Source organism: Cnephaeus nilssonii (assembly GCF_951640355.1).
Source record: "Cnephaeus nilssonii genome assembly, chromosome: 12".
NCBI classification, from domain to species: Eukaryota; Metazoa; Chordata; class Mammalia; order Chiroptera; family Vespertilionidae; genus Cnephaeus; species Cnephaeus nilssonii.
In genome coordinates, this window is record NC_137083.1 from 24,223,907 (window position 1) to 24,295,995 (window position 72,089).

The 72,089-nt window shown below is 40.0% G+C and overlaps 1 protein-coding gene across 2 annotated transcripts; it reads right to left on the bottom strand.

Annotated features, from left to right (window-relative positions):
* Positions 1-12,526: 12,526 nt before the first annotated feature.
* Positions 12,527-55,089, bottom strand: SDHAF3 (succinate dehydrogenase complex assembly factor 3). Of its 2 annotated transcripts, none has more exons than XM_079786288.1 (2): positions 54,863-55,089; positions 12,527-12,770 (listed from the first exon to the last, which is right to left on the bottom strand). In XM_079786288.1, exons 1-2 carry the CDS (start codon positions 54,992-54,994, stop codon positions 12,567-12,569), a joined length of 336 nt encoding a protein of 111 aa, XP_079642414.1. In that variant the 5' UTR covers positions 54,995-55,089; the 3' UTR covers positions 12,527-12,566. The 2 variants fall into 2 exon arrangements, with proteins under 2 accessions (XP_079642414.1, XP_079642413.1); XM_079786287.1 differs by having other exon boundaries at positions 54,821-55,089.
* Between the last annotated feature and the right edge of the window lie 17,000 nt (positions 55,090-72,089).

Below are 72,089 nucleotides of genomic sequence, written 5' to 3' on the forward strand. Positions count from 1 at the left end.
TTGACCTGGGCTTGAAGGATGGAGTGATCCATGCCAGACATGATAAAGAAAGCAATTTGTAAAAATCAGAATTATATTCGTGGAAAACTGAAAGAAGTAGTATAACTAAGCAGATGATAGAATTAACCACAGAGCAAAAAGCGATTGCAACTCTAACTTATCCATTCATAATTAAAAAGATATTATTAACTCCATGGAGAGGCACAGCTGGCAAATATAATAGCAATAAAAGCTGTCATTAGTTTAGCATCTATTATGTGCCAAGCCCTGTATTTACACCATCTCTGACTTTCTAATAACCCTGCATGGCAGGTGTTATGACTGTCGTGTTATAAAGGACAAAACTGGAGTCAGAGAAGTTAAATGTGACCAATATCACACAGCAGCAGATCTGACTGACTCTCTCTCTCTCTCTCTCTTTCTCTTTCTTTGAGTCTTCTTCCAGATTACTTCCAAACAAAACATCTGAAATCAGGGAAATGCTGGCACATGAATAGTGCAGGAAAATGTATTGAAGTTTTGCCATTTATGTTCAGTTTTCCTTGAAGAATGATTTTTGTTCTGAAATCCCAGTCGATGCCATGTGTTTCGGGCATAGTTGTAGTGCAAGTGTCCAAGCCCAGGTAATTGCTAGGGAACAAGTGGGCAAGAGAGGTGTCCACTCAGAGATGGTCAGAGTGGGGAATGCTAGACATGTGACATTAGCCATGGAGGGTCAAGAGGCTCTATCTGGCTTTAGGAGCACTATGGAGGTTCACCATCCCCGAGGATGGGAAGGTTGGATCAGCCATCATCCCACTGTTTAGCTCCTCACCTGGTAGAGTCTGCCAGAGGCCCTGATAATAACACACAATAAAAAGAACCTTGACTGCCATTGCCAGTGTTGCTCAGTGGTTACAGTATCAGCCTGCACACCAAAGGGGTCACAGGTTCAATTCCCAGTCAAGGGCATGTACCTGGGTTGCAGGTTCAATCCCCAGCTCCAGTTGGGGTACATGCAGGAGGCAACCAATCGACCTGTCCCTCTCACATTTATGTTTCTCTCACTCTTTCTCTCCCTGTCTCTCCTCCTCCCTCCCTTTCACTCTCTAAAAATCAATGGAAAAAGTATGCTTGGGTGAAGATTAACAAAAACAAACAAAAAAAGAACCCTGGCCATTTTTTAAACTTCCAACAAGTTTATCATTAGGACATTGTAGATGTTTTATCTTGTTAACTGCTATTAGGTTTTCTGCCATAGACTTAAAGAACATACTTCTATGTTGTAGCTGAAATATTTTTGGGGAGTCATGAATTCCCAATAGAAAATTCACATGTGGGAGAATAGGAAGGTGGCAGGATCATCCCTTTGTCTGACTTGCCACATATAAATTGCTCTTTCTAATCTTCCTTGAAAATGTCAATTATGTGGACCTGTTTTCCCATAATGCGCATGGTATAAATGGTTCAGTACCCATGAACAAAGCTTTCTTTTAACATCTAAATGAAAGCATACTAGAGTGAAATATTTAACATGCAGATTGGATCATGTGACCCCTCTGTTTAAATTCCTTCAATAGCTTTCACTTGCTTTTAGAATAATAGCCAAACTCTTTACCACAATGCGGGGGAAAGATCTGCTTGCCTTGATTTCTTTTGACCTTGGCGTTATAAGCCTGGATGAATTTACTACCCCTGTGACAAGGTAGATCCAGGAAATAAGGTGCAATTTAATTAAATACTATTCATTAAGTATCTATCATGTGTCAAGTTCATGGTAGATGAAGGAAATGCAAGTTCTATAAAACATGGACAATTATGCAGTCTCATGGGGGAAGCATATATACATCAATAGATATATGCCCCCTAAAAAATAGAACAATGAGGTACACATTCCCTAAAAAGTACGTTCAAGATGTAGTGGTGGAACAAAGTAGGGATAACTGTTGGGAGGTAGATAACCCGGGAAGACTGTGCAAGAGATAAGGCGCCTGAATTGGGCTTTGAAGGATGAAGACTATAAAGTGGAAAAGAACAGTTTGGAAGAGCAGCCAGCGTGTTACAAGGCCCGGTAGCATGAAGCCACACTCTCAGGATTTTGTCATGTTGGGTCGTAAGGCACATGAGAGACAGGGCATAGAGGGTAAGGCAAAGCTGGGATAGACCGTGAAGGACTTGAATATCATGCTGGGTGTTTGGTTGCTAGTCTTTAAATCAATGGTTTTCAATAAGTTTTGAGTCTGGAGATCTGAATGGCAACACATAGATTTAGAAAATATATGAAGTTATGCAATGTTATATGTGTAAATATATGTAACTAGAGGCCCGATGCACAAAATTCGTGCCCTCGCAGCCCCACCCACGGGCTGTTCCGGAAGGTCGTTCTGGAAGGTCATTCTGCCGTCTGGTCTAATTAGCATATTAGCTCTTTATTATATAGGATGAATATTTATATTCTAATAAAGAGATATAGTACCACAATTATTCAAAACTGTAATTGTACATTAATTTATGTTTTAAATGTGAATGTTGAATCTATTTATCCCTGACAAGTTGGCCCCATCCACCCAGGCCATTTGGGAAGTCACCTTCAGACACTTCCCTCACACCCCAGTGTCTTCTTTTTGTCTGAGGGCTTTTTGTGGTGGCAAAAAATATATTCTTCAGGGCAAATGTGCCTAGACGGGCCCTGAGGTGCCCGTGAAACAATGAAAGAAGGGTGGTAGTGAGAAAATACCCCTGCTTCCTCAACCCTCAGAGAGGCAATGCTCAGACACACTGGGACTTTTGCTACTAACAGGACTAAATGAAGACCTTTGCGTTTTTGTCTGTGAAAGGAAAGTCAGATTGAGTAGCTAACAGGGTCATTTGCACTAAATGAAAGCTACATGAGCCCATGTACATGGTGTCAATCCGTGGCAGGTTGAGTCACCAGGGTTTTATGCAGAGCTGCAAGGAAACATTGCCAACTACTTCCACCGAGAGAGGAATTGTCCAGCTCTCTGAGGAGTGACTTTAGCATGCTTATTCATTCAAGGAATAAGACTTTCTTCTGTTTTTCTTATATTTCCCTCCTTTCTTCCTTCTTTCCTTCCTTCCTTAGGGGGGAAAAAGGGATCTTAGAAGTTAAAAGGCAAAACTAACGTAAGAAGTTCAAATTCTTCCTAGGTGTTTGCTAGTGTTGATGTTGGGGATATCAATCCTTAACCTTTATTTACTACTTTCTGTTTGCCAAGCACCATGCTGAGAGCTTTAGAACCATGACCTCACTTCATCCTCCTAATACCTCTGAGATAGGTATTATCACTCCCAATGTATTGAAAATAAGAGAACTTAAGCTTAAAGATGTTAGGTAACTTGCCCATGGGAGCCCAGTGAGGAGAAATAGAGTATGGCAGATAGGAATCAAAACCAAGTCCCTCTGATGTCATACCCTGTATTTCTAACCACTGCACAAGCTTCTTAAGCTTAACATGCATGGAAACCACTGGAGAAGCTGGTTAAAATGCAGTAGGGGCCTGCGATTCTGCATTTCTAATGATTTGCAGGTCATGCTGGTCAGCAGACCACATTTGAGTAGCAGGGCTTGGCCACTTACTGGCATTATGATCTACTAAAGGCCCGGTGTATGAAAATCGTGCACTCGGGGAGGTCTCTCAGCCCGGCCTGCACCCTCTCACTGTCTGAGAGCCCTCGGGAGATGTCGGCTTAAGTTGGCAGTCAGACATCCTTAGAGCTGCCGTGGAGGTGGGTGTGCTCCCTCTGTGGGAGTGCACTGACCACCAGGGGGCAGCTCCTGTGTTGAGCATCTGCCCCTGGTGGTCAGTGTGCATCATAGCGACCAGTCATTCCACCATTGGGTTGATTTGCATATTACCCTTTTATTATATAGGATTCTTTCAGGGAAAGTGAGAATTCTATTCCTCTGAATTTGAAAAGTTAAAATAAATGGTAAAGTTCCATGTTCACTTTAAAATCTTCAGATAGTTTCTAGTCGCACCAAAATTAAAAAAACAACACAGTGAATTTTAAAGTTTTTAGAGGAGCAAAAACGGTTTTAAAAATTTATACACTACATTTTAGAATAGTTTCCATTTTATAGAAAATTTTCCCAAAGTACAGAGTGCCCATTTATGCCTTTCCCCCCACACACATAGTTGTCCCTACTACTAATATATTGCATTAATATAGAGCATGTGTTATAATTGATAGGCCAGAATTGACACATTAACTGAAGTCCATTCTTTACATTAGGATTCACTCTTTATCTTGGACATTCTGTGGGTTTTGATCCTGCCCTGATGGGACCCACATGCTGGAGTTCCCCATAGTCCTCTCCACATCCTTCTGTCTCCCAAGACCTGCCATTCATCACATGTGTGCTCTGTTGTTTTTCTTATGAAAGAAAAAACAATTTTTGGTACTCATGTCTCTATCAAAAATGAGAAATGAATGACCAGAAAAAGTTTATGTTTCCAGAAAAGTGGATGAGAGCAATCCATCGCTCTACTTGCATTGTTTTGGCCCAGTCCCAATTATTTTCTGAGTTTGAGACGCTCGCTACAGAACTTCTTGCTCCTGCAGCTTTGCTTGTCCTCTCCACCCCCAGCCAGGTGGGACAGCTGATTCATACAGGAGAGCGGGCACTCCGCCGCTGCAGGGCACCTGGCACTTCCCAAGGGCACTCAATTCTCCTCTTCTCGTCCCCTTCAGCTGCCACCTCCGTCCCTGCCCCAAATATACCATAGTGTTAGGTTCCTCCCCTGCAGGCCAGCGCTCTCCTAGGGGGCTGTCTTGAGTTTCTTTGGTATAAAATACAGGATACCCAGTTAAATTTGAATTGAGTATGTTCATTGTATTCATTTAGTATGCCTACTGAGACTGACAAAAAATACTACACACGTTTTTTAGTTTATTTGAAATTCAAATTTAACCTAGTGTACTGTTTTTGTTTGTTTGTTGTTATACGCTTGTTTTCTTACTAGATTGGCAGGCCCACTTCTAAGATACCTCCCAGCTGCTCAAATATCACCCCCTGAGATCAAGTGTTTCTTTCTTCTTTTATTTATATATATATATATATATACATATATATATAATTGATTTCAGAGAGGAAGGGAGAGGGAGAGAGAGATAGAAACATCAGTGATGAGAGAGAATCACTGATCGGCTGCCTCCTGCACACCCCACACTGGGGATCGAGCCTGCAACCCAGGCATGTGCCCTGACCCAGAATCAAAGTGTGACCTCCTGGTTTCATGGGTCGATGCTCAACCACTGAGCCACACTGGCCAGGCAAGGGTTTCTTCTTTTGCTGGGACCTCCTCTGTGCTCTTCCCACATGGACCCACTTCTTGAGTTAGTGTCCCTATTCTCTAACTCCGTGTTTGACATATAAAATGTCCTGTCACCCTCTTTCTGGCATGATACTAATGATAGACCTCTCTGCTCAGTTTTCACTCCTTCTTGTCTTTCCCTGTTACCAGGGCAAACGTCAGGACTATCCTTAACAGAAACAGGTCAAAGGAACGCTCTTCCTAAGAATCCTTCCTCGGCACCCTCTTCTCCTTAGGCGCGACCTTGTTTGTAGGCCGCCCTTTAGTTATTTTGTCACATTTGTTTGGTGCTACTCACCCCACTCTTTTTGTTATGCAAAATCTTGAAATTACCCCCTTTCGGTCCTTCCTCTAGTTTACCAGGGACAAGGCACTTTGCAGTTATAAAGTTGCCATCTTTTACATATTAGGGTCAGTTTTGTTATAATAGTTTTAGAGCCAAACTCATAAAATGTGGATTATTTGCTCAGCCCCAGACTTGACGAAGCCATCATCACGGGCCCGTGAGCACTCTCTGGGTGGACCTGGGGGAGGTTTGCTGCTTTGTTTTTATGTCTCAGAGGCCAACAAATGAAGGGATTTGTTTTGTAAGTAGAGGTTGCGAAGGTTTCAAAGGACTCTTCTGAGCCTCCCAACCCTCTCTCCAGTACCCAGCCCGTAAATGCTCTCAGACCTTGTCAGGTAAAAGCATATGCTGGTCTCTTCCGTCACTGCCTTCCTAGATGACTAAGAGGAAAAGCCAAAAGAAGGAGAAGTCATTTTGAGAACTAGATCATTCAAGACTTATAACACACTTTACGAGTTTCAAAGCTGAGAGGGTTGGGAATTAGAGGTGGCACGTAGGGAACTGTGACGAGCAAAAATCTGAACAGAAATCTCAGTGTATGAGCATATCCGTCAGGGTCCCACCCCTCAACAGAACCATCCCAGCTACACAGGAAGTCAGTCTGTGCAGCACCAGCGTTTTGAATGACGTGCACACTACTGTCCCTCCAGTCACTCACCCAATGGGCTACACTGGACTGTTCTCCAAAATCAATCTCACCCCAAAGGCAGAAAGGAAACTGCCCCTGAGAAGTATCCAAAAGAATTTGCCAAAATACATTTGTGTTTTTTCTCTCTTCTTAGGTATCCCTGTAATCTGGACCAAATGACTTGATGCAGTTGGGTTTCAGTCCATTAAGTTTGTTAAAAAAAATTTTTGGCTTCAACAACTTGGGTATTGTTATTGTTGTTACCACTGCAGTGAGGTGAAGATCACCTGTCAGTGAGAAGATTTTTTTCTTCCTAATTAATTTAATCAAAGCATCAAGAAACAAATTTGTGAGGAAAGCTAAACCAGATAGAGTCCAAAGGTAGTAAATGGTTACCTGTCGACATCATTGATATTCAACCATTGGTTTTTTTCGTTTCGTTTTTGTTTGTGCACCCAAGTTCCTTTGGGACGGTGCCCGAGGCAAGGGATGGAGTGCCAGTTCTCTCCCAGGCCTTTGGATCCCATTGTTGTCCCAGTTTCACTTTTGCTTCAAAAGTTGATGAATGCCACCTAAGAAATATCTTTTTTGTATGCAGCATTCTTTTCTTTATCAAAGGTATTATTTTTCCAGAAGTTAGATGTACCCAGATAATTAAAAATGTGCTTAGAGATTTTAAGCTTGCAAAATTGAATATTATGAATGTGAATTACAGTCAACTGACTTTTATACAGGCCCCCATTAGCATGAGAGCAGGAAAAATACTTCACAAGTCTGAAAATAGTACAAAGATGCAAAAGAGCACAAGTTCTGACATGGAGAGGATTTTTAATTTAAAGGCATCGATTAAGCACAGCCTATTTATGCGTCCTCCGTGGTACTGGAGCTCTGGTGAATTTGGAATAGATTTGCCCTAAATTATGGAATTATATAATGTTACAGCTAGACTAGTGGCTGAGGCAATAGTCTAAATATCCCCTACGCCTACGGGAGATAGGAGGTGAGAACCAAAGTGAGTGTGTGATTCCTCGGAAGTCACCGTGTAGGGCAGTGATGCTAGAGTGCCATGGCCAGACTCCCTTGATGCAGTTAGACAGTAGAGCAGTGGTTCTCGACCTTTTTAATGCCGCGACCCTTTAATACAGTTCCTCATGTTGTGGTAACTCCCAACCATAAAATTATTTTCGTTGCTACTTCATAGCTGTAATTTTGCTACTGTTACAAATCGTAATGTAAATACCTGTATTTTCCGATGGTCTTAGGCGACCCTGCTAGCGGTTCTCAACCTGTGGGTCGCGACCCACAGGTTGAGAACCGCTGCTATAGAGCCTAAGACCATCAGAAAACACAGATATTTACATTACGATTCATAACTGTAGCAAAATTACAGTTGAGAACCGCTGCTCTATAGCAGCGGTTCTCAACCTGTGGGTCGCGACCCACAGGTTGAGAACCGCTAGCAGGGTCGCCTAAGACCATCGGAAAATACAGGTATTTACATTACGATTTGTAACAGTAGCAAAATTACAGCTATGAAGTAGCAACGAAAATAATTTTATGGTTGGGGGTCACCACAATATGAGGAACTGTATTAAAGGGTCGCGGCATTAGAAAGGTTGAGAGCCATTGCAGTAGAGTAATACTATTCTGGTCCATACAGCATCTGTTCCAACCTTCTTGTTTGGCTTCCTGGACCATAGATGCTGGAGCACCTGAACACTGCATTTCCAGGCTCCCTGTCAGCTGGGATTCCACACGTGTCCTGGTGAAAGGAAGTAATGAACAGCTAGACTGTGAATCTTCTTCCAGCTTCAGGGATGCTTGAGTAGATTTTGGTCTTTATTTATTTTAATTTTTGATGTTCCAAACAAATTTTAACTTTGCATTTAAATTTGTTGAAGCATTTCACAGAGAATTTGTCTCCAGGCAAAATTCTTAAAAGCTAGTTCTGAGCCCACATACGTTACACGGTTGCTTGCAATCACAGTATTTTAGTAGCATTTGTTTAAATTTATTTGAGCAGTGTTTTACATCCAAAGCTTTAGCTGATCTAGTCTCAGATTCTTTAAAGATAAAACTGTCCACTGTGAACTGAGAGGACAGGGTGATAGAGAATGAATGTCCACCTTCAACTCTGCAGGTCACTGTCTTGACATGGTATCAATCAGACAGAGTTTGATCTTCGATTTTTTGAAGTATCCATGTGTTTAAATGAGGGCCCTAAGTACCCTGTGCCTGGTTGTTGAGACTATCATATGACCTGTAACTTAAGGACTGTGTCTGCAGTGAAGAGTGGCAGCTTGGCACGTGACCTGTGGGGTGCAGGGTGATCAGCTAAGTGTTTAGGCTCCGGGACCCCTCTCCCCACTTTGATACATGATCACATTCACTTCAGCTTCTTCTCGTTTCTTGTGACCAAAACATACCCAGTGCGTGTGATTGGTATGCCAGCAGCTGCAATGCAAGGCCTCTGTGATGCTCTTGCCCTGGATGCTCTCTCTTCTGGATCCCTTAAGGCTAAGTAAACACTGTGCTGGCTAAGCCTATTGTGCCTTGAAAATTCAAATGACAATACAAACGAACACTTCCATGTGTCTGGCTGGGTGCATCCATGTTTATGGCAGGGATAGATAATTGCCTCCCATTTTTCTCACTAATAGAACCCCTTTTGTACTGGGGGTAGCAATGAGTCCAGTTGAGAGACTGTATTTCCAGCCTCCTTTGCGAATGTGGTGTGGACAGTTACGGCTGGGAGCAGTTGGATACAGGACTTCTGGGCGAGCCCCATAGAAGGGATATAGACTCAGCCCTTGACCCTTCCTCCTTTCTGCTGCTTGAAACGTGAACTTTTTAAAAAATTTATTAATTTTTAGAGATAGAGGGAGAAACATTGATTTGCTGTTCCACTATGTATTCATTGGTTGCTTCTTGTATGTGAAAGCCATTAGGAAGGAAATGCAGAAACACAGATGAGATGGTGGCTTGAACTGAAGAAGTAAGTGTTGGTAGAAAAAAATGAAATAAATGTAAGATAACTACTAAATACTTTGAATGATCAGGACTTGGTGATGAATTACATAAAGCTGAGGGAGTAGGAAAAGGAATTTATCTCACATGGAGGAACAATATTGTGATTTGTAAGAAATACATAGTTCCTGACTCACAGCTCCCAAAACTCTTAAATTTCCTAAGGGTTTAGAATGATAAAGGTGTCTTTTTGCCATGTGACTGAGGTGACTTTCAGAAGCACCTATGGATGGGGGTTCAGAGAGCTTCAGGTTGGTGAACACAGAGGTGGGGGGAGTGGGAAGCCTAGGGAGGGTATGGAAGCTCCACACCCCGTCCCACATCACATACCTTGCCCTGTGCCTCTCTCATCTGGCTATTCCTGAATTATATCCTTTGAAATAAGTCAGCAATTTTGTGATACATGGGTTTTTCTGAGTTCTGTGAGCCATTCTAGCAAACTAATTGAACCCCAAGAGGGGAGGACATGTCATTGGGACCTCCCACCTATAGCTGGTTGGTCAGTAGCATGAGTAAGAGCCTGGGCTTGAGGCTGGCATCTCAAGTGTGTATGTGGTGGTGGGGGAGTCTTGTAGGACTGAACCCTCAACATGTGGAGTGTAATATTATCTATAGGTAAATAGTGTCAGAATTGAGTTGAATTTTTGAACACTTTGCTGGCATCTGAGAATTGTGTGTTGCAGGGAACCCCATACCCACGTACATTGGAATTGTATCCAAGAACCCAATTTAGGAGGTGAGAAAAAGGAAGCCATCGTGGACAATACTCAGTCTTTGATAATGCCAGCTGGGTGGCTGAATTCATAAAAAGAAGCCCAGACTGAAGGGTAATCAGATTTAGGGCAATCAAATGAATTCACTTTTGAACTGTGGAGAGAATCAGAGATATGAAACTCAAGAGGAAGAGATTTGCACTGGAGAGAGATTTGGGAATCATCAAAATATGTGGTACAGAGTCAAGGGAGGTGATGGAACACACAGTGAGAGAATGGAGTGAGTAGAGGTCTAAGACCAAAATCCTAAAAACAAAATATGAGGATGTTTGGTGTGGTTATTAGTCAACAGGGTCCTGAATTTGAAAGATATGCTCAGTTTTCAGATTTGAAGGCCATTTGTGTGACGTCAGAACCTTGGGAAATGTGCTGGTCTCCTCCTTTTGGGAGAGTTGCTATCATCTAGTGTTCACTGCCACACCTCCGTGTCTCCCTGCAGAGGGGTCTAGAATGGGGTCGGCTCCATCTGTTGGCATGACTACCAGGTGACCAGTGTGTGGCGCTCATCCATGAGGAATTGACTCAGAGACATGCTGAGACCCTGTGAGACCCTCTGAGAGGGTAAGACCACTGGACAGCAAGTGTCTAAAGGGCACTTGATGAGTACAGAACCAATAGGTGCTGACCCAACAGGGCATCCACCAATTCAATTACTTTTCCTTTGGAAGGAATTACAATGCTGCAGTGATTAAGGCACAGGTGCTAGGCAAACTTAAAAGGTTCATCCCAGCTCTTGCATCAGCTCCTTGACCTCAAGGAAGTTATTTAACTTCTCTAAGATTCAGATAATTCATCTATAACATAAGAGAAAATAATAGCATCCCAAATCATAGGGAAGTTAAGGTTTATATGAGAGAATCCATATAAATCCCAATGCCTGGCGTATTGTAAGCATTCTGTGTTAGCTATAGGTGCTGGGTACCAGTTATTGCCTCTCCTCTCCAAGTCACCCACATTACCAGCTGTATGATAACGGAGATTGAAATACTTCTCTTTTGCGGTGAGCCCAGTATGAAGCTTTGTCATTGCGGGTTTTTACAGGAGGGGGATTTCTTGCTGGTTTCTTGCTCCTGCTGCTTGGCTGTCAGTGGCACGTGTGATAGGATATCCAGGGGGACTCCCTCCAGCAGCACACCAGGGTGTAGAGTCTCCTGTCAAGCTTGTAGCCTAGACTCATGATCACTTAACATGGCCCTCCTGACATGGACACTGAGCATCCCAGACCCCATGGCACCGTCTCACCATCTACAATTTCGTTTCTGATGCCCTGACTCACTGTGTGCTTGCCACCGACCCTAGCTTGCCTGCATTCCCCAAGTTGTTTCCCCAGGCTGCAAACTGCTGTATTGCTGAGCGGAACCCCAATACCCCAACTTCCTCTGTAAGCCTGCCTGCCAGTCTCAGTGCACCACCCGAGGGCAGTTTCTGCTGGCCCAGCAAATACAGACCAGCTCCAGCCTGGGCAGCACAGCAGACAGCTCTGCTAGCCCGTGGACTGCACCCACATCTTCCCAGGGAGTTCTGAATTTAGAATTTTACTATTCTTCAGCTCTGGTGCTTGGTTCTCCTTTCAGTCATCTAATGTGAGTGACAATATTCACTAGATATGTCATTACTATGCAGATAGTTAATTCTTTTAAAGTTGCTTAGCAACTATTATTCAACATTTAGCTCTCATCAGTTTTTACACTGAGATGATTTGAAACCCTTGAAAGGGTGTACTATTTCAGGTACCTAGCGTTGAATTCTTTCTTTGCTAAAATAGCACAAGTTAATCTTAAATTTGTATAACAACAATACATTTATTTAAGCCCATAATTGCCAATTGAGCCCAGCATTTCTGTGTATCTCTGTGCGAGATTTGCAGAACACAAAATTAGTTGGACTAAATCCATTGTGTTTCAAATTCACTCATCTTGAGAGTCAAGATGCATCTCTTGATCAAATAAATCCTGCAAGGTTGAAAAACGTGGTTAGACTAGATGAACTTATCAGCCTCTTCTATTTCGATACTTTCGTATGAATCTAATTGACATTACAAAGGTCCTCTAGTATCTCTTCTACCAGGTCTCTTACCAAGAGAATAAATTAGAGATCAAATAGAAAATGCAAACAACCCTCAGTGTTGTTGACTGCAAAACCATGAGGCTAGTGCTTGAACAAGAACAGCATTAAAAACAAATCTATATATCCAAAATTTTTGACAGTTCTACAGGTTTGTCCAGTTTTGACCGGTTCTTCCTTATTTAGTCCAAAAATCAAATCCCATCTAGCAAGTGCTGCTAATTAGCTCAGTACACTGCTGAGCTGATCCATATGTTGCAGAGAGTATTCATAACATTCCCAAATAAAAAATACATATTTCATTAACACCAGGCACTCTCAAAACCTAAAAGCTCGATAAATTTTTAAAACCAATGACAGTTAAAATAAGGGGTTCTGAACTTAAAATGCTTTGTTTAGCTTTATTGTACAGACTAACATTTTGGTTTCCTTGACTCAGTAATACTAAATTGCCTATTGGGTTTAGTGGCTTCTTGCATCAGTTCCTGCAACTGTCCTATTTGTTCATCACGAAAGTCATTAAGTTTCTCTTCTGGTAGGGCGGCTCCAAAACATGCCTTTTCAGTTGCATTTTGGCTGTTTTCGTTAGCTTGTTGCCATAGCACTGCTGCATATGCCTAGTAAGAAGAGAGAAATGAAGGTTATAGATATAAAATTAAAATAAGGTCTGTATTCATTCATTTAACATTGGAGGACTTAAAGAATTCTAATTCCAACTATCTGTTTTTCCCCATCACTGAGTCTTCTGACCTTGATGAAAAACATACAAACAATGCTGTGTCTTTACCATTCAGTAATAATTACAAGTATTTTGTTTTTAGTATTTTAAGAGATTTAATAAGCTTTTAGTGAAGTTCTTAACCTGGAAAGCTGCAGGGTAGGGGGCAATTGAGGGTGGGTGAGAACGGTCCGTGGATGGGCTTCAGAAATGAGTATAAACCACCCAAAAATCATGTGAAAAATTGTATGTAAACAAGCATGGCACTGTCCTGAAGCCATGGTTTTCATTAGATTTTCAAAGGGTAGCCATTGGTCTTAATAAATTTTGAGATCCACTTTTAGATATATTAAGTTCATCCCGTCTTCAATTTAAAAAGAAATACTTTGCAAACCTTTAACCTTTTGCACTTGGATGTCGAGTGTGACTCGACACGGTTAGCATTAGAATAAAGGAATCGAGAAAAAAGCAAGCGAGTGCAAAGGGTTAAGCCTTCAATATTTAACAACCATTTTGTCAGGAAAAAAATTCTATATTATTTTTATGCTATAATTTTTCTCTCAATCACCATCTTCAGCCTAATATTCCAACTACCATCGTCATACACAAGTGACACTTTGAAGCAGATTCTCACTTAACAATTAATCTTTCAATCAGGCTGGAAGTACTACTGTATTTCAGTTCATAAAGTTAAAGATGATGTTAAGTGAATTAATTTGTTAACTCTAGATAATGTTGCTATTCTATGTGGTTTAAGAGAATTAAATTGCTTATAACTACCAGTATCACCAAAGAAACGTTAATTCTAGATATTCCCTTTTTGGGGGGCAGAGGGGGGTTGTAATTAGTTTTCATTTCATCAACACAACACTAAAGTGGCTTTAAACATGGAAGGAAATACCCACTTTTCAGCAATGCATACTAAATCCAAGCATGGAAAAGAGAAATCACTAGTCATGAAACTGTTGTTTATATTTATAGATTTCACACCATCCACACCATCCCAAGTCAAGTCTCCTTCTATCACCATTTATCCCCCCCTTTACCCTTTTCTACCTCCTCCCTCTGCCGATCACCATACTGTTGTCTGTGTCCATGAGGTTTTTTTTCCTTAATCCCTTCCCTCTTTTCACTCACCCCCTCCTCTCTGACAGCTGTCAGTCTGTTCTCTGTACCCATGAGTTAGTCTCCACTTTGTGAGTTTATTTTGTTCATTAGATTCCACAAATAAGTAAAATCATATGGTACTTGTATTTCTCTAATTGGCTTATTTCACTTAATATAATGTTCTCCAGGTCCATCCATGCTCTCACAAAAGGTAAGATTTTCTTCTTTTTTTATGGCTGAATAGTATTCCATTGTGTAAATGTACCAGAGCTTTTTTGTCCACTCAGTTACTAGCCTGCTTCCAAATCTTGACTAGTGTAAATAATGATGCAATGAACATAGTGATGCATATATTCTTAGGTTTCTTTGGCTATATTCTAAATCTTTACTTATATTGGAAATAATATTTTCTTCATGTTTTATAGAAATCCATTTCATATAATAACAAAAAACTGCAAACACCTTAAGCTTTATGAATCCCACTTCTAAATATATGCCCCAGAGCAGTGTTTTTCAACTTTGGCACTCCTGACCATTTTGATAATACTTTATAGTGGGGAGGGAGGGAAGTTAATTCTTGCATTACAGGATGCTTAACAGCATTTCTGGTCTCTATCCACTAGATGCCAGTAGCACCCTTCCCCTCAGTCTTGATAACCAAAAATGTCTCCAAACATTGCCAAGTGATCCCAGGCTGAAAACTATTGTCCCAAAGAAACTTTCAAAGGTGTAAACAAGTAGCACGCACAAGAGTATTGTGGCATTGCTTGTTAAAGTAAAAAATTGGAAACTACCTAATTGTACTTCAATAGGAGAAAGGACAATTACACTGAGGTTTACTCAGATACTTTGTTATAATCCATTATAGTAAAGGACTAAATATCTATGTATGAACATGGCTGAATCTCCAAAGCAAACAGAATCCAAAAAAAAACAGGTTTTACAAAGAGGTATTCATTTGTAGAAATAGAAAAACCAATATTCACATTCATATGGAAATGTGAGAAGCTTTAAATAGTTAAAACAATTTTGAAAAAGAACAAAGTTCAAGCATGCAGAGTTCCTAATTTCAAAACTTACCACAAAGCTACAGTAAGTAATCAAAGCCTGTGGTACAGGCTATAGGAGAGACATATATAGACTAACAGATTTTCGTCAAGGTGTCAATTCAACTTGATGAGGTAAAAATCAGACTCCAACAGACAGTGCTAGGAAAACTGAATCTCCACGTGCAAAGAGTGAAGTTGGATCCCCACCACAAACAAAATCAACACTAAAATGGATGATAAGAGCTAAAACCATAAAACACCAGCAAATCTTCAGCACCCAGGGTTAGGCAATAGATTCTTAGATATGACACTCAATGAGCAACAAATGATAAACTGGAATTCTTCAAAATTGAAAACTTTTGTATATTAGAGGACACTATTTATTAAGAAAGTGAAAAGACAAACTACAGAATGGGAAAAAAATATTTGCAAACTATGTACCTGACAAGGAGTTCTTTATATATACTGACAATATATAAAGAACTCCTACAACTCAACAAAAAGACAACCCAATTTTAAAATGGGCAAATGATTTGAGTAAAAATTTCTTCAAAGAAGATATGCAAGTAAAAAGATACTCAACATTGTTAGGGAAATGCAAATCAAAATCACAATGAGATGCCATATCATACCCACTATGGTGCCTATAATAATAGTAAGTGTTGGAGAATTTGAAGGAATTGAAACCATTATACATTGCTGGTGGGAATACAAAGTGGTATATAGACACTCTGCAGCACAAGTTTGGCAGTTCCTCAAAGTTAACACGTTAAACGCCATGTCAGTCACCGGTGACTGACACTATACTTTCCATCCGGACCGGTCAGTCACTGGTGCAATCGGATATCATGGGCTAAATGGAAAGGAAGACAAAACAGGCTTGGCACTTAACGTGTTAAAGAATTAACATATGATTGACCCAGCAATTTCATTACAGGTATATACCCAAAATAAATGAAAGCAGGAACTCAAACATATGGTTGTACACCCATGTTTGTAACAGCATTATTCACAATAGCCAATTACGTGGAACCCAATTGTCCATCAACAGATGAATGAGTGGATATACGAGATATGGTAGAGATTAAAATGGAATATTATTCACCCTTAAAAGGGAACGAAGTTCTGATACATTCTATAACATGGACGAACCTTGAAAACATCATGCTAAGGGACATAAACCAGACAACAAAGAATATTATAGGATTCCACTTATATGAAATATGAAGAATGGGCAAATTTAGAGAGACAGAAGTAAATGGAGGTTACCAGGGACAATGAGGAATTATTTCTTAATGAGCACAGAGTTTGTTTGGTAAGAAAGAGTTGGGGGTATAAATTCTGGACAAAATATAATCAATCAACCCCAAGGCACTGGAGAACCACCAAAGTCAAACAAAAAGTAGAAAGGAGTTGACTCTTCAGAGAATGGCAGAGACACTGGGTTAGATTCCTATTTTTATGGCTTTTTGTCTGAGGGGGTTCTCAGTTGGTGGTGACTGATGAATCAGAGGACAGTGTGGGATAACCATGGCACTTGGAAAGTGAGAAGAGGAAATATCAGGGGGTAAAGGAGCTACAGAAGGGGAACCCCAGATTATGCAAACTATCTCTCCCCAAAATCTCTGTTTAACCACTTAGCAAGGCATGGCTCAGGACAGACTTGAACAGCCCAGCTAAGGTAAAAATAACAACAGATATTTCAGCTGCTTCATGTCAAAGGGGATACAGAATTTGGAATCTAAGTTCTGTTAAGCTAACACCTTGATAAAAACAAAATAAAATCAATACACTTTGGAAAATCATAGTGTGATAATGTCTATCATTCACAGTGTCGGGGGGGGCGGGTCCAAAATTACTATAAACATGAAGAAACAGTAAAGAGAAAAGGCAATGCATTAATATTAGCAAAAACAGGGATTTTAAAGCAGCTACTATAAATATGTTCAATGTGTAAAAGAAAATATGGTTATAATGAACGCATAGAGAAAGTTCACCAGAAAATAAGAAACTGAGAACCAAATGGAAGTTCTAGAATTCTAAATTCAGTATCTGGAATTTAAAAATATAAAATAACTTCAATGAATGCACCTAACAGCATATTGGAGTTGAAAGACTCAAGGAACTTGAAACTGTATCAGTAGGAATTATCTAATCTGAAAACCTATTAAAAATGAACTTAAGAGGCAGCCCAGGTTCCCCAAGCCGCAGCCCTCAGGCACCCGGCCAGCTGCCACGATGCCCAAGAGGAAGGTCAGCTCTGCAGAGGGGCAGCCAAGGAGGAGCCCAAGAGGATGGGGGCCAGGTTGTCAGCCAAACCTGCTCCTGCAAAAGTGAAAATTACAAATTCCCTTACAAGATAGGCATATATGGTGCTGCTATGCCCATAATTTCCTGGAAAACTAAAATGACAGTAATTCTTCAGTTTCAGCAAATTAAATTATTTGCACTCCTTCAATATAAACTCCCAAACAGAAGGACAACTACTATATCTAGAAGGGAAGTTACCTTTCTTCTACAATTATTATAAGATTTTATTAGCAACAATGAACCAACAAACTTAAGTTTGGAGCATTTAATCAAGCTTTCCCTAGAGAAGTGATTAAAAATGCCATGCCTCCTCAAGGAACAACCCTCCTCCCCATAAAAACCTGAAAGTTACCTGAATTACAAAAACTAAATTCAAAGACACTGTGGGGATTTGAAGTACAGCTGCTCAAGTCATTAATACAAAATATCTTATATTACAGAAAAGAAGAATCTATGTTGGCAATGATAATAAATTTGACTTATATTGGCTCTCTTTGACGCAGTTTTGTGATTTTCAAGTCACTGATGATAGATTTTCCATTTTTATAGCATACAAAAAATATTAAAAGTAACCTATGCCATTTGCTATCCCCAATGCGTCACATTGATTCACAGAAAACAAACAATACAAAGTAGCACTAGTGTCACCAATAAGTGTTTTTCTCAGGTGGCCATGAAGCTGGGCCCCTCTGGAATCAAGTTCCCCAGGTTCCTCTGCCCAATAGAGTAAGCCAGACACAGGACTCACCTGTGACTCCAGGCGAGGGGGAGGGGGACATATGTAATACTTTCAACAATAAATATATGAGATTTCCCGTTTAATTGGGATATCACAAAAGGCTTAAAAAATAGTGTCATGTTAAGTAAAAGGACAAGAACCATATGATACAACTCATGTGGAATATAAAACAGAAAACAACAAATGAACAAACAAAAACTCAGACACAGACAACAGTATGGTGGTTATCAGAGGGAAAGGGAGGAGGGAGGATGGAGAAGGTTAAGGGGGTCAAATATATGGTGAGGGAAGGAGACTAGACTTTGGGTGATAAGTACACAATGCAAAATACAGATCATGTATTATAGGATTAAAATGTTAAAAGATAGAGAATCTTAAAAGCAGCCAAAGAAAAAATATTAGTTACAAGAGGAAGCCCACAAGACTATCAGCTGATTTTTCAACAGAAACTTTGTAGGCCAGAAGGGAGTGGCACAATATACTCAACACTATGAAAAGAAAAAAAAACTACAACCAAACTACGTTACCCTCAAGGATATCATTCAGAATTGAAGGAGAAATCAAGAATTTCCCAGACAAGCAAAAACCAAAGGAGTTCATCACCACTAAATTGGCATACAAAAAATGTTAAAAAGGAAAGGCCAAAACTAGCAATAAGAAAATATAAGGAAAAAAAAGTCACCAATAAAGGCAAACATATAATAAAGGTAGTACACAAACTACTTTTAAAGCTAGTATAAAAATAATTAAAATGGCAATAAGTACATATGTATTAGTAATTACTTTAAATGTTATTGGAATAAGTGTTCCATTTAAAGACTTAGGGTGGCTGAATGGATTAAAAAATAAGACCCTCACCTATAATGCCTCATGAGACACAAAGTACTGGTAAAGGGATGGAAAAAGATAATTCATGAAAATGGAAACAAACATAAAAGGCTGGGATAGCCAATACTTATGCCAGACAAAATAAAACAAAGGCTATAACAGGGGACAAAGAAGGACCCAAAAACTTGACTTCTGGGAATTTGAAGAAAACGAAACACTAATTCGAAAAGATGTATTCATGCCTATGTTCACTGCAGTATTATTTACAATAGCCATGATATAGAAGCAACCTAGGTGTCCACTGATAGATGAATGTCTAAAGAAAAAGTAGTGTATCTATCTATATATCTATATATCTATATCTATATATATAGGCGTTGGGCAAAAATAGTTTTACAGTTGTGAGAACATGAAACAATTTATTCTTGTATTATTATTATTGTATTTTACATGCAAACAACTGTAAACCTACTTTTGCCTACCCCTGTGTACACACACAAAATACCACTCAGCCATGAAAAAGAATGAACTGCCACTTGGGACAACATGGATTGACCTATAGGATATTGTGTTAGTGAAATAAGTCAGAGAAGGGCAAATATTGTATCATGTCACTTACCTGTGGATCTAAAAAACTAAACTAAACAGACTCATAGATACAGAGAACAAACTGATAGTTGCCAGAGGGCTGGGTGGTGGGAGAATAGGCAAAAAAATGAAGGGGATTAAGAAGTACAAACTTACAGTTATAACATAAATAAGTCACAGGGATGAAAAGTATAGCATATGAACACAAACAATATCACAATAACTTTGTATGGTGACAGGTGTTTACTGGACTTCCTGTGGGATCACATCATATAGTATATAAATATCTGATCAGTATGTTGTACAACTGAAACCAATAATATTGTATGTCAACTATACTTATCTATAATGCCTACATGAGACACACACAAAGTACCGGTAAAGGGATGCATGCCTTGTTTATTTAGGAAGATAGGGAGACTAAGATTGAAACTGCAGCTATAAAAACCCTTTATATTTTGAGATTCACATTTTTTTAAAAAAACAAGACTAGACAGAAAATTGGGTAAGGTCAAAATCAATATTTTATAAATACTATATCAAAATAATTTATTCACTTATCTGCATATTAGAAATTGTTATGCTTTCCCTTTTCTGTACATTAACCAGATGCTTACAGGTTTATTTTGCTTTATAGATAATATGCATCTATTAAAAAGGCATTTTGTGTGTGAGAAATATCTATCAGCTGAACATCTGATCATGTGATTTAAGACTGAAGAATTAAAAGTGTCTCTGGAAAACACGAATGCAAGAATGAGGAAGAATGTGATAGAATGATGACTTTTTAATGTAAATGTTTGTTATTACTTCACTCTTGAAACCATGTAAACTTAAAACTTAGAAAAAATAAAAAAAGGATGTTTAATGACTGTCTTTCTGGCAGACAGTGCAGGTGTTCCTGAACTAGACCTTATTCCCTAATTGCTTCTCAGATTTCTCATCTGCCTGTATTTCCTAAAGTGAAGTCTTCCTTCTGAGTTTCCTGTCAGCCTAATCTCTGTTAACACATTGCGGACCAGTAGTTTTATTGCTAGCTTTACCCAGTGGCCAGATAAGTTTCTACTGAACGAGTACAAAAAAAACGTTTTATATACATTTTAAAGGCACGCTTTAAAGTGCAATACCCATTTGCATTTTGAAGTTATTAATTACATGTTCTTACAAGCTAATAATGACTTTTTAAAGTATGATACTTTGTAAAACACTGTAATATGAAGCGAGAATTCTCATGATCCGTCCGCAATGTGTTAAGTCTCTAAAACAGAAAACAGCCAGCATCAGCAGCACCTGGGGACTTGTTAAATATGCAGATTTTCAGGTTGATCCCAGATCTACAGAATCAGAAACTGTGTTTTGAGAAGCCCTCCAGATGAGTCTGAGATCCCCAGAAGTTTGAGAACCACTATTATTATGGTTCGACAGTCTCTTTCCCTGACTCCTTCCTTCACAAAGGGTACATCCTGTCAATTTCCAGACAAACATATATGTAAGTGCTCAGCCCATGCAGAAGATCAGTTCTGCTTAACGTAACTACCTAGGGAGAAGAGGACAATTATTCTAAACACTGCTCTTTATTCAGCCCTCTAATATCCAGGAACTAAGGTGTTTAATAATAAATTTGAAATATTTTTAAAGTATATTTTTATTGATTTCAGAGAGGGAGAGAGAGATAGAAACATCAATGATGAAAGAGATCATTGATTGGCTGCCTCCTGCACGCCCTCCACTGGGGATTGAGCCCGCAACCCAGGCATGTGCCCTTGATTGAAATCAAACCTGGGACCCTTCAGTCCAGAGGCAGCGCTCTATCCACTGAGCCAAACCAGGTAGGGCTAAATTTGAAATATTTTAAGTGTTTAATGAAAAATAATATGGAAAGGATGCCCTGGAGCCCTTTTCACCAAATAAAAATTGAAACTAAGTTAAATAGGAGCAACTATTATAACATAAAAAACTGGGTGTACTGACAATATCACATACTTTTAAACTGCTTTGTCTCATCTCAATTCTTACAACCAAAAGAAAGCCCACTGTATGGGGGAACATATTTGCAAAAGTTATCACTGATAAAGGTTTAATCTCCAACATCTACAGGCAACTTTTACAACTGAATAAAAGGAAGATAAATGATCCAATAAAAAAATGGGCAACAGACCTAAATAGAATCTTTTCGAAAGAAGACAGAAGGAAGGCCAAGAGACACATGAAAACATGCTCAAAGTCACTAATTATCCAAGAGATGCAAATCAAAACGACAATGCAGTACCATCTCACACCTGTCAGAATGGCTATCATCAACAAATCAACAAACGACAAGTGTTGGCGAGGATGTGGAGAAAAAGGAACCCTCGTGCACTGCTGGTGGGAATGCAGAATGGTGCAGCCACTGTGGAGAACAGTATGGAGTTTCCTTAAAAAACTAAAAATGGAACTCCCATTTGACCCAGTAATCCCACCCCTAGGAATATATCCTAAGAAACTAGAAACACCAATCAGAAAGGATATATGCACTCCTATGTTCATAGCAGCACAATTTACAATGGCTAAGATTTGGAAACAGCCTAGGTGCCCATCAGCAGATGACTGGATCAGAAAACTATGGTACATCTACAGAATGGAATACTATGCTGCCATAAAAAAGAAGGAATTCTTACCATTTGTAGCAACCTGGATGGAACTGGAGAGCATTATGCTAAGTGAAATAAACCAGTCAATGAAAGAAAAATACCACATGATCTCACTCATTTGTGGATAATAAAGAACATTATAAACTGATGAACAAAAAGATAGATACAGAGGCAGTAAAGCATCAAACGAACTATCAAATTACAGTGGGAGGGTTAGGGAGAGGTGGGGGAGATAAGAGATCAACCGAAGGACTTGTATGCGTGCATATAAGCATAACCAATGGATGCAAAACACTGGGGGGTGAGGGCATGTATGGGAGTGGGGTGGGGTGGGGGGCAATGGTAAGATATGTACACATATAATACCTTAATAAAAAAAATGGAAAAAGAAAAGGCCATAGAATGTGTTCTGTAGCACGTCTATAAATGCCAATAAAACAAAACTTCTAATGATTATTTTAAATTTAAGATTAAATAACTCTATAATAGCCCAGAAAGACAGCTTAAGATTGAATAAAGGATTCAAATAAAACACAAGTATTTTAGTGACACATATAATGTGTGTTATATACTTCACATCAGTAAATATTTGCAAAAAATTAATTCCCATTGTAAAGATAAAAAGCTAACACGAACCCTGGAACATTACTAAAATCAACTGAATGTGTGTTGGAGAAGAAAGCAATATAGTTAAATGGAGCTTTACTTCAATGTAGTAATCATAATTTATAGTTACAGTTTCTAAAAAATTATCAATATAAAATTAATGACTACAAAGATTCATGTCTTTGCAAGATTTTATGTAATTTTATTCAACTTTGCTATATCTTCCATTTCAAAAACTTTAAAAAACAACAAAAATATTAACATGTTCAGATGGTGTAAAAGGGTTGGAGAAGGGTTATTTTCCTCAATAAAACCTTTACTCATTATGTTAAAACTAGAGGCCCGCTGCACGAATTCGTGCACAGGTGGGGTCCCTCAGGGTGGCCTGTGGGGATTGGCCCCCAGGCTCACAGCCCCGCAGCCCTCCCTGGCACCCCGCCATGGCCTGGTGCCGCCCCACCTGCTCCACCATCCTGCCTGCAGGGTGATCTATCGGGCCTAGGCCCCCCACCTGGCTCCTGGTCACCATCTGCAGGGCAATTGGTTGGGGCTGGGGCCCCCACTCGCACCCACCTTGGCCTGGCGCTGCCCGCTTACCTGCTCCACCATTCCACCGCAGTTCCACTCTTGTTGGGGGCCATCGGGGCCGGCAGCACCTCCACTGCCGCCCGCTGCCAGCGCCACCCCCTGGTGGTCAGCGCACATCATAGTGAGCGGTCGAACTCCCAAGGGGACAATTAGGCTTTTATTATATACTAGGGGTCTGGTTGCACAAAATTCGTGCACTGGGGGGGGGGTCCCCCCCTCAGCCCAGCCTGCCCCCTCTCACAGTCCGGGAGCCCTCAGGGGATGTCCTACTGATGGCTTAGGCCCGCTCCCTCTGAGCGGGCCTAAGCCACAGTCTGGCCTCCCTCTGCAGGAGGCGACCGGGCTGATCAGGAGAAGGCGCCACACCCATCACCCCGCTGCTGCTGTCACTGCTGGCCACTGCAGCCACCAAGGTGTTTTCATCAACACGGACTCCAGTCCCTTCACCATGAAAAAATGTCTGTGTCTGCTCCGGGCCTGCTCAAGCCATGCCGCGGTGGCTCGGCCAGGCCCCCCTGTGTCCCTGCCCACCAGCTCTTGTGCGCGCACAGCCTGTTGACCACTCGTGACTGGGACACCGTTAGGACCAATGAACATATTACATCTATCTATCTATCTATCTATCTATATATATATATAGAGAGAGAGAGAGAGAGAGAGAGACACAGACTAGAGGCCCGGGGCACGGATTCATGCACCAGTGGGGTCCCTCAGCCTGGCCTGCACCCTCTCACAATCCAGGACCCCTCAGGAGATGTCGGACTGCTGGTTTTGGCCAGATCCCTGCAGCAGTCGGACATCCCCCGAGGGATGTGGTAGTGTGCGAAATGGCCGGGAAGGAGCCAGAGCCTGGGCCAAGCTCTGCGCCACTCCCGCTCATCCCAACCCCGCTGCGCCTGCTGCCGTCAGGTAGTGCTTGTACCACCGCAGCTGTGCTCGCCAGCCGTCAGCTGGGCGTCTGGCGCCCATTGGTCAGCTGAGCAGCACTCCCACTGTGGGAGTGCACTGACCACCAGGGGGCAGCTCCTGCGTTTAGCATCTGCCCCCTGGTGATAGTGCTCATCATAGCAACCGGTTGACCAGTTGTTCAGTCATTCGGTCATTCAGTCGCTTAGGCTTTTATATATATAGAAGGGAGGATGGAAATTTAATTTATTCAATATGACCTCAGGATGAAAATAATCGACCTATAATTCATTATTAACCTGAGAATTAAAACTAAGATTTTTAGTTGCTGCAATGATTCTGATCTCAACTTGCTTAAAACTGTAGTCTGGTCAATTCTCAGACCACCTTTGGAAAATGATCCTAAGGTCAAGTTCAGCTGAGTGGAGTATTCACCAAATTTAACCATGTGTGGCCTGCATGTCTCTTCCTTATTATGATTGAAAATTGCTTGTTATGGAAATTATTCTATAGTACATACCTTTTTATATATATCATTTTATATATATCATATTTAGCACAGTAAAGTTTCTGGGAATATTATGGGCATGAACACATAAGCCTAGATTTACTAGAAACAAAAAGGATAAGTAAAAATTCTAGACTTTAATCAAAATAAAGAAAAACTGGACCCATATCCGTGATGGCCAATCCCTAAAACAACTCAAAATAAAAACTATGAAAATATAGTTTCTGATCATTTATAATGTAGTTGCCTATATAGCAGATCTCAATCCCAACTATAAGTTCTGGCTTATTTCTTATAAATATTATACCATACTGCAGTAAAATCAGCTTAAGAAAAATAAATTCCCTTTTGCAAAACAAATTTGCCACTTCATATACAGTCTTATTTATTCTTTCTAAATAAAATAACTTCTCAAACAGAATTAGGAACCTATCTTTAAAGGAATCATAAATATAATTTAACCATAAATTCTCAATAAAATGTAAAAATTGATTTCCATAACAAACAATTCTCAATTATCGTAATAATGAAGTGACATACAGGCCAGTCAGCTGAACTGGACCTTAGGATCCTTTTCCCAAGTAGCCTGACTGACTAGACTACAGTTTCAAGTGAGTTGAGATCAGTACTGTAGCAACTAAAAATCTTAGTCACTACAGGTTCCAAGAAGAATGAGACAGTGACTGCGTAGGCTGGACCTATCTCTAATGCTGTCTACTGAGTAAAGAGGAACCCTACCAACATGCTTTCATTCTCACCTTTCTCATTTCCCAGTTTTGTAAGGTTATCTTAAAACATTAAGGAAATGCAGAGAAGTGGGGATGCCGCACTCCACAGGGTTCATGCACCCATATCTCTTAACAGGTTCCCCCATTTCACTGGGTTAGTCCTACCAGTGATCACCAAACGGCGGCTCGCGAGCCACATGCGGCTCTTTGGCCCCTTGAGTGTTCTGACGCCATTTCTTCAAAATAGACTCGCCCAAGCCAAAAACCGACTTTTGCTCATGGGCCACGAAGTTTCAATCGCACTGTATGTGCGCGCCCGCACGTGGTATTTTGTGGAAGAGCCACACTCAAGGGGCCAAAGAGCTGCATGTGGCTCGCGAGCCACGGTTTGCTGACCACTGTCCTAGCCTTATGATGAGACCAGCTTTCAAAGCATGTACATACAAAGCTCCAGTGCATATAGATAGTAAGTTTTATACTATGTCCTCATACAATAATAGAACAGGAATGTTTTAAAGAATATATATTCACAAAATTGAATATCCAACTCTAAATAGAATTTCCTCAAAGTCTCTATACTTCATTAGTAGACAGACAAATTGTTAACATGATCTAAACCAATATTCCTGGGGAAATGCTTTTGGTGTTTCTAATTTCAATAACACAGCCTATAGTAGTACAGTGCCTTCCTTTTCCAATTAAAAAAAATGTTAAAACTTTGGTAAAATACACTTAGGGAGCAATTAAAACTTTCATGATCATAACCTTTCTTTTCCAGTCTAATTATCAATTGATTTTTAAAAGACAAGTAACTTGTAAGTCACTAGAGAGAAATTATTTTGAAATTCCCAAGAGGTTATGATTCAGTCTATATTTATAAACTATATATTTTTTAATTTAATGGGATTTTTTGGCAGTTCCCAATAATTAAAGCCTCTGGTATTCCATCCTGGAAATTGGCAAGGTACATCAGAATTTTTTATAAATTTCATTTCATTGACTTTTCACAAATGCCTGCAGGCCTGTAATAAACAATGGTAAATAAGAGAGAAGTAAAGACTGGAAGGGAAAAAAGAATAAGAAGAAATTATTGTCCAAGTGGATTAGGCAGAAATTAAAGCTCTAGTTCAGCGATTTTCAACTGGTATGCCACACTGGTGTGCTCCAAGAATTTTTAAAACATGCATCACTGCCCTAACTGGTTTGGCTCAGTGGATAGAGCGTCGGCCTGTGGACTGAAGGGTCCCAGGTTCAATTCCTATCAAAGGCATGTACCTTGGTTGCAGGCACATCCCCAGTAGGGGGTGAGCAGGAGGCAGCTGATAAATGTTTCTCCCTCATCGATGTTTCTAACTCTCGATTCCTCTCCCTTCCTCTCTGTAAAAAATTAATAAAATATATTTTTTTATAAAAACATGCATCACTATTTAGTCAGGGGCACTGACCTCTTTTCCCTTGGATTGTCAAAAAAAATTTACAATGGCCAACACAACAATAGCTGTTCAGGGTGAATGAATCAAAATTATACACTTTTTTTTGGTCAGATTGGCAAAAAATATAATTTCTGGTGTGCTGCAGAATTTATTAATTAGTTTATGTGCCATAAGATGAAAAAGATTGAAAATCACTGGCTGTAGTTTAATGGAAACTAGAAATAAGCTACATGCGTTTGGGGAGGGGAGAGAATTGGCAAAGTGAAAAAAAGGTAACAGAAAATAATGAAGACACTAAGTATCCAGGTCTTTCTTTCAGTACAAATTAGTGATTTTCTGATAAAAACTAAGCAGAGAAACACAGCTATTGTAATTATTCCTTCTTCCAATTCCAACCAATAGCAGCGAATTGTGAAGTGTGAGTCCCACAGGCTACACAGTATTTTTTAAGAGCTGACAAAGAAATTGGCACCAGAATATGTTCCTTAACACCAAATTTCAAAAATAATTTTCCCATTAGAAAAAGAAAAAAAAATGTTATATTGCCCTAACTTCACAGGTTTCTTTTTACAAAATTACTGTAGACTATTCTTCAAACCCTTTGCTATTCTTTCTATAAATTTACTTCTAAATTCCAGAGATTCAACATTACCAAATCCTAAGCCTGACCTCAAACCCTGACACCTCTGTCTTTCATTGCAGGCTCATATTTTCAACTGCCTACAGTGCAGCTCCATTTGGATACTCTTCCATTAGCATCCAATGGGTAACATATCCTTGTCGTTATCATCTCTCCTTTCCCAGCGTCCTCAGGATAAAATCATTCTCAAACATTAAAAATCTTAGAACCAGATGTTAGCAAAAACAGTGAAATAGGGAACTCCAATGGTTCAACTCTCCACAAAAGCAACAAATGCACCTGCAAAAACTGTCAAAACCAACTTTTTCAGAACTCTGGACACCAACAAGAAGCTGGCAGCAACCAGGGAAACATCTAGTCAAAAAAAAAGAGCTGAGTCTCAGTCAGAGAGCTCCATGGTATTTTAACTCTCTGGTCCTGGCCCAAGCCCTCCAGATGGGCAGTGGTTTTAAAGACAGCAGCTCACGTTCCCAGTACAGGTATCCAGTATCAGAGGGATTATAACAGATCTTACTCTCAAAGAATTAAGATTGTTTTTTGTGACCTGTTTGGTGACTTCCTGGAGGAGTAGCTCAAAGGGCTTGCCTTTATCTCAATGACTATGAACTCTCCAGTGCTGGGGGCTGGGGGGCACCTGGAGTCACTTTTCAAAGACATGTAAGGCAAATGTACAAGTCACTGATGCCTAGGACAAGGGATAACAGTTGAGACAAACAACAGGCTAACCAATACACTTCGAAGGAAAGTGATAATTTCCCAAATGAGATGCTGTGGGGAGTTAGAGTTTTAAAAAGCACCCACATATTTCTGGGTATTTAGAATATCACACACATGGGACATAGCTACAATATTGAAAGAGTTTAGATTCCAGTAACGCTGCCTGAACAGGACATCTACACACATGTTTCAAGAGCAAGACATAAATTTATATATTAAGCCACTGAAACTTTGGGACTATCTGTTATGGAAGTTGGCATTAATTATATAAATAATATAGACCTAGAATTGAGGGAACCTAGAAGATAGGCATGCTATTTTGCTATAAAATACTTAAAGAAAAATGACTTTTTACTATGTTCTGTTCAATTAGACTCTCAGCAAATATATTTTCTTTATATTGTTACTAAAAACATTAAAAATAAAAACACAAATATAGCCTGTTCCATGTGTATGTAAATATATAAATACTAGAGGCCCAGTGCGCAAAATTCGTACACGGGGGGGGGGGGGGGGGGGGTGTCCCTCAGCCCAGCCTGCACCCTCTCCAATCTGGGACCCCTTGAGGGATGTCTGACTGCCCGTTTACGCCCGGTGGGATCAGGCCTAAACGGGCAGTTGGACATCCCTCTCACAATCCAGGACTGCTGGCTCCCAACCACTCGCCTGCCTCTGCCTGATTGCCCCTAACCACTTCTGTCTACCAGCCTGATCACCCCCTAACCACTCCCCTGCAGGCCTGCCCCCCCCAACTGGCCTCCCCTGCTGGCCCAGTCACCCCTAACTGCCCTCCCTGCTGGCCTGATTGCCCACAACTGCCCTCCCCTCCAGGCCTGGGTCCCCCCAACTGTCCTCTCTTGCTGGCCTGGTCTCCCCCAACTGCCCTCCTCTGCCGGCCTGGTCACCCACAACTGCCCACAACTGCCTTCCCCTGCTGGCCATCTTGTGGTGGCCATCTTGTGTCCACATGGGGGCAGCCATCTTTGACCACATGGGGGCGGCCATCGTGTGTCTTGGAGTGATGGTCAATTTGCATATTACTCTTTTATTAGATAGGGTATTTCAATAAGTTATTTGGAGAAGAAACACTGCTATTGTAATGATTCCTTCTTCCAGTGCCAACCAATAGCAGCTAATTGTGAAGTAGAGTCCCACAGACTATACAGTATTTTTTAAGAGCTGCAAAGAAATTGGCACCAGTATGTGTGTTACTTAACACCAAATTCCAAAAATAAATTTAACTGAATGTTACATTTCATAATACAAATCATTAGGTAAGTGAAATCACATATACTCAAATTTAACTTGTCTTAAAGTTTTAAGATAAGTAATCAAGCAATGGCTTGGATTTCTATAGAATACATCTATCTTACAAGGAGAATTTCATCTGAGTCAGAGTTTTAGCATTAACATCTGGGAATAGTAACTGTGTAAATAACTATAGATTACTTTTAAGCTAAAAATGAAGAGTGACTATTCAAATTGTATTCAATACAATGCAATTATTCTCCTCAATTATAATGCTGCAGATGAGGAATCTGTGACAAGAGAATAGATCTGAATAATAAAAGGAGAATCATTTGAAACAATGGGAAGGCAAAGTAACAAATGGAAAAACATGCAATTGTTAAGTTTACCTGGAATAACCAAAGCCCTAAACCTGAATTCATCTTGGATACATATTTTTAGACAAAAAAAAACCAAAACAATAGTTTCACAAAATGAGCTAAAACATATATAACCAAAAACGCATTCATGAGCTGAAACCGGTTTGGCTCAGTGGATAGAGCGTCGGCTTGCGGACTCAAGGGTCCCAGGTTCGATTCCGGTCAAGGGCATGTACCTTGGTTGCGGGCACATCCCCAGGAGGGGGTGTGCAAGAGGCAGCTGATCGATGTTTCTCTCTCATCGATGTTTCTAACTCTCTATCCCTCTCTCTTCCTCTCTGTAAAAAATCAATAAAATATATTTTTTTTTTTAAAAAAAAAGCATTCATGAGACAGCATGTCAAAAAAAGTCAAATAGACATAAAATATTAACTTCCTCAAGCATGTTGCCATATGCCATACTTTAAATGTATTATGAATTTCTTCTCAAAGTAGCATCAAAATGCCTGTAACTAGAGTTGCTATTTATCACTCTTAAAGATTTAGCATTTACCAATATTTAATAAAATCCAATTTTCTGATTAATGTATAGGCCATAAATGCTGAAATAAGGTAACATAGAAATATTATCTACACTAATAAAAGAAAAAGATGCAAATTGACCGTACCTTCGCAACACCCACCAGCCAATAGGAGTGAGTATACAAATTAACCCAAAAAATATGGTGGGTTAATTTGCACACACAGGCGCCAAGCGGCTGGGGGCGGGACGCCTGTGTCGTTGCCATGGCGACGATGCAGGCATTCCGCACCGCCCCAGCAGCGCCGGGCCTCTGAGCAGTGTGGGAAGGCGGAAAGGCAGCTCTGGGCCGGAGCGAAGGTGGTGCTGGCAGCCAGGGGAGGAAGGCCCATTCTTGCACGAATCTTCGTGCATCAGGCCTCTAGTGTATTATATAATATGTATACTAGAGGCCCAATGCACGAAATTCGTGCAAGTGTAGGCCTTTGCAGCCCCCGCAGCCCCGGTTTTGTCCGGAAGGCCATCTGGACAGTTGTTCAGCTGTTTGGCTGTTAGGTCAATTTGCATATTATGCTTTTATTACTATAGATTACTGTAGATATGTTACATATACTTACATAATATATATTAATGTAGAAAGCAAAATATAATATATTATAGCCTAAATGCATAAGGTACATGTTTTCTTTAAAAGGATTATAGCTACCCACCCAAACCCCAACAAAAAATGCATAATTTTCTATTACATTGGAATAATATATGGTAGCATTGATTGTCCAAGTATTGCTTTATACAGAATCTATTAACTAGAATCTCTTAAGAATAAGAACCTATCAAAAATGTCCAAAGATGTATATATACCTTACTTTATAAAGAACAGTATTTAAAAAGCTGCATGAATCAAATTTTTATACACTGAATTATAGTAAATAAACAGAATAAAAGTGTTTAATCCTAAAAGCATTGTTAATGTTTAAAATTCCCTTTGGAAATAAAATAATCAGTTTTAATTCATCTCAATCTATGTTCATAAAATCTATAAACTGGGTTTTCTTAAATACTCCTAGTCTATATTATTTTTTAATTATTTCTTTCTAGCGTTACAGCACATGTATCTTCCTATTTCAAAGAATTACTTATAAATATAGGGAAACTAGAAAGGTGTTTATAAGATGAAAAGAACAGATTTTTTTTAAAAGATGAAACAGTGAAAGCATTCAAATTCTATATTCCAAAAGAATATAAATGTCAGCCTCCTAGAAGTACTCTCCTAATTAACCAGCCCCTAAAAGAAAACTTTTAAAACAAGTAGTCTACCAATGGCTTGGATTTCTATATGGACATAGGAACCAATATACATCCAGTCTTGTTATCCTATCTAATAAAAGAGTAATATGCAAATTAACTATCACTCTACTACACCCACAAGCCACACCCATCAGCCAATCAGGAGTGAGTATGCAAATTAACCCAACCAAAAGGGTTGCGGCCATGGAACAAGCAGGAGGCTTGGGTTTCCCCGGCAATGGAGGAAGCCAAGCTTTCCGCACACCCTGGCCAGCCCAGGCCTCCACTCAAGGCTACATAGTTTCAATGATAGAAGATAAATAAATCCCAACAAAAATGGTGGCAGCCACAGAGCTGGAGAGAGCAAGAGGCTTGAGTTGACCCCAGCGATGGAGGAAGCCAAGCTTCTACAGCCCTGGCCTGCCCTGGCCTCCGCTTAAGGCTACAAAGTTTCAATTATAGAAGATAAATAAATCCCAACAAAAATGGCTGTGGCCACAGAGCAAGCAGGAGGCTTGGCTCCGCTCAAGGCTACAAAGTTTCAATTATAGAAGATAAATAAATCCCAGATACCAGGGCCTCTGCTTGGGTCGCCGGGGGGCATGGCCGGCTTGCAAACCACCACAGGCCCCTCGCCCAAGCCGCCCCACGCCCCAAGGGAACCCCCACCCTGATCCGCAACACCCTTCAGGGCAAACCAGCTGGCCCCCACCCCTGTACCAGGCCTCTATCCTATCTAATAAAAGAGTAATATGCAAATTGACCATCATTCCAACACACAAGATGGCTGCCCCCATGTGGACACAAGATGGCCGCCACAAGATGGCCAGCAGGGGAGGGCAGTTGGGAGGGACCAGGCCTGCAAGGGAGGGCAGTTGGGGGCGATCAAGCCTGCAGGGGAGGGCAGTTAGGGGTGACCAGGCCGGCAGAGGAGGGAAGTTGGGGGGGGGGGGGGCAGGCCTGCAGGGGAGAACAGTTAGGGGGGACCAGCCCTGCAGGGGAGGGCAGTTAGGGGTGACCAGGCCTGCAGGGGAGGGCAGTTAGGTATCAATCAGGCTGGCAGGGGAGTGGTTAGGGGGTGATCAGGCTGGCAGGCAGAAGTGGTTAGGGGCAATCAGGAAGGCAGGCAGGAGAGCAGTTGGGAGCCAGCAGTCCTGGATTGTGAGAGGGATGTTCAACTGCCCATTTAGGCCTGATCCTAAACGGACAGTTGGACATCCCTCGAGGGGTCCCAGATTGGAGAGGGTGCAGGCTGGGCTGAGGGACACACACACACCCCCTGCCCCCCCCCCCCCCCCGTACACAAATTTCGTGCACCGGGCCTCTAGTCAGGAAATAAAAAGGAATTGTCATAACAAGGATACCGTGCACAAAGGAATAATCACTTGAAGAAGTCTGGAGACTATAGAAAAGAATCAATTTAGGGAGGCAGGAAAAAAATCTTCGAAATTCTTTTAGTTTTCTAGACTTACTCTCCAGTGTCAGATGTGAATACCTCAGGGATATACAAATTACAGCAAGGCAATCCACTGAAGCAAGGGAAGAAAACATCAGAATTTCTATTTAGGATTTTTATTTAAAAATAAGGAAAATTTTGTTTTACTAGTATTTAAATTGCAGGGTGTCACATAACTGTCTAACATTGTGAAAGTCATGTAGGATTCAGGCAATAAGTAATATAAGGTTAGTTCCCCAGTTCCCCCATGCTACCAAACTTAGAGAAACCTCTCCCTACAACTACAATCTGCCCCTAGAGCCCAGTATTGGGACATGCTATAGTTGGGATAGGCCAGTTAAGTGGATTTACAATTTATGTTATCTGGTCTAATGGACAGGAGACTTTAAAAGATGCTTATAAAGAATCCTGTGGTTGAAAACAACATTAATAATGCAAGCACAAGCAAAAAAGATACTAGTGAACAGATAACTTTCCAACTATTTAACAGATAACTCTTATTTAAAGATTTAGCATTTACCATTACTTAATAAAATCCAATTTTCTAATTAATGTATAGTCCATAAATGCTGAAATAAGTAAAGGGAACATAGAAAGGCACAAGCTCATCATCATCATCAAACACATTGAGATCAAAACAATGGCAATAATGTACCCTTAATATGATGTGATGACAATGGCATTTACTTCTGTGGACTTTTTTCCCCAAACCCATAACCCCAGTTTATTCATGAGGAAAACACCAGACAAATCCCAACTGGAAGACAGTCTACAAAAAATAAGTAAATTAACTAGATGTGATATACTGTTCATACATCACCAACTACTTATTGAGCACACACTAAATGTCAGGTACTAGAGATATAAGCATAGTCACACAATTTCTGATTCAAAGGAGCTTATACTTTAGTGGTGAAGCAGACAATTAAAAGAGTAATAATGAAGAGGAGGGGGTGCATAATAATTGGCATAATTAGAAGTGAACACAGAGTTCCATGGCAGCACTTGGGCTGAGAAATGAGACACGGGACAGAGAGGATATCTAGAACAAGGTGCCATCTAAAGGATAAGAAGTTGGTCAAGCTAAATAGGAGGGGGTGTTCCAGACACAGGAACTAGTATGTACAGTAGTCTAGAGCTACATTATCCAACAGAGTAGTCACAAGCCAATGTGACTTGAACACTTGAAATATAATACTGTAGAACCTGAGTTCTTAATTTTATTTTATTTAAATTTAAATGTAAAAACTGAAGTAGTTCAGCATAGTTAAGATGTCATTTCTCCCAAAACTGATCTCCCCAAGTTTCAGAAAAATCATTCTTCCTGATGTTAGGACTTTTATAGTTACAGCAAACGAAACAGTGTGGTGGAGTGACAGACACATAGACCAATACGACAAAACAGAGAACCCAGAAACAGAGTCACACAAACATGCCTAACTGATTTTTAGGAAGGTGCAAAAGCAATAAAATGGAAGAGAAACAGCCTTTTCAACAAATGGTGCTGAAGCAAGTGGACTATATACCAAAAAGGAAGAAGAAGAAAAAGAAACAAGCGAAACCTCACCTCATATGCAAAAGTTAATCAAAAATAGATATGGGCTTAAATGTAAAGTGTAAAAGAAAGAAAAAAAAAAAGAAAATCTTCAGGACCTAAGGAGAGTAAAGAATTCATACTTGACACCAACAGCCTGATCATAAAAAGAAAAAGTAATAAAGTAGAACTCATTAAAACTTTTACTCTGAAAAACGATCTTGTTAAAGGAATTAAAAACAAACTACAGACTAGGAGAAATATATGCAAACCACATCTTACAAAAAAACAAACTAGTATCTAGAATATATAAAGAACTCTCAAAACTCAACAGAAAAAAAAAAATCTAATTAGGAAATATGCGAAAGGCATGAACAGACATTTCACCAAACACGCGTACAGATGGCAAGTAAGCACATGAAAAGATAGATGTTCACCAGCCTGGCCAGGGTAGCTCACTGACTGAGCGTGGACCTATCAACCAAAAGATATCTGTTCGATTCCTGGTCAGGACACATGCCCAGGTTGTGGGCTCAGTCCCCAGTGTGGGGTATGCAAGAGGCAGCCAATCAATGACTCTCATCATTGATGTTTCTCTCTCTCTCTCCCTTTCCCATCTTCCCTGAAATCATTAAAATATACTTAAATAAATAAATAAATAAAATAGCTTGGATTCTTGTACACAAAAGTCCAAAAACACATTTTCAGATAGAGAGATGTTAAAAAATATTTACTTCAATTTTGGAAACTTTTTTTTAAAATATGAGGAAAAACTAAGATTTTGTTTTTACAAAAAGTGAAATATCTTTAATTAAGTCACCTAACAACTGCCAATAAAATACAATCCCTTTCTAATAATAACTTCTTTTTCAAGATATCACTCTGAACTTCCATTTTCATAACTTATTTATCCTTAACACATTGCAGACGGATCACGAGAATTCTCACTTCATATTACACAGTGTTTTACGAAGTATCATACTTTAAAAAGATAATAGCTTGTAAGAACATATAATAAATAACTTCAAAATGCAATGTGTATTTAATTTTAAAGCATGCCTTTAACATTTATGTAAAACGTTTTTTGTACTCGTTCAATAGAAACTTATTTGGCCACTGGGTAAAGCTAGCAATAAAACTACTGGTCCGCAGTAGTTATACTCCTAAAACTTGACAAATACAAGTGCCTTATGTCATATCTGTAGTTTTCTTGCTCTTCTTCTGCATCTTAAAGTTTCTTGAGGCCCCAAATAATGTGTTAAAAAAGCCACATCTACTCAGTCAAGGGAAACAAAAGAAAAATAAACAAATGAGACTATGTCAAATTAAAAAGTTTTTGCATCTTGAAAGAAACTAACAACAAAAGGAAAAGACAATCCACTGCATGGTAGAAAATATCTGCCAATAATACATCTGATAAGGGATTAATATCTAAAATATATAAGGAACTCATACAACTTAACACCAAAACAAACAAACAATACAATTAAAATATGGGCAGAAGATCTGAATCAGGGGTCCTCAAACTTTTTAAACAGGGGACCAGTTCACTGTCCCTCAGACAGTTGGAGGGCCGGACTATAGTTTAAAAAAAACTATGAACAAATTCCTATGCACACTGCACATATCTTATTTTGAAGTAAAAAAACAAAACGGCAAAAACACCTGCATGTGGCCCGCGGGCCGTAGTTTGAGGACTCCTGATCTGAATAGACACTTCTCCAAAGAGAACATACAAATAGCCAATAACAAGAAAAGATTCTCAACATCACTACTCATCAGGGAAATGCAAATTAAAACCACAATGACACCAGGCTGGGGTTGATCAGTGGTCAACTCATGAACCAAGAGGTTACTGGTTTGATTCCTGGTCAGAGCACAAGCCCGGGTTGCAGGCTCCATCCCCAGTAGGGGGTGTGCAGGAGGCAGCAGATTGATGTTTCTCTCTCACTGATGTTTCTATCACTCTTTCCCCCTCCCTAAAATCAATAAAAACATATTAATTAACACACACACACACACAACATATTACCTCACATATCTCAGAATAGCTACCATCAATAAATCAACAATCATTAAGTGTTGCTAAGGATGTGAAAAATAAGGAACCCTCATGTATTCTTGTGGGATTGTAAATTGGTGCAGCCACTATGGAAAACATTATGGAGGATCCTCAAAAACTTAAATGTACAACTACCCTATGGCCCAGCAATTCCACATCTGGGTATTTATTCAGAGAGATCAAAAACACTAACTCAAAAAGAAGGTTTTCTCAGTTAAAGAAGTCAGCAATTCAAACCTATTAACTGTAAAATATACATGCAAAATCTTACATGCAATTTGAAGAAAAAATTTAAATAATACCGTATTGTAAAACCTACATTTTTTCAGAAAAAAATAACAAAGTATTACATATAGAAACAGCTAAAAAGAAGGCACACATTAATATATCCCAATAGCAATTATTCTGTTTATTTTATTTTTGCAATGTTCATATTACTATAAAAGTGGGGGAGTTTTCTTTGTCTTAAAGTAACAGATAACATGTAATTTTTATTTTTTAGTCTTATTTTTGAAGGCTGTTTTCATAAGAACTATTTTATAGTTCTAGCAATAAACCAAATTTAACAGTCAATAAATATACATTTCAAGTACATATCTGTACATGTGTTATATGATTTTATTTTAGTGCTTCTTTATAATCATGTCCCAGTTTTGACTACAAATTATACAAACTAACAATATATAAGGAAAATCATGTGGACACCGAAAAAGGCCAAAATGTCACTAGTTAAAACTTTAAAAATGTCATGTTATTCTCCCTCCCTTTTTAACTAGCGAATCTAACATCCTTCAAGACACAAAACAAAACCTTGGACTATTTAAATTTTCTCAAAATTTCCAAATCTTTATTTTGATCTTTTCCAGGTCATCACTCATATAATTCAATATTTTTACAATTAATCTACTCTACCTATGTAAAAGTTGTATATTCTTTAAATTTGTATGAAAAGTATATTTGTGTTAAGAAGAACCACAAACATGAAGTCAAACACAATAATGTATTGGTAGCTATCTGCCTTGCAAGATTATGAACTCTGAAGAAGTTATATCTGATTATATCTTATGGATTTTTTAATCACTATAAATTTCAGTGTCTAGGGTAGTATATGAAACATGGTAAGCATTTAATAAATATTTACAGAATGAACCATTTCTTAAATTAAGACAGAAAATTTCAGAGAAGACCTGATAGTGATAAAGCAGGCAACTAACAAAACAGTCAAGAGAACATGAGATGGCCAATCCAAACTCTAGGCAAATTAATACAAAAAATGAATCAATTCCTTCACTTCTAAAATAAAGTAAAAATTCCACATTTTGGGTTTCATACATTTATCTATAAATAATAAATAACTGCACTCAATTTCCCCTAAATTGACTTATTTAAGAAAAAATACATTTACCAAAACAATTATTTAAAACACTATTCAGGGGAAATACATAAAACCTTAAAAATGGGTTAAATTTGTATACGAGAAATGGAAAAAAACACACAACAAAACACATATTCCATTTTAAAATTAGTGAAAACATTTAAAATGGTAACAATAAATCTATATCAGACAACACAAACATGAAGATAATTAGTTGAAATATGAAAAGACAAATACTATTTCAAATAAAACTGAGGTTTTTCATGTCTTTCCAGATACAAGGATCTTCTGCCATCGTGTGGCCACTTTTGAAATTACACTTACACAATAAATTCCTATATCTGACTAGTATTTATTTCCCAATATTAGAAAGGATGAATCCAGTTGTTAACAGGTAAACATTCTTAGGAGAATTTAGTGAAAATGATCATGCATAGTTGCTCCTAGCTTCTCTATTCTTCTTAAGAGAAAAATGGTGTTCATTATAGCTCAAGGAACCACAGGACACACATTTACTTTTTTGTTTTCAAGACTTTTAGCAGTTATGACTATTCTGGGTCTCTACCAGTTCATGGCCTTAAGTTCTGTAAATAATCTTTCCTTATCTCTCCCCCATCTTAGGCATAACTTTATTAAATGGAAAAAGAAGCAATGATATTAAGCTACTTTAACTTGTCCTGAATAATCAGGAACCACAAATGCCCAATATAAGGTTTATAAAGATCAAAAGCTTATTTATAGCTATATAGCACAATAATCATAACAACAATCATAAACTGAAACAGCTATTCATTCATACATTCATATGCCTAGTTATTTGACAGTCTATTTAGAAAAAGCATGAATTAAAGTGCTTGGAATAAGCCTAGTACCCTAGGAAATACACTGAATTCTCAAATATCTATGAAATACAATTTAAGAATTCCCATAATCAGGGTAAATGCTTTTGCTTAAACCAGTGGTTGGCAAACGGCGCCGTTTGCTGCTCTGTTGCCTAATGAGTTTGCCGACCACTGGCTTAAACTATTAATCTTTATAAAGATTATAGTTCACACATTTGATTGGTTAACTTTTTTTATCTAACTGTGGACATCAGCATGTTTGGTCTTCATCCGAAAAATAGTCACACATTTTTCTTTTAAGAAAAAAACAAAACACAAAGCAAGATTTACTGAGCATCCATTATAAGCAAAATATTGTTCTAGGAGCTTCAAAGTACACAAAGATAGGTAAAACATAGTTTTTGTTCTCAAAGAACTTACCATCTACTAGTGCCAAAAATGTCAACAAATAACCATAAGATAATGTAGAAAGCATTGAGTACAAAAACACAAAAAGTAATGTTTTAGGAAATTAGAAAACATGGAGTTTTGCTTTTTACTATAAGAATTAACCAAGAAGCCCTAGCTGGTTTGGCTCAGTGGATAAAGCATCAGCCTGCGGACTGAAGGGTCCTGGGTTCGATTCCGGTCCAGGGCATATACCTGGTTGTGGGGCTTGATCCCCAGTAGGGAGCGTGCAGGAGGCAGCCAATCAATGATTCTCTCTCATCATTGATGTTTCTCTCTCTCTCTCTCTCTCTCTCTCTCTCTCTCTCTCTCTCTCTCTCTCTCTCTCTCTCTCCTTCCTCTCTGAATCAATAAAAATATATTTTTAAAAAGAATTAATCAAGAATAGAGTTGATAGTAAAGGATTAGAGCCGTTTTGAAAGACATTTTAGGATTTGACCAGAAAAAAACAGGAAAACATTTAGGCCAAATAGACAGTGAGAGTCAAAACAATTTAAGGCCACATTCAGAGAATGCTCAGTGGAATATGATTGGAACACAGAATACATGACAGAGAATGTTAAGATGTAGGGTAGGAGAAATATATTCAAATCATATTTTGCACAATTTTGAATTCCAGGTTAAAGAAAAGTTAATGGAAGAACAATGGTGGGTTTTTTAAAAAATATATTTTTATTGATTTCAGAGAGGAAGGGAGAGAAATAGAAACATCAATGAAGAGAGAGAATCATTGATCGGCTGCCTCCTGCATGCCCCCCAATGGGGATTGAGCCCGCAACCCAGGCATGTGCCCTTGACTGGAATCGAACCCGGGATCCTTCAGTCCACAGACCAACGCTCTATCCACAGAGCCAAACCAGCGAGGGCAACAATGATGGTTTTTGACAGGTCAATAATATGATCAAAGTTGTGTTTTATAAGCTGATAGTTAAGAGACTAAAGGCAAGATTATTTATGAAATTATTACAAACATCCAAAGGTAATGAAAATGGAGATAATAGGTCACAACTCTGATATGGTAAAAGGAAATAATCAACAGGATTTAGCAACTATTTGGATATGGAAGATAAGTGAAGGAAGAATTAAAATAATGAAATTACAAAACTTGATACATCACCCTCAAAGCTCTTTCCTAGAAATCCTGCCTTCTTCCTATCAATCTCCTTCCTCTCCCACACTAGAGCTTAGGGTTAAATACTGGTGATTTCATTCCCATTTTACTGATGAGGAAAAAGAGGCTTGGAGTGGTTAATCAAATTACTCAAGGTCACATAGTAAGTGGCTGAATATTAACCAATGTCAGATAATTATTGAAGTGTTAACTGATAATAGTTTAAAATGGAATCTCTCATAGGAATAGCTATATTTTTTAAGGAAACTCAAAAAGAATGGCAAGTTACAGGGTAGATTCATTAGTTACAGAACTGTCTAATCATAAGTTCAATGGTTAAGGGAAAAAGAAGTATTCCTCCATACTCATACGACTCATCATTTGCCCCACTACGAAAAGATCAGCATTCTCAACTTCGACTCTTTGGGGTACAAGTCTCATTCTATCTTGTACAGACTTGTAGCCCACTTATAAACGCCTTAACACTGACCATGTATTAATCTCTGCACCCCCTGAAAAACAGTAGACAGTGAATGAGTGAGCAAATAAACTCAGCCGGGCCACTCTGTCTAGTCCTCTCTGGCACAGTGTGCCCCAAATCCTCACACAGGTCAAGGCCTACATTTGGAAAAATATCTCTAGGCCCCACCTTGAACTTGTCACTCAAACCTATGCTCCTGATTCTGTGCTTCCTTTCCAATTTTTGACATTAATAATGTCCTCTGGATTATTCCTGACACCCAACTTGTTAAGTCCGTGGACAATGGCTGGATCCTATGACATTTCCACGGGTTCCCTAACCCACTGACTTCTTCCTCAGTTATGAAGGAAGGGCTTTCGGTTCCATGCAGTACGCATGTTAAATCATGAGAGGGCTCTCCTTTGACTGACTATCCAGTAGGCTGTGCAGAGGGTCTGAGAGATGGGGTCAAGTTCCCAATGCTGTCAGCTTTAATTTGTATATACTTTCCCAGAGAACCAGTATAACAAATAGTAATTAGCTCCCAGACAGCCCTGCAGGAAAAAAGTCTATTTAACCACAGTGCAGTTAAATAGTATACAAAAACAATTACATCTTATTTTTGCATTATAAATCTACCATATTTATGTTATATTATGAACTAAATATCTGCTTATGGTTAATTCTAGTTAACAATGTTTCAGTATCCAAACTAAAAGGAGGGTGAATTATCATTAATATCTTCCCAGTATTAAACAGAGCTTAATAAACTGGTGGATATCAAAGTATGGTAAGTAAAAAGCTAACAAACACATAATTAAAAGCAACATATGCATCTACTTCTATGACTATAGACTAAGACATAGTAAAAGTTTTTTAAAAACAAAAAAATCATCAAGATTTGGGATTCCAGTTATGCTTTCAGGAAACTAAAGATAAAATTACTAAATAATGATTTAAACTTTGTGTAACTTCACACTAGCCCTGTTACTATTTAAGAAAATATAGTTTAAAAATATACTTTAGTTCAACCTTAACATATGAACTCTTGCCACCCCTTAATTTAGGGTGTAGAGCATATTTTGATAGCATTTAGTTGAAAAGAATAGAACTAAAATAATTTGGCTTGTCTCATCTATCAAAAGTGCCAAATCTGAATTTGTTCTTCACATCAAACAGAAATTAAATTTTCTTCTTTTCAGACACATGGATCGACATTTGTAGATAAATCCCATTTAAAACAAATTTGATGTATGCAAATGCAGGTTTACACAAAGAAACAAATTATGGGCTGAATATTCCCTTTACAAAAGGATTCACTAAAGACTGTATTTAAATAGTAAGCTTGCTAATATACATAAAATACTGTTCCATTAAAAAAATCAATTTATAAACAACCTTTCAGAAATATACTCAGTATAAAAGTAGTTACAAAACTACCAAGCTTCAAAAGCTTCTACTATTAAAATCTTTGTCCCAACAGCTTCGTAAATTGAACAGGTGAAACTAATAGATTAAATACAATAGTTGAAAATGGCGTAGAAATGTGTATTATAAACCTGGCCGATGTGGCTCAGTTGGCTGGAGTGTGCTCCTGTACACCAAAAAGTGGTGGGTTCAATTCCCAGTCAGGGCATATATCTATATACTATTGTAACTGTCCTAATAATAACCATGAGACCCAAGAACCAAAGAACAAAGAATCTGCTTTGCCTCCTTTGTGGAGACAAGCAGTACAAAAGAAGAAAAATCCAGATTCCCATCAGTGTTGCAGTTTTGTTTTGTTTTTTCTTTTGCAGCTTTCTAAGAAGTGCTCTAAGATGTAGAACACAATGTCTGGGAAGAGGAAATCCAAAGCTGATGATCCAGAACTGGAGCATTTTGGACTAAGGGAAGCAGGAAGGACCTGAATGGCCCGTTGGCCATTACCTGCAGATACCTTCCTGTTCTGTTTAGAGTTCCACCTAAGATCAAATTCACAATCCCTGGAGTCTCCACTGAAGACCGAATAGATGTGGGGTCATCTGAGAGCAAACATGCAGCCTTACCACGTAGGATAGTGAGGCCAAAGAAGACATATGAAAAGGATTTAGCTGACTCGGGAAAATCTGATGGTGCAAAAGAGAGTCTGTTGTCTGAAAAAAAGGAACAGGAAGAAGGAGAAGAGGAAGACAGGAGGAAGAGGAGAGGGAGCCATTTAAGGAAGAGACGAGGATAGAGAAATAAAACAAAATATATACCTCAGCATGCATTCCAGAGAAGGGGAAGTACCATAATATACCTCTTTGAGGTGTCTGACTTCATTAGATTGAATTATAAAATTAGAATATAGTCACATTGCAGTTTACAAAGTCGCTTGAGAAATTTGAAGTGACTTACATGAATTAGCCAAGGTGTTATAAGCAGTCTGAAACGACCAGTATATCAAACTTGTACATATTTCCGAACGTTTAAAATAAATTTCTCACTTTGTGCATCTTGCTCTTAGCCTTGTAAAGGCATTTAAAGATGTTCATGGCATTTTTTAAAAGTGGTGTTAAGTATGATTATCAGTCAGAAATCCTGAATTATCTATTGCACATATCTACAACTTACAAAGGGAATAAATAACAGATAAACTGCCAAGGCCCAGCCTGGGAAGTGTGAGGCAGTGAGCAAGGTGACTGTGGACGGGTTGTAGTTTAGACGAAGCGCTGTGACGCCAGACCCACTGATGCTGCACGCTGTTGTTGCAGTGGCTGTGTATATATGCATGTATGTATTTGCCACTCCATTTACTGCCATTCTTAGTTTCGAAGGGGAGAAGTTCCTCTGAGATGTGTATAGATTTTTTTATTCAAAAGGATAGTTTTAAAACTAACTATAGACCTCTTTATCTTCAGAAAAGTAGAGCCACCACATCGAAGTCCAGAAACCTCTGCTGCTTAAACATACAAAAAAATAGCAGAATGTATACTGCACATTGTATGTTTCTAATGATTAAATGCTTTTTGAAAGAAAAAAAATACCTTTCATTTATATATATTTAAAATATATTCAAATAAAGCATAAATATTTTACTGTTTGAGAACTTAGAAGTCAAAATGCAAGTTTTAGAAATACTTCAAGTTCTAATGATTTAGGAGTAAAGAGCAAAAACATGTAAGATAAATATAATCCTCCCATGGGTATTAAGCTAGTTAAATCAACACACAATGGGAAATAGTATCTGAGTTCCTTCAGGCCCAGAAGACAAATTAGGTACCTTAATCAATACAATAATAATAATACTTTGACAGAAAAAAGGTGCTTAAAATAAAAATAAACTAGTAGGAGCGGGCACACTTGCTAATGTGTGTTCAGCACTGTCCAGGAAAAGAGCCGGGAGGCAGGAGTACCCATGACGCTTCCACTGCAGACACAGTGAGGCCTGATGGAAATCTCTCATGCCCACCCACTTCCTGTTATTTTAATTCATGTTTACCAGGCAACCTTCTAAACACTAATTCAGTTTCCCAGAAAGCTTCATAGTCCACCATTCCTTACTTGCAATTCTGAAGTCAAAGAAGTTTAAAAAAACAAAAGCTCTTTCAAAACTTATCTGGCAGCAAATCCTGACCCAAAATAGACATGAAGCCTTTATTTACTGTACTTAATATGAAGAGTCACATGCTTTACTGCAGAAATATTAATGTATTTTATTACAGGATATACCACCCCAGATTCCACTGGGTGTTTCTTAAAATGCAGTAATATGCCTTATTGCCTTTCTAAAATCTAGAAAATTCTGAATTTTGAGACATATGAAAGTGCGTTCCCTGGATCTACAGGTAAATATTCTGACTCCTGAAAAAGGAGAGCCTTCTTCTCAGCCTCCTGTCCTCTACCCACAGAAATGAGTAAATCAGCATTCCAATTTATACTTTAACACTACATACATATACATAGACTAGAGGTCTGGTGCACAGGATTCGTGCACTGGTGGGGGACGTGGCCTGCAGGGATCGGCCCGCTGCGGGAGCAGCTGCTCATCCGGGTCAGCTGAGGGGTGCTCCCACTGTGGGAGCGCACTGACCACCAGGGAGCAGCTCCTGCATTGAGCGTCTACTCCCTGGTGGTCAGTGCATGTCATAGCAACTGGTCGACCGGTCGTTCTGCCGTTCGGTCGCTGGGCTTTTATTATATAGGACTAGAGGCCCGTTGCACGAAGAGATTTGTGCAATAGGCCTTCCTTCCCTTGGTTTCCAGCACCGGTTTTCCTCTGGCACCCAGGACCCAGGCCTTCGCTCTGGCCAGAGTTTGCCGTCTTCATCTTCACTGCAGACTCCAGCCGGAGTTTGCCGTCTTCATCTTTGCTGCAGACTCCAGCTAAAGTCTGTCATCTTCGTCTTCGCTGTAGACTCCGGAGTCTGCAGTCTTGTCTTTGCTGCGGCACTCTGCTCCTGTAGATCCCTTTGCCACCCGCCCTCCCTCTCATAGCAGGCATCTTGCCCCGCCTGGCCACTCCACGCCTGAAACAGCTATGCGGCAGCCATCTTTGGCCTTCTAATTTGCATACTCACTCTGATTGGCTGTGGGTGTAGCAGAGGTACAGCCAATTTACATGTTTGCCTATTATTAGGTAAGATTCCATCAGATTCCATAGTGTGAATCTGATGCCAGTATCTGATTGTCTCTGAGTATAGGTAAAGTCTAATTCCAGACCTATAAGATCAATGACCAGGGCTTATAATCACTGCCCTGAGGGGCACATACCCACCTAGAATTTCTTTCCTAAGCCTACTGGTTTCCAAGCCACCAAGTGAGCCTCTTTACCAGTCTTGCATCCTCTCTGACTGACCTGCCAAAAGACAAACTAGCAGTTAACTAATCTGCCCTCCCAATCCTACCTCCCTGTCAGCCTTCATGCAACCTTCTACAATATTTAGAAAAAGATGAAAAATTAAAATACAATAGATTTTAAGTTATTAAGTAGCAATTTAATTTTGATCAAAATAAATTATTGGAGAATCAATGAATAGTATTTAAGTATGACCTCTAAGAAATTAAACATGAGAAGATCCTTCATGTTACTTACAAAGACTTAATACTATATCAGATGGCCCAACTGATTCTTTTCTGATCTCAGTTTAGAACCCTAACGAATCTAAATATGTCTTCTAGTGATTATGTAAAAAAGAGTAACTAAAGTTTAATTTTGAGTCTACACATTTTTTTTCAGCAAGACTTTATAGTTTTCAATGTTGTTTTGTACATCCTTTGTCTGAATTGTCCCTAAGTTTTTCATTTTTTATTTTTTTTTATTTTATTTATTTTTTTTTAAATATATTTTATTGATTTTTCACAGAGAGGAAGGGAGAGGGATAGAGAGCCAGAAACATCGATGAGAGAGAAACATCGACCAGCTGACTCCTGCACGCCCCCTACCGGCTGCCTCCTGCACGCCCCCTACCGGGGACGTGCCCGCAACCAATGTACATGCCCTCGACCGGAATCGAACCTGGGACCTTCCAGTCCGCAGACCGACGCTCTATCCACTGAGCCAAACCGGTTTCGGCAAGTTTTTCATTTTTTAAAAGTTGTATTTTATTGCTGAGAGTATTACAGATGTCCCCCATTTTCTTCCCTTTGCCCCCCCCCCCCCCCACCGCCACCTACCTCTCCCTCATCCCCCTCACCAGGCCTTCACCTTATCTATTGTCTGTGTCCATAGGTTATGCATATATGCTTATAAGTTCTTCATATTTTTATGGTAAGTGGTATTGATTCTGTTGTAATAAATCTGGTTATTATTTAACAGGAAAGGAGTAAAGAGAAGACTAGATAGTATAGGCGTGCCGTTTACACAGCTTTGCTAGAAAGCTGTAATTTAATACTCTCCAAGTCTGTTCCCCACTAATCACTAGGGAAAGGTACTGTACAACAGATGCAGATCCAGGAAGGTATGGGTGATACAGTATTTTTAACTCAGCTCCTAATAAAATTATATCTTGGAGGTAAAAGAGAACCTTTTGGTCTATCCCTAACTTCAAGAGTAAAATACTATTTCCCTTACTGAGACAACTGAAGTCCAAAGAAACTTTCCAAAAATGACACAGAAGATGTATGTGCCTGACTAGTACAAGAGTTTAATAGTTATATCGCAGCAACTTCCATTCTTATTTCATTATTCAATGTGTGTGTGTGTGTGTGTGTGTGTGTGTGTGTGTGTGTGTGTTGAGAGAGGTGTGTCAATTAGCATCTTGGGCTAATAAGCAAAAATAAATCATGACTTAAACATTTATCATGCTAGAGGTGTAAAAGATAAAAACTTGTTTAACAAGCTTTCCTTTCTCTTAGGAAAAGTACAAAAAGTGAAGAAAAAATCAATAGCTCAGATGTACAAATAAACTGTAGCAAGCATAATTCAAAGAAAAAAACCTATAATCATTTTACACTGCAAACGTTTAATAGCTTTTGGAACTTAATTTCCAAAACCTTAACTAGACTTTCATGAGGTAAGAACACAAGATTTTTGTCTATCTAGCTGTGGGATACAAATCATTTTATTTTTATAGGCCTTAGTTTTTTCTTTTTTAAGAACTGCAAATTTCTAGCCCAAGATGGCAGACTAGAGAAATCACAGGATCTTCTTATTTCTTCTCCCTCCCACAACCGCACTGAATTGATACTAGAGAAATTCGTTAAAGGAGTAATCCATTATGGCTAAGAGAACAAAATGGAGCCATCAGCAGCCAAGAGACTGCAACCAATTTTTCAAGATAGGAAGAGGAATGTAACAAAACAGCTCAGACAGGGGACACCACAATTTAGAACACAGAACAGAAAAGACAGCTGAAGATAAAGCCGAACTGCCATAACCAAATGAACACAGACTCCAGCGAGGTAAGGAAGTCAGGAGTGAAAAGCAAATCCAGGGAGATGAATTGAGACTCTGTAACTCGGAAAGTAATTTTCCAATCAACAAGCCTACCTATATGTAGAGTTCTCAGTCAGTTCTTATTGCTTAACTTGCAAATATGGACAGTTAACCAAATTCACAAGATATGTGAAACATGAAGAGACCAAATAAAATTTTAAATGTCCCCAGGAGAAGAGATAAATTAAGAAATAAAGAATGTTGCTCTTTATTATAAGCCCTCCTATACTAATTATTTTTTAAACTACATGTATACATTATTTTGACTTTTTTTTAAAAGTTTAAGTGAATTAACTGGAAACAAGTGAGAGATTACTAAAGCAGTGTGAAGCTCCCTTTGTTTTTTATTTATTTTATGTTTTTGTTAATCCTCACCCAAGGATATTTTGCCATTGATTTTTAGAGAGAATGGAAGGGAGAGAGACAGAAACATTGGTGTGAGACACATCGATTGGTTGCCTCCCACACATGCGCCAACCAGAGATCGAGCCCTGTAGTGAGGTATGTACCCTTGACCAGAATCGAACCTGCGACCCATCACTCTTGCATGACAACGCTCTAACCACTGGACAAAACTGGCTAGGGCAGAAGCTCCCTTTCATTCAATTCTAATACTCCCTACGTAAGATTTCATACATTTATTCTTATTATGCAACCATAAAATATATTTATTTCATAAGATAGTAAGTAAAACCAGTAAAATTAACATTATGCATATGTAATCCTTTTATGTTTAATTCTGTGCAAAAATTCACTTCAAATTTTTAAGACTACATGTATACATACATACACAATACAGACATCCCTACATACATATACAGATCTAGCATATTGATACTGTCATGCTATTACCATTATTTTAAATCTGTAAATTCAAATTTGTGACATCACCATTCAATAAACCATCACAAAAACACTACAATGAATAACATGCAGAATAAACAGTACAACTGAGAGGTCCCCAAATGACTGGCTCATACTTGGTAGATAAATCCCACACACACATGATCCATCTACTGAATAGAGAGGTAATTCATTCCTTTTCTCCCCAAATCTAAAACACAAACTACAAATCAGGATGTTCAAAAGCAACATAATGAGGTCCCCAAATTAGGTAAGAGAGGCGTACAATTATAAAAACTGCAAAATACCCACTCAACCCTAATTACACTAAGTTTAAAAAACTCTAAATATAGGTGACATGCAACTTAATCATACTTTTATCTGATGATCCACTTCAAAGTCATAAATAAGAAAAAGATGTCCCATGTGAGCTTCAAATGGGTGGTTACATTAAATTTGAAGTACTTCCTCCTCTCTAAAACAAATACCAAAAAAAATAAAACAAAAAAGCAACTGTTATGAGATCTAAACTATCACACAAATCTAAACAATTAAACATAATCAAGGAGGAAAAAGTATGCTCCTTTGCAGAAGTAGTTAGGACAGACAAACACAGAAGAAGAAAACAGAACAGTTCCCGCATTATGCTACTACCTTCATTCTCTTAACTCCTAAATGTTAGTGGTCTATCTGACCACCTTTCCCTATGTTATACCCAATCTGGGCACTTTCACCCACTCTCTGGACCACCAACTACAGGTAATATCTCCTGAGTGTCAGACCAATATATATCTCAGAACATCACTTGACTGTCCCACCAGAACTGTTAACATAAAATGTACTATTCTGGTTATTGGTATCATGGTCTAAAGCCTGAGAGTTATTCATTCTATTTCCTCCCCCTCACTAATCCTTCATCAATCCCCAAATCAAGTCCTATTCTACCTTAAAGAGGATAACACCTAATCCATACTTTCCATCCTCACCTCTGTCTTGGTGCAGGCACAAATATATTTAGGATTATTACATCTCTCCTAACAGTTCTCCCTATCTTCAGTCTGGCTCATTCTTCAATCATTCCTTATATTGCTGCTAAAGTAATCTTTCTAGAATATAATCTGAATCATTTCCACCACTGCTTAAACTCTTTCAATGATCCAAAATAAAAACTTAGTCCTTAGCAGAATATCCTGTCTCTTGCTAGCTCTTTAGCTTTATCTCTTCTTAGTCTCCCATATAACACACTAAGTTCCAAACACATCACCACAGATCTGGGGGAATCATACTACTACTTACCTCTGCATATGTTATTCCTTCTTTCTAGAAAGTCTTTTTCTTGACACAGTCAAGTAACTTTGACTTGCTCAAGACTCAGCTTTGACATCGCATGTGGCCTTCAACTTCCTCCATCCCCTCTTGCTCCCATAACAGTTAACAGACAGCCTTTTATACTATAGTAGAGGCCCGGTGCACTTGGTGGGGGTGTCCCTCAGCCCGGCCTGTGCCCTCTCGCAGTCCGGGAGCCCTTGGGGAGCAAGCCTAAGCTGTCAGTCGGACATCCTTAGTGCTGCACTCGCCAGCCGTGAGCCCAGCTTCTGGCTGAGCGGCACTCTCCCTGTGGGAGCGCACTGACCACCAGGGGGCAGCTTCTGCGTTGAGCGTCTGCCCCCTGGTGGTCAGTGCGTGTCATAGTGACCGGTGGTTCCACCATGTGGTCAATTTGCATATTAGCCTTTTATTATATAGGATTATAATTAGAGGCCCGGCGCACAAAATTCATGTGCGGGTACAGACCCTAGGCCTGGCCTGCGATCAGGGCCATCTTCCCCAGATGCCCACAACTGGCCCCACCCCCCGCCACCACCCACTCCCGGTTTCCCATTTGCCATCGGGTGATTGGAACCTGACCGCCGGGGGAAGGGACCGAGAGGTCAGCTGTTCCCGCCTGCTCGCCGGCCCTGGCCCCGCCACAGGTTGCCCTCTGTGTGTGGGGCAACTGGTGGGGCGGAGGCCTTGGCCTGGCACCACCCGCATCCCCCACAACCCACCCCCGGTCCCCCATTCGACAGCGGGCGATCGGAGCCTGCCAGCAGGGGAAAGGAAACAAGGGGGGGGTCAGTGCGCCCCATAGTGACTGGTCGAGGGGTCATTCTGGTTGTTCCACCATTAGGGTCAATTTGCATATTACCCTTTTATTATATAGGATTGTAGATTATATTCTACTAAATTTTGGACACCATGAAAATAAAATAGTTATTATTCATTTTTGTGTCCCACATGACTAGCACTTTACCTGGCAATAATAAGTGACCAATAACTATTTATAGACTGTTTAAGCCTTTTTAGATTTTCCCAGAAACAGAACTTCCACTATAAACATCCCCCAATAGACGTAGAGCAAAGCAGCCATTTAAGAAAAAGCACAGAAGCCAGTTAAGAAAGCAATAGACACAAACAAATGGGACAAAAAGAGAAAATTAAACACATGGAGTCTCTTCAGAGCAGCTCCTGGGAGCTCACTGTTCTCTACTCTGTCTCATCCTATCACAAACATGTTTTACTTGCTATTTAATTTTCAATGCCTATTATGATTTCCCAGAAAGTAAGTTCTTCTCTCCACAACTGGGTAAGCACAGGGAGAAAAAAAGGAATGCACTGTCTAAATCAGCTGTACTTCAAAACTGAGCTAGTTAACACTTTAAAATGCCATAATAAATAAGACCCCTGAGCTACCCAGCCCCAACTCCACTTCCAATAGTTGCCTCCTACAAGACTTGAGAGTAAGATCACAATAGATGTTTTACCAACCAGTTACCAAACGTTCTCCCTAACAGATTCTCAACATCTCATCCTGAATTCACAATCTTTCTCTTATGGTAAGGAATTCTATAAAATCGCTATTTACTCTGTAAATATGCATTTACAGTTTTATCCTAAAGATAAAAGGAAATGGATTTCTCCTACCTACCCCAAATGGTTCTTGAACAAAAACTTCCCAGCTGAATTCCCTCTAATATTGGCCACAGTTGTCCGTGACGACAAACCAACGAAATAAAAAAACTCGCCTCCTAATACTGTGGCCTCTAATATTCCCAATCCTTCCCCTTTCTTTTTTCCAGTGGTACCCAACTTTGCCCGTTAAGTAAGACACATTCAGAATCATTAAATTCATAAGTCGTTTCAGAAGTGTGTGAGAGAATCCCAGAGACCAACTCCATGTAGCACAGTAAGTCCACAACTGTGCCAGTCTCAATTAGCTTGATATAAACATAAAAAGCTTCAAGCTTGTAATAATACTCAGATAACATGTACCAAGTTTGTAATCATCATTTACCAAAAACAACAGAAGTCCATTCCATAACTAGTATCACCAATATAATAATCATAAATCAGATGTTCTGAGGAACACAAGGGGAAAACGACTTAGAAGGCTGAACGAGGAATACCACTCCCCGTACTGCTGCCCTAGCCAGGTTTTTCTCCCCTCCAAGTCATTAGACTCTTCTCTACCTCATCCTTGGAAAAAAGAAACTGGCTCTCTTGATAGAATCCACCCTACTTATTCTAACTCCCACACTTAGACTGAGGTGCCTTGTAATTGTGAGAATTATTATTTTATCCAAATAGGTAATTAGATTTAAACTCACCTTTACCCAATTGCTAACGATAAGATTCTAGCCCCATGGAACACACTTTTGTTCATTTAAAAAAAAAAAAAAAGTAAACATGCTAGATCAATAACAGGGAAGAAGGGACAATGCTTCCCTACAGAAACATTTCCAATTAATAAATTCAGAATAAAAGAGAGAAACAAAGTCACATTGGAACACAATGGCAAGATCCATCAGTGAATGTTAAAATTAGTTGGCCACATTTAAGGAGAAGAAACAGGATATCTGTACAGCCTCAGAGTATCTCCCCCACAATATGTATTAATTTCAAAAAGGAAAACAGTAACTCTATAGTGGAGAAACTTGCATATGTCACCTTAACCAAGTGATCACAGTTAACATCACCAGTAATAAGTAATTGACATAATGTGCCCTCTGACATGATGTATTGAGGAGGGCAGGTCGCCCTGGTGGGACCCTTCCCAATAATGCATATAACCAATCTAATCAAGAGAACAACACATCAGACAAACCCAAATTGAAAGACATTCTACAAAATAACTGACCAAAACTTTTCAAAAAAGTTATGAAAGGTGGGCAAAAACAACAGAGGTAAGAAGAGATTGAGGAACTGTCATAGACTAGAAGACATTAAGGAGACAGGATAATTAAATACAATGTAGGATCCTGGATTGGATATTGGAACACATTACGAACATTAGTGGAAATATGGGCAAAATGTGAATAAAGGCTGTAGTTAACAGTACTGTCGCAATGTTAATTTCTTAGTTTTGATTATTGGTTGTATAAAATGTTAACTCCAGGGGAAGCTGAGTGTAAGACGTGTGGGAACTCTGCACTGTCTTTATAACTTCTGCAAATCTAAAGTAATTTCAAGAGAGTTGGGGGGGGGGGGGAACCCACGCAAAAAGCTGAATTCCTGATACCAAGCCACCTAGGTTGAGCAGCACATGTTTTACTTACCCAGTTTTTTTAATGCCTCAGTCTCTCCTCCAGCCTACTCCCAATTTATACTGAGTTCCTATTCCTTCCCAAAGAGCCTCCAAGTTCTTAAACTTTAGGACCTCTCCAAGTGTCTTTACTTCTTCCCAACGCAGAGCTAGACTCCCCTCCTGTCCTGCCACAAACTGGCCTGGCTTGAAAGATGTGATTTAAAAGCCTTAATATCTTCTATTGCCATTAACAATTTACAAAATGCTTTTTAAAAACATTCACATGCAAAAATTTAGAGGTGTATATTGCAACTACTGTTATTTCACAGATAAGGAAATAAGACAAGAAAAATGAAGTGATCTGACATATTTAATAAATGCCAGAACCTGAATCCGAATCCAGTTCTGACTCCAAGACCAAGTTACCATATTAAAAGATACCAGTCTGCATATAAGGACATTCAACTTCCTTGAGTAGACTCCAGGCAGGCTACTGACATCTAATATCCATGATATTGAGGAAAGTTCTAAATTTCACCTTTGTCCTAAATGTCCCTCCTGCCAGCCTCGAAGATTCTACAATCACGAATTCTGGGATTCAGTGACAAGGTTGTGTGTTCATCCCAACCTTTATGATTTTTTTTAAAACAGACTTCAGTCATCTCTTCAGCCATGAATATTTTAGGCTGAAGAATCGCTCACCTCTGTTCTAAAAAAATTCCTTCATGCTTTCAAATACCTGAGATGTCGCTCTAATCTCCAATTCCATTCATTTCTTGATATTTACACATCAGAACTAGAGGCAATCCTAGGAGGGTCCTGAACCCCACCAAATACTCTGAATATCCTTTCCCTTCATTAAAAAAAAAAGGGGGGGGGAGTCAACAGGTTAATTCCTAATGCATGTGTCTGCTTTAAATTTAGTGCAACGTTGCAGGGCAACGTGACCTGAGACTCAGGAGAAACCAACTTTCACCTGACGTAATTGACCAGCCTTTTCCCCCTTCACCGCGTGTCGTCCCCCAGGCTTACCTGATTTCTGGATCAGTCAACTGAGAACATTATTAAGGCCCACCAAGGTGCTCTGAGGTTTTAAAAAAATAGGCATTATGGAAGCAAGCCTCTAAGTTTGCAAACTTACAGGTACTGACAAAACCATTAGCTGATTGACAGGCGCTTGCTCGGTGCGGGGCACTGGAGGGGACTTAAGCTCCCCGAGCACCTGACGGTGATGGATTCACTTTTTGCAACCTCCCTTCCCACCCCCGCGGCGCCTGCACCGCAAGGAGCTCGCTCAGCCCCAATGAACTGCAGACGCCGACGTCCCGGCACCTGGTCCAGCGAGGAACGGGTGGGAGAAACGGGCGGGCTGGGGATGCAACTTGGGGGGTAACTTCTGAACAGCTCTGCGCCGTTTAACTCAAACGGAACAGGCGGCTGCCGCTGTGTGGGGCCCGGGAAAATCAGGTGGGACAGGCGGTCTTCCACGGGAACAAACCGGGACACCTGGGGGCGTCGGGGGGGACGCTCAAGGGTGGAGGGCGGAGAAAAGGGGGCAGCACTTGCCTCCCATTCCTGCAAGAACCGCCGGGCCTCGTCAGCACCCACCGCCTTGTGTCGCCTAAACTCGTCCTTCACGTACTGGTCGCCCAGGGCCTTGAGGTCGGGGGGCAGCGCGCGGTGCAGCAGCAGGATGCGCCGGTACAAGGCCCGCACCCGCGCGACGTGCGCGGCCGGCATAGCGCCGTGCGTGCGCCTCGGGCCGCAGACCGCGCCTGCGCACGGGGCGGCGCGCGCGCGGCTCGGCGCCGGGGAGCCGGGGAGCCCGGAGCCGGGCGGAAGAGGGCGTGCGACCTCTAACCGGTTTGGTCCGCCCTAAAATCAGGACCTTCCGGAAACGGAGCGACGGCGGCGGGCGGGGCCCCGGCCGGTCGCTGTCTGGGCGGGGCGTGGAGTCGGGTCGGAGCCACTGAAAGGGCAACGTCCGGATCAGAGAGGACGCCAAGGACACAATCGGCCTGAGCCAGTTGTCACCCCACAGCCACACCCCATCATCTTTTTACACTCATCTTCCTCTCTGCCCTCCTGATGAAGGCCTGAGAAATCCTTCCTCGAAATCAGCCTCCTCCAGGAAGCCTGCCATGCTTACCTGGATGCCAGAGGGATTCGAGTGGGATTGATCTTGTCCATCCAGGAGCCTACCAACCCTCGCACTTGGCACAGTGCTGGGCTCCTAATTTGTCTCCTGAAGGGTGTGACCTCTTTCATGTCATTCAAGTGACCCGGAGCCAGTTTCATGACCTCAAGTCAAATTGGCTGCAGAAAAATCATTGGGAGGCATTCTAAAAGTATTGTTTCCCGGGCCAGGATGCTGGAGATTCTGATTAGTCTGGGATGCAAAAGTCGAATCAGGACGTTTACAAATTTCCCACCTTGTGCAAAGGTGATGCCGAGGGTGTGGCCGGTTTCCAAAGCTGACAGCGACCCGGCCTGGTTCTGTCCGGTCACACCTTTGGTCCTTCAGCAAATCCTGATGGTTCCACCAACAAAATAGGCAGAGTTCGACCATTCCCACCAATTCCTGCTCCACAGTTGTCTCTTTAACTGGACAATGCGGTGGCTCCTTGGATTCCTGCTCCTGGCCATGACCAACTTCGGTCATTTCCCACCTAAACTGTAAATCAGATGTCACTCCTCTGCTCCACAAAATCCTCCAGTGGTTTCTCATCAGAGTAAAACCCAAAGTCTCTCCGCTTCTTAGCTCTCTCAAGTTTCTCCTACTGGGTTGTCCCTAGTTGGCCAGCTATAGCCACACGGGCCTTCTAGTTCCTAGGTCATCTTTGAACAGCCCAGGCACACTCCCAACTCCGGGCCTTGGAACTTGCTGTTCCCTCTCAGCTCATTACTTCAGGACCCCTTCTGATGACATCCTCCCTGGCGAGTGCATTTGAAATTGCCACGTGCCAAGAACTCCCTAACCCCCTTCTCGGCTTTATTTTACTCCGTAACACTTACACATTTTACTTGTTTATTATCTGTTTCCCCCACCACGACCCTAGAAGAAAAATTCCATGAGGGCAGGGATTTTGTGACTTTTTAAGAGGGTCAGGTGACTCATGACCTGTTGGTGATAAAGGGGCAAGAGTGTAGTAATCACTGAGATTCCCTCCCAGACCCCAGACTCTTGCCTGTGCAAACTTTTTGAAAGACAAAGACATGTATCCTGCTACCAAAGGCAGCGACTTACTCATTTTATATTATCCTATTCAGGGCCTACCACAGTGCCTTACAAATAGTAAGCACTCTTAATATTTATTACCTTGAATGGACTTTTTCATTTTGCTTAAATTTAGGAAAAATATTTATTTAAAAGAACACAGACCATTTTCAAAAAAATGAATTTAAATTGGTATTATGACAAACCACATGAAGGGCAAGGATTGACCAGCAGTGTGGTTATTTACTTCAGGAAATTTTTTTCTAACCATACTTCATCTCTTAATATCCCTGTAAATTAAAAATTAATTTCTTGTTCCAGTTGACTTTTTTCTGGTTTCCTTTGGGGTTAAAGTACATGTATAATAAATACTTCTTTTAGAGCTAAGGTTCTTATAAAAATGTGGAAAAAACAGTCTGCCAATGAATTAATAAAAAAAGTAACAATAAAAGAAGTAATTCAGCCTAAAAGGAGAAAAGGTCCACAGAGCATTGGGCAGTCGATGCTCAGAAATGGCAAATGATGGGTGAGAGAGAAGCCAAGACGTAGTGGTGTGGTTATGCCTTGAGGTGAAAAATCAAGAAATAATGGCGAGAATAATTGTAGGTGACTTTTTTTTTTTTCCCCCAATGGGCTGGACAGCGAATATGTCTTGTGGACAAAACTTTCTCTTTGTTAAAACTTCCCATTGACCTTCCAGTTTAGGCTGACCACTTTTTCTCTTGTGGTCAAAATAGCCATGAACTGAAAAGAAATTCCTTGCCACACATCCAGATCAGTACACTCCGTGCAGGCCTTTCCTTTATCCTTCCTCCACATGTTTCCTTTTCCTTTGTGTTATTCAACGAGTCACTCAACCACGCTGTGCCTGGGTTTTCTCACATGCCAAAGAGCTGGATTAGGTAATTCTCACTGCCTTCCAATTTTACTAGTCTAATCATGATTTCTCCCAGATTCCCTTCAACATGTTCTGTAAAAGTAGAAACGGATAGGTAACCACTTTGAAATGAGTGCTTTGAAAAGGTTTTATTTAAGAAGAAAGGGGAAACCTTTCACAACTTGATATGGAGCACATCACCTAAGCCTGTCAGGGCACACAAAACATAACCGCCGCAGTGTACCCATATCCAGAGGGAAGGGCAGCACAGCAATTGCACAAATACAGACAGAAGAGACTGCTAGGGAAGTGTTTTTAACAACCAGAGACAGAACTTTGAGGTCAAAAGAGAGAGAAATCAGTGAATAAGAAAAAAAACACAAACGGCCCGACTGGAAAAGCTCAGCAGTTGAGCGTCAACCCAGGAACCAAGAGGTCGCTAGTTCGATTCTCGGTCAGGGCACATGCCCGGGCTGTGGACTTGATTCCCCAGTGAGGCATGCAGGAGGCAGTCGATCAATGATTCTCCCTCATCATTTATGCTTCTATCTCTCCCTCTTCCTTCCTCTCTGAAATCAATAAAAATATATACTTTTTAAAAAAGACACTTGGATTCTGGGGAAAGTACCCAAGATATTAAGGCACTATGTTAAAAACTGACTGCTAAACAGCCAATACTTCAACACTAAAGAGTTCCTGTAACAATGAGATAGAGATTTTTCTATAGCTAACACTATTTTAAACCATAAAAGTAAAAATGTTCTCTGAGGAAGAGAATGTAAAAGGGAAAAGAGGAATGAATAACTCTGGGTTATATTCACATTTATAAAGCGGAAGGTGATTCATAACTGGGGGGCTGTCTTGAAGGGCTCTCTCCAGAATCATCCCACTTCCTGCATCACATCCACTACAGCACAGTGTTTCTCTGAGGAAATGGTTTAAACTTTCCAAATAACAAACATCCAGAACACAGCTTACTTATATGAAGTGGGCGTTCTTAATAAAGATCCATAAACTTTATCTTCTTCCTTCCTAACCTCCTGTAACCCAAGCCTTCCCCTAGAACTCTTGATTATATCCCAACTCTTCTGAGAGGTGCCTTCATAATGATCCCCTCACTTTTTTCTCTCAGTGGCACCTCCAATTATTCTCTTCAGGAGATTTTTCCATTCAGTTCATAAACATTTACAAGAATAATTCACAATGGGGGGGGAAAAATCCCTCCATCTATTCTGCCTCCCCTCAAACTACCTTCCTATCACTATGCTTCCCTCATTGACAGACTTTAAAAAATAATGCATTTCTCCATCTCCATTCTCATTCCCCACTTGATCTCTTTTAATCTATCATTGTCCTCAGTACTCCTCTAAAATCACTGTCTTCGAAGTCACTAGTCACTTGCTTCTGTTCACACATCTACCTTCTCCAGATCTACTAGAAATCTTTCCGTGTTTTCGCTTCCACACATTGCCGTCCAGGTGGCCCCACCTCTAGGGTCCCCTGACCTCTGTGTCCTTAGCTGGCTTTAATTCTTCCCGCCCCCAAATGTGAACATATCCACAGGCTCAGTCCAAACAGTAGCTCTCTGTCAGTGTCCCTGTCCTGGCTCGCTGTCCCCAGCCATTGGTGATGCTCTGCTGCCCCCACCTGGCCAAGCCCATTCTAATCACCTCAGAGGCCCTTCCCTGGAAAAGTGCCAAGACATCTTACCAAATCTCACACACACTCCTGACCTCTCTCAAGTTCCAGCCTTCCTCTCTACGCACTGGATATGTTCAGAGTAGATGTCCTGAATCCCTTTAGAGTCTATGTTCCACCTTAAAATCCTCATTTTTCTCTCAAGACCTTTCTCTCTCCACCATTCTTCAATTTACCTAGACTCAGGATTCAGGAGGCATTTATAATATCTTCCCTTCTCTTCATATATCTTGTTATTGAGGAATTCTTGTTGATACTTCTTTTGTAAATTAGTCACTTTTCCCCATGTCATTGACCCACCTGCCGAGACTCATATCCCTTGTTTAAATGATTATAACAGCCTTCTCATTGGAATCCCTTTCTTCAAAACCTTCCAAAGCTTGTCCATTGTCTCCTGGGCATAGTCTGTTTCCCCAGTCTATAAAATTGGATGCAAAATTATATTACAACTAAAGGCAAGACTTGCAGCGAGAATTAACTTACTTTTTTACTACATTATAAGTATGAGAGTCTATTTTCATTATAATATATTATACACATTTTTAATTAAAGGGGGAAATCTAAATGATGAATTCAGACAATGATATTAACTTCATAATGCCATTATACTTTTAACCCACATAAAGCAAAAGAAGTAAATATGTAAACAAATACAAAAAATAATTGATAAGGGAAACCATTCTTCCCTCCCCCTCCAAATTAGAATGAGTTTCATGCTCACAAATCCAAGGTGACCAAATCATATTAATATTCAGCTAGATTCCAGCTCTGCCATTTTTCAACTATGTGATCTTGGACTAGAGTTTTTTACGCTTCTGGTTTAAGTTTATTTCTCTTAAAAATGAGAATAATATTACATACCTCAAAAGCTTCTTGTTCGTTTTAATGATATAATATGTAAAAAGGATTCAGACTAGTTAGTCTATAGCACATAGAAAGTGTTGATTAATGTTAGCAATGATGTAATGATGTAAATTGATAGCCGATGGAAACCACATTTCTTATTTTAAGAAGTAAGTTTTTAAAAACTTTTTCCCACTTCAGGATACACCATTAATCTTAGATGAATGGAACTTAAATTAACTGAAATGATGAAATGCAATTACACTGTGACTGCCTAAATTTAACCAGATTTTATACCTGAGCCTCTACTGTACACAAGCAGGATGGCTTTCCTTTGAGCAACCAGAACAGACGTGCTTGAAGTGATAACCTCTTGTAAATCTGGACTGAGTGTACTGATTCGAGATAAATCCTACAGCATCTGTTAGCCTCTCAGCATGGATGACAGAAACAGAACTTTTAGTCTTGGACTTGGGTTGTGAAATCACTTGAACTGCTATTCCTCATGCTGGCTGAGAATGACTTTGACAAAGTAAGTGAAAATTAGTGTTTAGTCTCTGTCTACCATTCCAGAGCTACGATGAGAGGAAGGAGGGTCATTTATCTACGGAATGAAGAGTGGGGCCTGGATAATTCTGGGAAGTACGTTATTCTGAACCAGGAACTTCTTAAAAATTATTTTCAAGGTTGCCTTAAGAGTGTTTAAACAAAGAAGCATTTGTTCTTCCTTCATAAAATGACTTTGGCAATGAATGGTTACAGTATTTCTTTAAAAATATAACAGCAACGATCACAGCGGTCTTAGAATTAGGCTCAAGTTTTAAAACAAATTATAAATTTATTTTAATTACTTTATTTAGTTGAACCCCAAATGGCCTTTTGGATAGTCCAATAACGTTCTTAAGCAGATGAGATTATTTTAAAAATGGACATATGATGGAATTACAGCCTTTCTCAAGAATGTCACAACATATGCAGCCAGTAACAAAATATGAATTTCAAAGTTAGGTCAAATAGGATCTATATTAATAAAATGTTTATAAAGAATATAAGTCTAATCTTCCTTTATGGATATAAAACTTAAATATTCTATAGAGAATCTACTTTGCCAAACATAGGTATATGATATTAAAGAAAAATTTTTGTTCACAAGTACACAATTGAAATATGTTCATAAATGTAACATAAATCCATTTTAAGATATCTAGTTATAGTCCAAAATCACTCTACATTAAATTTAGACTAAATTAAAGGAGAGGCTTAAAGATGTATGCAGTGATTCTTCATTTGTATTCTACTTAGCAGGCTCCTAATGAGTCCATAAAAGGCTGCGAGGATGCCTAAGGAGGGAAGGATTCTTCCTATTGAGAACCTATATGATGCTTCAGGAAGATGGGCCTCAAATTCAAGAACGATCTGTCCAGAGGCAAATTTATCCGAAATGGGTGCTTCTCACGCTGTCATGTGCTCACTGATCATCTGGGCACCTTGTTAAGATGCAGGTTCTGATTCCGTGGTCTGGGGAGGGCCCTGAGCTTCTGCATCTCTGACAAGCGCCCAGGCGATGCTGAAGCTGCCGGACCACACAGCACACTCTAAGAGGCACGGCCCTAAAACATAATCCATATCATAAGCTAACAGAGAAATGACAGTTCCTTCCCCGAACTTCTTCATATCCAGATATGTATAATGTGGATATTTTGGGTGAGTTGCAAACATTTTAAACATCTCCAAATTCAAGTCCAATTTAAAATATTTTCATTACTGTCAAAAAGAAACGTAATGAGAAGTAAAAAGAGAACTACTATTCTCTAAATAAAAGTACCACCTGAAAAGACAACATAAATTATCAAGAGCAGAGAAGTGCAAAAATATAATAATCTTTGAGTTCAAGAGCCCAGGTGAAGGCACGTCAGTCCAGCAGGGGAAGTATTGCCTTTGGGTCTAGGGCTTGCCTGGCCTCAGTAGATAGCTGTTGTGTGGGGTTGGGGGGTGGGGGTGGGGGAGGTGGGGGGAGGCGGCGGAGATTAAGTCTTAAGTACTTAAGGCTAAAAGTATTCACTAAGGCCTACAGTTGCCTAATCAAATTGCTCCTATGCTTTTGGATCAGCGTTACATTACCCCACAGGGAATTTAAACACAACATAAACATGTATTTAAATGAACTTAGAAGAAAGCTTGTTGTGCCGTCTCCTGTTTTAATTAGATATGTCTTCTATAAGAAACATATAAATGCAGACTTTGCGGTTTCCCTGGCAAGGCTGCATTACTCAGTAAATCCACTATAATATTATTTTGTTTGCTTTTTTTTCCCTTAATTAAGTTTTTAAAGTTTCCTTAGCTCTCTGTGTGGCTGCTTCAGCTTAGGCAGGAGGGCTTGTGGTGAAGGTTTGGGAGAGCACAGACCAGCCGCCCTTCCCCGTCCCGGGGGGCCGAATCGTACCTCCTGTGCGGGAGATAGGAAAGCAAAAGAAACAGGAGGAGGGAACATCCCAAATGCACAATACGTGTCCTTCATAGAACCCCCTTTCAGCAGGCTTGAGAAAAGCCCATTATTTTCCTAGCATATTGACAGACTGGGGGATACTCAAGACTCTTGAAGTATGTGGTCAGCCTTCCAGGGCCCGTGGAAAACAAGGATAGTGTCCAATTATATGATGCCAATAAATTAAAATATTTTGCTGGCCTGAGTGCTATCTTTTCCATAGATCTCTGGACTGGAGGCTCCTCTGCAAGCCCATTTCGGAGGCTGCCAGCAATCAGGTCTTAGCAAAATAACCAATACAGGGCCATCCATACCCAGGCCTCTGACTTCTCTCTTTCTTGCTAAAGCCTCAGCAAAGAAGGGGAGGTCTGACTGGTAGGCGCTTGCTGCGGAATGGCTGTGTCAATGGGAAAGCTGAACGGCCTCAAAACCTCGTGAGTTTTTGTCTTGTTTTAGTTAATATTAATTAGACCTAAGTTGAATGGAGCTAAAACTCAAGCGCAAAACGGAGCACAAGCATAATAGGAAGCGTGTGTGTTGATACAGCAGGCTCCAAATATGTGTGATTAAGCTAATGGTGATTCACATGAGATACAGGCACATATAGAGTGTCCCCAAAAATGTATACACACATTTGGAACAATTATAAAGGCAGTGTTTATTAAAATACATTTCATTTTCAAAAATTGAGCTTTAAGCTGTTAAAGTGTTTATACATTTGTTGGGGGGACACCCTGTATTTGCATACCTTTTTTATGTCTTAAGACTATACCAAAAAATAAAAGCTCATACGTCCATAAATCCATATGTTATTCTTTAATTTATGCTTCTGTTCTCCATATTATGTACTTGGTTTAAATAAATTAAAATTTACATATGAACAAAGATATACACAGAAAAACGACTGTGAGAAATACACCTAAATGTTAGAAGTGGTTATCTCTGAAGAGTGAAATTAGAGGTGACTTTTATTTTTTCTTTTCCCCTCATCTCAGAATTTCTGAGCCTTTTAAAACAAAATCAAACGAAAAAGATTATGCTACAAGCAGAAGCATAATTAATTATTTTTCTTGTTCATATTTGTTCTACACCTATTTTACATAAATTATTTAATTCAATCATTCAGCACACTTTATTAAGAATCTCCCATGTACCAGGCCCTGTGCTTGGCAATGGGAATGTAGTAATAAGTATACATGTTTTCATCAAACAAATATCTAGCCAAATGCTTTTCATTGACCTACGGAAGGTTCTAGAAATGCAGGTTCTTTGCTACCCTTGTTCTTTTACTACACTTCTCTTTATTCTCCACCCTAATATCACTGGGAGTAGAATTATTCTAAGCAAGTTTTTTTTATCACTTTGCTTTGATTTTTGGTAAAAGTAATGTCACCTGATGTTATGGCATAACTGCTTTTAGCCATGAAAACACAAAGGTACAGGTCTCATGTCCATCTTTTTGTGATTTTGTGTCAAAACCCAGTAATGGTAGGGGCAGGCCTGGAGAGGCGTCAGTGAGCCCCCTACTCCTCTCCCTTTTGAAGACACTCATATTTAGGAAGCCCCAAAGAAGACTGTGTGAGACCAGGCTCATCAAACGGAATAAACAAAGACTGATCAAACACTCAAAGACCAAAGTCTGTAAAAGACGCTTAGCTAGTTAAATATAGATCTTCAAAATGGAACTCTTGTGTATGGCCCAGGTTCCAGAAGAAACCACTGTGATTATCAATTCCAGCTATCATTTAAATTCTAATGTAGCTAAGTGGAGCACTGTCTAGGTGTAGCATGTTATTTAAAAACAGCTGCTGCCAAGCCCACCCTGTTGCTTCCCACAGTAGAAAGCACATTAAAATGATTTCTTGACTGCGCATTCAAGGTCCTTCCAACGGGGACCCAGCCCTTGTTCCTCCCACTCTCGTCTGTGCACAACCGTTCAGTCCAGTCAATTGGCCTTACTAGCTAGTCCTAGAATATACCTCTCACTTTCACATTTTTGTCTCTTTATCCCAAAGCCCTCCTTTCTTTTCTCCATGTTATCCATCTTCCAATGATAGGTGACATATCCTAAGAGGACTCCAAACCCTTCCCCCGCAAATGCCTTGCATTGGACTCCACGTGCTTCTCTCTAGAGACCTCATTAGGGCATGAGTGGGTGTAGGGGGAAGATGGTTTGGATTGGGTGGGGCTGTCCGTCCCTGTCCACACACTCTTAGAGCATCTCCTCTCTCCAGCTCCTTACCATTCAGTACTGTTTTGGCTTTCCTTGTCTTTTGCCTGCATAAGGCAGCCCACTTAATAGAGGGCTTAGGTGAACCTTCAATGGGTCGTAGGGTTCTCTTGTGTTACAGATCACACAACGAAATTATTAAATTGTTATTTTATGGTCTCATTGCTCTTTAACTTTTCAAGATTGAGTCCACCCAAGTAAACTTTGTGCTCTTAGGAAGCAAGGATCATCTCAATATTCCCTTTATCTCTTAGAGATCCCGAGGCAATGCTTTGCATATGTTAAGTGATCAATAGATATGTGTTTCTTGATTTCTTATTCAACACTATCAATGACGAAGTTGTCCCAAAGGAATTCCACGGAGTAAAAAAATTGCCTTGCAAATCTGGAACTGATCAGCTAGCTATCTGGCTCCATTCCTTCTGGACCCTCAGCTGGACCCCTTTTACTAGTATAGTCTGGGTATTCTCCAATGATACACAAGCTAGATAGGTTGCAGTGGCTCAGATAGAAAATGAGTGAAGAGAGAACAATGTCTGGCATAATTATGCCTCCCATGATAATGTAGATTCTGTAAGTTCATGATAATTTTGTGACAGACTGTTTATTGTCCCATGATCCTATCCTCACTTGCCCTTTTAGAAATAGAATTCTCATGTTTTAACTGAACACGGGGCCATCAGGCTGACATCATATTGTCTAGCCTGTCTCGTATCTAGGCAGAGGCATATGACAAAGTTCCAGCCGGTGGGATGTGAACAAAGTGATGTGTGCAAGTTCCGAGTCAAATCCTTTAAAGAAGAAACTCACTTGAATTCCTTTCTCTCTAGTCTATCATTCTTTCCTTGTCCAGGCTCAAAAGCTGTTGAGCCTATTTGGAAAATGACAACACCCCAAAGAATGGCCTAACAACAAGATAGAAGGAACCCTGAGCCCTTGAATTACTTCATGAAGATGAACAACCTACACATCCTAAATTACCAATTAATTCTGGACTGATATATAAGGGAAATACAAAATTAAACCTCATTGGAACCACTGTGCTTTCAAATCTCTTTATGAGAGTAACTTAGCCTGTACCCTAATTAATATGAATATTTTGCAGATAAATAGGACATGCTCAGAGCAACCTCTCTCCCTTGATTATACCCACATACTTTACTTTTCAGAAGCTTTTGTGCAGGATCTGCCTTCTGTCTAGATTTATTTCAATATACAATGCTGCTTATGGATATAATAACAGTATAGACCTGGTACATCACTTTCACCCACTGGAGCCTTATTTGAGCTACAAGAGTATGGTATCTCCAGGATAAGTACCACCAAATTTGGAGATTTTTTTTTTCATTTTGTCTTTCTTTGGCTATCAAAGACTTAAATGTCCCTTTTTACCCCTTGAATGCATACATTTGATGTTTTTAAACCAATGTCCCAGTAGTCCAAGGCACCGATTCTGTATGAGAGGGCTACCACATGACACGTCCTCCAGGAACACATCATGTCTAAAAACTGGGGTCCAGAAAAGATCATTCCAATCAAAGAAGCCAGAAGCTGCATGTCTCTTACCTCTCGATCTCAGACACGGCTTCCACCCAGTTTGCTGAAACATTTCTTCTGGAGCCCTGAGGTGCCATGTTAGGAAGTCGCTCCGGGAGGCCTGTTGTGCTGTGAAGAAGCCCAGGCTAACCCTACACACAGAGGCCACAGATAGAGGCCTCCGAGACTATATAAAGAGAGAGGTGAGCCCTAACCAGTTTGGCTCAGTGGATAGAGCATCACCCTGCGGACTCAGGGTCCCAGGTTCGATTCCGGTCAAGGGCATGTACCTTGGTTGCAGGCACATCCCCAGTGGGGGGTGTGCAGGAGGCAGCTGATTGATGTTTCTCTCTCATCAATGTTTCTAACTCTCTCTCCCTCTCCTTTCCTCTCTATAAAAAATCAATAAAATATTTTTTTTAAAAAAAGAGAGAGGTGACTTGTCCCCTTCCAGATGTTCTTGCTCCTACTGTTCCAGATCCACTCACTGTCTGACTACAATCAGATGAGAAATTCTGAGCCAAAACTACCCAGCTGAGCCCTTCTTGAATTGTTGTCCCATAGAAACCATGAAACATAGAATATGTTGTCATCTTTAGCTGCTAGGCGTGGGGTAGTTTATTACACAGAAAAGATACCTAGAACAATCACCAAAAGTATAGAGCCCACTACCCAGTTTTGCCAGGGCCCTGAGGAAAAAGAGGTATTTCTGACCAGTGGCCTTGCTGCCAGAGAATTTTAGCTCACAGAGCACAGGATTTGGAGTCAAGGGTCTTAGACTTTTCCCCTTGCTCCAACTTGCTTATAAGGGATGACTTTAAGCAATTCACTAGAGTTCTTCAGATTCCACATCTACAAAGAGCCTGTGGTCTTCGGAAGGCTGTGAGGGTCAACAGGACTTAGTACGAACAATTCTCCATGGGAAGTGTTCCATCAGTGTCACCTGTGGCTTGATTTCCTCATGCCCGCTCATCTTCACAAAAGTCTTTTAAAAAGTCCAAGCTGCTTGAAAGGGAAAATAATTCTAAGAGTAGACTTTCCTTGTTATTAAACTCCAACAGACTTAATAAGTCAATGGACTCCAAATTAAAAATGGAACTCCCATTTGACCCAGTAATCCCATTTCTAGGAATATATGCCAAGAATTCAGAAACACCAGTCAGAAAAAATATATGTACCCCTATGTTCATAGCAGCACAGTTCACCATAGCTAAGATTTGGAAACAGCCTAAGTGCCCATCAGCAGATGAGTGGATTAAAAAAACTGTGGTACATCTACACAATGGAATACTATGCTGCGGTAAAAAAAAAAAGGGAATTCTTACCATTTGCAACAGCATGGATGGATCTGGAGAGCATTATGCTAAGTGAAATAAGCCAGTTGGAGAAATATAAATATCACATGACCTCACTCATTTGTGGAATATAATGAACAACATACACTGCTGAACAAAAATAGACACAGAGATGTAGAAGCATCCAACAGACCGTCAAACCTCAGAGGGAAGGCAGGAGAGGGGGAGAGGGGTGAAAGAGATCAACCAAAGGACTTGTATCCATGCATCTGAGCATGACCAATGGACACAGACTATAGGGGGCTGAGGTCATGTGCTGGGGGGCAGAAGCAGGCGGGAGAGGTCAATGGAGGGGAAAGGAGACACATGTAAAACTTTCAACCATAAAGAACTTTTTAAAAAATGAACTCCAATTAAATGTCAGTTACCTTCTGAGTTGCTTAATAACAGATGAAAGGCCCTACCCCTTCCATGATTTGCAGAGGGGACTGCTGCTTCCCATCCTAAATCTCGTCTGGACCCCACAGGGACAGGCCCCATTGCTCCCCAATAGGAGAAAGCGTCTTCTCTCCAAAGGGCCTCTTTTATGAGCTTTGCTCTCTGTGAGATCTCCGGGAACATATGTGGTCAGGATCATTTCTTCCAGCACCACACCTCTTTTCAAAACTCCTCCTTTGGCAGCCAGCAAGTCTCTCACAATCCCTCTGGAAATAGCTTTCCCTGAGAATAATCGCCCTAGCAACGAGGCAGGGAAGAACACAGAACTGTGTCCCAGGAAAGCCTTGTCTGAGGCCATCTTTTAACACCAGTCCTTGCAGGGTATGGAGAGAAATGTTGCTTTGATATAGAAATCAGGTGTGTGGCTGCTCAGCATGGGTGGCCTGACAACCTGGTGGGACAGTTCTTAACCTAGGCTACTTCTAATGTTCAATGGTTAAAAGAAAATGTTGAAAATTAATTAGTTTACTGTATATTCAGGTATTTATCTAGCCTCTAATCAGATAAAAGCGGAACTTGAAATAGCTACTGCCCTAAAAGCTAAAATTGAGACTATTATCTGAAAAAAAATATGTCTAGACCTTTACATATATAAGATACGAATTGTTTAATCATTGTAAGTTTTGGATGAACATCTAGAGCAAGCTATTCATTAACAGTAAGGCCAGCCAAGCTCAATGTTTTTGGAAAAAAAGAAAGATGGGCACAGATTATTGATATTGCACTAATTAGAATTCTGGAAGTTTATGTTGAATTCAGTAAAACTTATTTTGATTGCAACAAGATAACATCCGATAGAAAGATATACATTTAGAAGAATATGTTATATTTTATAGGCTATGTTTTGGGTGATATTTTCCTCATCTTCAAATCTGTTCCCACAACCCCAAGCCAGAGTTGGAACACAAAGAAATTTTGTTTCTGGCTTCAATTTTTAAAAATCTACTGTGAAACAAAACTTGATTCTAAAGGCTACCTTGCCTCTAATTTTAGAAGTATAAAAAACACTAATTGTTGGACATATAAAAAAAAGAAATATTTTTTGAAAAGATTAATAGAGTCAAACTATTAGCAATTTTGAAATAGATTTTTTTTTTACTATTCTAACTTTTAAGTTTTTCAGGCCTTTTAATGGAATCTGTCAGAGCTACATCCTAAGTCATTTAATTCCTGTTAACAGATCTGTCCTGGCTCCTTATTGGCATTTATTCCTGTGCCACCCACGTAGAACTCCAAATGTGGATCCAAGGACTGCTGAGCTGTGAACACTCTATTTGTATAATTCTGCCAGTGACCACCCTTAAACCTCAGAAGAATCAAAGGAAAGCAAAGATATGCTGAAATGTTAAAAAGGAAAAAAAAAACAAAACCAACCTTGAGGACACTTACAAGAATGTGAGTTCTCCTAAGACTGTGCCCTGTCCAATCTGGCTCTAAGGGTCAGGACCACCAATGTACAGGTTTGAGCCGTTAGGGCTTCTGGGCATGATTTGTGGCACAGTTGTATATACATATGGACCCGCCTGCCCAATGCTCCACACAGAAATCAAGACTAACCGCAGCTGAAAGAGGAAACCCTCGTTTGGTGCAAAGAATAGGTGAATTGTGAGCCCTGGGACAAAATACCTTCTCTTACCTTCCTCCGTCCTTAAATAGAATTTGTGTGTGTGCATGTATGTGCCCGAATGCCCTTGCACTTTGTACCTTAAATCAGAATAAAAGAACATGAAACAGTCGGCTTTCCTACTCAGCAACTATGGATTAGGCAAGGGCTGAACAGAAAGAATATATAGTAGTCATCTGAACCTTAACTACTGACTTTCTTGCCAACATCGCCAACACTAAAAGCTTTGTTTCATTTTTATTTCAATTTGCAATTTCAACTTCATTCAGTGCTCTGAATTAAAGTGAGGGTAACATCAGTTAATTATAAGTTAATTTTGGCATAATCTGGAATGAATTAGATGATTGCGTAGTTCACATAAATATATTATAATCATAAATTGGGATTTTAGACTTTGAAGGGAGCTCTGAAATTATTTCCCATGTAAACCTCTCATTTTAGAGATGAAAAAAAAAAAAATGAAGATCCAGGGTGATTAAGTGACCTGCCCAAGGTCATACAGCTAATTAAAAGCTGAGTAAGAACTAGATCTCATTTCTCCAGCTTCCCCATCTGTTGTTTGTTTTTTCTATTACACCTCAACTTTTGATTAGTCATAATCAGAGGCAGTGGCGATCTGGATTAAACAAAATAGCAAATAAACCTGGTGTCCCCTTTCCTTGTTCCTGGGCTCCTCAAAAACGAGGTTGTTTTGTTTTGTTTTTGTTTGTTTTATTATCTTTATATCCTCTGCAGTATTTCATACAGTGTAGATTTTCAGCAAAAAGGTGTTGAGTTAAATACAACAAATAAATGGGGGAAATCGACTGGTCTATCTTTTGAGAAGCAGCAGATTCATGTCCATATTAGCATCTGGACAGTGAAAGAAGACCAGCTGGGGGAGAGGGATGGGGGAAGCTAGTCTGGAATTTACATTTTCCATGTCTGCGCCACAAAGAGTAGACTACATGGAGGCAGTACAAACTTAACAGGGAAATACAAATAGCAGTATTATTTATATTATGTGAATTAGTCATTTCTTTTTCTCATTATCCTCAGCTTGCTAATGAATGGTATTCTAACATGTATAACTCTCTCACAATGTCCTTATTTCTCAGCTATCACTTATGTCATCTCCCCATGGCGTGGAGTACAACTAGCTCTGAGCTTAGGAGGATTCAAAATTGGTGCGAATTAAAAGTTTAGCAGTAGGAGTAGTGTGCATTAGAAAGAGCATTGGAACTGAGAATTTGGAGGCGTGGTACAGTCCTGGGCCTGCCAGTAATAAGCTGTGTGACTTTAGGCCAGTACTGCAACCCCTCTGGTGACTCTCATCTTCATTCCAGATTTAAAAATCCTATGACTCAGTTCCTTTCTTAATGAATTCACAAATACTTATTGATCAGTACCATGTTTGTTGTTCTAAAGAACGTGACTATCTCATTTGGAGAGAGCAGACTTAACATGCCATGTTATCACCGTCACAAATTGGAGAGTCAAGTCACATGCTAGGCAATGAAAAGGTGATGATGGGGGGACAGTGGGGATAAAGAATATAAAAAAGGGTTCTGTCTCCCCACCTCGAAGGCTTTAACAAACCAGGTGGGAGACAGCACCCTCATAAGATATGTTCACATGGATCTTGTCCATTCTAAGAGTCTAATTGATGTCCAGTTGGTTTTATTTGGCTGATTTTTAAAAATATATTTTTATTGATTTCAGTGAGGAAGGGTGGGAGAGAAAGAGAGATAGAAACTTCAATGATGACAGGGAATCATTGATCGGCTGCCTCCTGCACACCCCTACTGGGGATCGAGCCCACAACCCAGGCATGTGCCCTTAACTGGAATTGTCCCTGGAACCCTTCAGTCCACAGGCTGACACTCTATCCACTGAGCCAAACCAGCTAGGGCTGGGCAATTTTTTTTTTAATAAGCGCTAAACTGGGTTATATAATCTCCAACTCCATATGCACACGGAAAGAGAAAAATGTGACCTAGACTGGAACCACATATCCTGAAACTGGAAGACTGCTACAACTTAACCAGCCCAGGTGCCTCCTTCCGACAGCCAAGACCAGTGAAACCAGTGTGGCCAGAGGGCCAGGTGTTCAGAAGGGCCCCACAATTGGAGATGAATGCTTGTGAGTGCTGTCGTAATGTTCTTAATAATATTATCTTTGGGTTTAAATGCTGTGAGTGAAGTGTAATGGGGTAGTAGAACGTGTGCCAGGATCTTGGCCTTCAGTTCCCAGGTGTCCCTGCCTTCCTGCATCTCCCTCCATCTCCCCAGCATGGGTTCTCAGTGGCCTGCTCCCCACTCTCGGGCACCCCACACACCAGCCAGTCTCCCCCTCCCCAGCACAATGATGGCTGCTGCCCCCTGCTGTTGGCCTGAGCCTGGGCACAGCACTGGGTGCAGGAGGAGTAATGAGCCATGGCCACTACCCAACCCTGGGCTGACAGCACCGCGTTGCATTCATCTGGTTGTGGGTGAGCTTTTCCTCCACCCCATCCAGATCCTGAGCACATGTTGACCCTGAGGTTTAAAAAT

Coding starts and splice junctions, on each gene's coding strand:
- SDHAF3 (XM_079786287.1), bottom strand. CDS start 54,994: ATGCCGGCCGCGCACGTCGCGCGGGTGCGGGCCTTGTACCGGCGCATC. Junction 12,771..54,820: donor GGTTCTTGCAGGAATGGGAG/GCAAGTGCTGCC, acceptor TCTTCTTACTAG/GCATATGCAGCAGTGCTATG.